Source organism: Zingiber officinale, chromosome 1A (assembly GCF_018446385.1).
Source record: "Zingiber officinale cultivar Zhangliang chromosome 1A, Zo_v1.1, whole genome shotgun sequence".
Classification (NCBI taxonomy): Eukaryota; Viridiplantae; Streptophyta; class Magnoliopsida; order Zingiberales; family Zingiberaceae; genus Zingiber; species Zingiber officinale.
Window position 1 is genome coordinate 123934803 of NC_055987.1, and position 71470 is coordinate 124006272.

Sequence of the window (71470 nt, forward strand, 5' to 3'; positions counted from 1 at the left end):
TCCGCCCGGTTCGTGTACTTTTTTCACTGAGCAATTTGTGTCTGGCCTTCGTCTACCTCCACATCCTTTCCTATCTGGAATATGCCGCTACTTCAACATCCCCTTAGGTCAGTTAACTCCCAACTCCATAAAGATTTTATGTGGCTTCGTGATACTCTGTGAGGTTTGCGAAGTTTCCTGGTCTGCTCCTCTCTTTCACTGCTTTTTCGCTCTCGCTCGGCGTGCCGATGGTCTTTTTGACTTTCAAGCTCGCAGTCAAACTGCCTTTTTCTCCCGTCTTCCTCCTCCTCACGCCAACTGGGGGAAAAAAATTCTTTTTTCTCCGGTTTCCTGAAGAGACAGGCTGGCCTATGCATTGGCAACCTGAACTTCCTCCGCCTCCGGCGTTGGAAGAGTTTCACATGGACCTCTCCTATGCTGCAGCCGCGACAAGAATGGAGCATTGGCGCCTGGATCTGACGAGACTGTTATCTGAAGACATGCTTTCTTTCTTCCGGCTGAATCCCTCCTTCTCCGGGGCTCCGCGCTCCTTAGGTAAATCCACGCTTAGCTCTCCTCTCCTGCTTACGCTTGTTTTATCTGCAAAGATAACCTTCCGTGTCGACGCCTACAGCGGAGGCCCTGTATCGTGCCTCAGAAGTTCTGCCCCTGCCCTTAGATGATCTGGAAATAATGCGACGTGGTCGAGTAATCTTGGAGAGGAGGCTACTCCCTCATCCCGGCCCCGTTTCCTTTGGGGCGGCAGTTCAACCCGTTTCCGACCCCACTGCGCATGAAGCTCCTCCTCCACCAGTCGCCCCAAGCGGGGATCGGGGTCACGCTCAGACCAGCCATCGAGCTAGGCGGGTCTTCCGAGGAGCCCCTCGGGCCTCCCGAAGGGGTCGCGCGGCTCTTCATCGCGCGGGTCGAAACTTGTCTGGTCAAGGCGCTGCGGGTGGCAATGCCATGGCCCCCTCCCAGGGTCTGCCTAATTCTGACGATTCTGGCTTTGATGGTCAGCCCCAACTTCAAAGACGGCGCCGAAGACCAGGTCTGACTTCTCGCGGACTCGACACTGTTCCCTTATCGCCGCAGTGCTCCCTGCCGTCCTCCTGGTTGGCTCTAACAGCATTTCCTCTTGTTATTGTCGCGTTATTTCCCTGGCAGCCTCCCCCAACCCCTACAGGGGAAGACCCTCTGCATCTCGTTCTACCCCCATTCCTCAGGAGGAGGACAGCCCCGGTGAGCGACGTGGCCCGGCATCAGGCGAGCCCACTCCCGAGTCGCCTCTTGCTCCTCCTGGCTCAGACGCAGGCCCTTTTCAACCCGCCGGCCCTTCTCAACCTGCCCGCCATTGTTATAGGACCACTATCCCCTCTGAAGCAGCTCAGGCTCGACGACATGATGTCTCTACTAGCGTCTTGGCAATGAAGGGCTGCCTTGGCGACTTGTGGGCAGAGAGCATGAATCAAATGGGTAGCTTGTCGCCCTTAGCTCAAATGGATAGGTTCTCGAAGTCTTGGGCTAAAGTAAGTACCCCGTTCCTTCTCCTGAATGCGAGTTTATTTTAACTGAGGGCTGTTATTCTTGCTCCAGACTCACGCAGAGTCCTTAGTGCTGAACCAATCCTTCCACACCCTCCATCATGAAAGCAAAGACCTCCGGGACAAAGTCTCTGAACTAGAGCTACAACTGAATGATCCCGATCAAGCCAGCCACGCTTTGCGAGCCGAGATTCGAGCTTTAACCAACTAGACTGAGTGACAAAAAAGGTCTCTGACGCAGGTCAGAGATGAGCTCCGAGCTGTGCGTGAAGAAAGTGCTGCACAAGAGGCGGGACATCAGCAACAGCTCGCCCATCAGGTTGGGGAGATTCAGTCCAGAGATACCCTGCTGCGGGAGAAGGACACTAAGCTGGAGGTTCAGGCAGCTAAATTGGCAGCCCAGGAAGTAGAGCTGGAGGCCTTGAGGGAGGAACTGTCTCAGTCTCGGGCGGCTCTGACGGGAGTGTCTACAGCCTTGTCAGCCTATCAAGAGAGAGAAGAAGCTCGTTTCCTGCGAAGCCGAATGTCGTATCTGACTTCCCCTGAATTTCTATCCCAGGCTGGGGCACGCTTTGCTATGACCGTGCCATATACGGCGGCGGGAGTGATCAGGCAACTAAACGCGCAGGGCTTCTTGAGCTCCATCCCCGTAGCAGACTTCTTGAATCACAACCTAATCATTCAAGGCTTTCCGGATGAGATTTTTGCTCCTTTCAAATGATCTGTACTAGCCACTTAAACTGGGAAATCGTTACATGTACATATGTCTTTTCGAGTTTTCACTTGACTATCCTACTGCCTCCACGCCCCTCGTCTGATCCGGCCTACGTCCACAGAGCCAGCCCCCTCAAACTCGATAGGCCCGTAAGTAGTTGGCACTCCAAGGTCGATCCAACTTCCTTCCTTGAGCGTCTTGTAAATAATAGGCTCCCGATGCCAATCTCTTGATAACCTTGTACGGTCCATCCCATTGAGGAGCCAACTTCGTCACTTCCCCTAAGGGCTTTATCTGCTTCCAGACCAGGTCACCTTCTCCGAAGAACCGAGGGATCACCTTCCTATTATAGTTCTGTCTCATCCTCTGTCTGTAGGCTTCCAACCTGGCAGCTGTTTGCTCACGAATTTCGCTGATGAAATCCAGTTCAGCCAGCCGCCGCTCGGTGTTCTCTTCGTCGTACATCATCCTTCTTACAGAAGGTATCCCGACCTCCAGAGGAACCACCGCTTCATTACCATAGACCAGATGGAAGGGTGTCAGACCTGTGCTCTCTCGGGGCGTCGTTCGGTAGGCCCACAAAATGCCTGGGAGCTCGTCCACCCAGCTGCCTCCCATGTGATCCAGCTTGACTTTAAGCCCGCGTACTATCTCCCGATTGACCACCTCGGTCTGACCATTACTTTGAGGATGAGCCACTGAGGTGAAGGCCTGAGTTATGCCGAACCCCTTGCACCAATTCTGTATCCTATGCCCCTGGAATTGTCTGCCATTGTCCGACACTAACTTATGGGGTAAGCCGAATCTGCAAAAGATATTTTTCCATAGGAACTGGATCACCGCATCTTCAGTGATTCTGGCTAGGGCTTCTGCTTCTACCCACTTGGAGAAGTAGTCTACGGCTACCAACAAGAAGCGCCTCTGCCCGGTAGCCGTCGGGAAAGGCCCCACGATATCCATACCCCATTGGTCGAAAGGGCAGGATACTGTAGAAGTTCTCAGCAGCTCTGTAGGTCTGTGTGTCAGGCTCTGGTACTTCTGGCATGATAGACAAGTATTCACCAACCTCTGTGCGTCCTTCTGCAAGGTAGGCCAGAAATAACCAACTAGCAATACCTTCCGAGCCAGCGTTCTTCCCCCAGCGTGATTACCACAGCACCCCGAATGTATCTCTCGCAAGGCCTGGTCCGCTTCCTCCATATTCAGGCACTTGAGTAGAGGTCTGGAGAAAGACCTTTTGTACAACTGATCCCCAATCATTGCATAAGAGTGGGCTTGCCTCCTGATCATATGCGCTTCCTCGGGGTTGGTGTATATGGTTCCTTGCTGAAGAAAGCTCATTATGGGCGCTCTCCAATCAATTACCTCTCCCGCGTTATTCTGTAAATCTATCTGGGCTACAAGGAAGGTCTGCGCTATAGATCGGTCGAGCGTCCATGTACTCAGGGAACTAGCCATTTTAGCCAACTCATCCGCTCTTTCATTTTCAACTCTAGGAATCTTCGTGACTGTGACCTCCTTGAATTCTCCCTTCATCTTTTCATAAGCCTCCTTATAAACTTGCATCCTCTCGCTATTCACCCCAAATTTCCCAGTTGCCTGCTGTGTTACCAGCTGGGAATCAGAATATATGATGACTCAGCTCGCCCCCACATGCCAAGCTGCTTGCAGGCCTGTTAGTAGAGCTTCATATTCTGCCTCATTGTTGGTGGCTCTGAAATTTAACCGCATGACCAACTGCATGATATCTCCCTGTGGGGATATGAGCAGGGCTCCTATGCCACTCCCCCGATGGGTAGCCGATCCGTCCACGTAGATTTTCCAGACCTCTTCTGAGTCCACTGGGTATACTTCTGTCAGGAAATATGCCAGAGCCTGTGCTTTGATTGCGGTTCGAGGATGATATTGTATGTCATACTCCCCTAGCTCAGTTGCCCACTTGATAAGCCGACCCGCCACTTCCACCTTGGTGAGAGCTCGGCCCATTGTACTGTTCGTCAAGACGGTAATGGGGTGCGCTAAGAAATACGGTCGGAGACGTCGAGCCATGAGAACAAGTCCATAGACCAACTTTTCCAGGGCCGTATACCGAGACTCGGCCCCCTTCAATAAATGACTGAAAAAATACACCGACCGTTGTACATTATCCTGCTCCTTAACTAGCACGGCCCCCACGGCCTCGGGGGTGGCTAACAAATAGACCCAAAGGGGCTCTCCCACAACAGGCTTGAACAGTGATGGCAAAGACTCCAGTCTGCTTGACTCTTCAAAGGCTGTGGCATTCTTCCGTCCACCGAAACTTGGCCGCTTTTCGAGCACTTTGAAGAAGGGCGCTCTATCTATGATTTGGAGATAAATCGGGACGGTCAGTTATCCCGCCAACCGACCCGTCTCCTTGATTCTGAGGATCTGCATGTTCAGTGCTTGCACCTTCTCGTGGTTGGCCTCATCCTCGTTCACCACCGGATAGCCCGAAACTTCCTCCTTTGGCCCCGACAGACATTTCAAGGGATTCAACTTCACCCCATATTGCCTCGAGTCCCACAGGTTTCTTCTACATCTTTTATCGACCGACGCCAGAGGACTTGATCAGGATGTCATCAACATAAACCTCCACGTTCCGCCCGATCTGAGCGAAAGACTTTGTCCATCATCCTTTGGTAGGTAGCTCAGTGCTCCACGAGTCCGAATGGCATGACGGTATAGCGAAGATCACCGGCCGTTATGAAGTCGACCTTCTCTGGTCTTCCCGGCTAAGGTATTTGATGATATCCCTGATAAGCGTCCATCATGCATATCCTTTCACAACCAGCCGTTGAGTCCACCACCTGATCGATACGCGGGAGAGGATAACAATCTTTGGGAGTGGCTTTGTTGAGGTCGCGAAAGTCTATGCACACCCTCCACTTGTTGTTTGGCTTCTTTACCAACACGACGTTAGAGAGCCAAGACGGGAATTGCACCTCTCGGACGTGTCCAGCCTTCAGGAGCTGCTCTACTTCAGCTCGGATAATTTTATTCTGCTCGGCAGGGAAGTTTCTCTTCTGCTTGACTGGCTTAGCCTCGGGTATAATATGCAATTTGTGTTCGGCTACTTCTGGTCTGACCCCGGGCAACTCCTCTAGCGACCAAGCAAAGACGTCTCGGTTGCGGCTCAAACACTGTATCAGCTCCGCTTTAAGCTCCGGAGGTAAGTCACTGGCGATGCGAGTGATGCTCTCTGATCTGTCGGGGTGTAGCTGGACCTCCTCCCAAGAGATCGATTCTTTAGTAATAGATAGCGGTTCCTCTTGGATAGCGAGTACTCCCCCATCTTGCGTCCTCCGGCTTTTGCGCGCCTCTACTCGGACCATGTCTATGTAGCAGCTACGAGACGCTTTCTGCTCCCCCTTGACCTCTCCGACCTGCTCACCGACCGGGAACTTGATCTTCTGGTGAAAGGTGGAAATGGCAGCCCGGAACTCATGCAGGGCTGGCCTTCCCAGGATAACGTTGTAGGAGGAAGGCGAATCCACCACAATGAAAGTGCTCCTCCGCGTGCGCACCAATGGCTCAGTGCCCATGGAAATGGCTAGCTTAATCTGACCCATGGGCTTGACTTCATTACCTGTAAATCCGTACAAGGAAGTGGATACAGGTTGTAGCTCAGCGGCGTCGATCTGCATCTCCTCAAACGCAACCCTGAATAAAATGTTAACTGAGCTCCCAGTATCCACAAAGACCCGAGCCACTCGGCTATTAGCAATAACGGCCCTGATTATGAGGGCATCATCGTGGGGCAGCTCTAAACCCTCCAAGTCTTGGGGCCCGAAGCTGAGGACAGGGCCAGATGCTTGCTCGTAGCTGCATCCCACGGCCCCCACATATAGTCGCCGGCTATGTGCTTTACGTGCCCGGCCTGAGTCTCCGTCAGTGGGCCCTCCTGAAATCATACCAATCTCTCGCACAGCCACGTTGCCCCGATTATCGAGTTCTCCGGCGTCTCTTCGGTCTTCGCCGGGGCCAGCCTGGTTAGATGGGCCAGCTAGGTCGGGCTGGGCCTGCCGAGCACGTCCAGCTGTAGCCCGTTCTTCCTCCATTCTCTGTATTTGGGGCGTCAGCGCCGGGGGGGGCAAACCTTGCTCCGCAGCTCGCCTGGAATCCCGGGCGAATTGGAAGCAGTTGCTGAGATCGTGTGTCCTGGACCGATGATATGTGCAATATGGTGCTCCCCTTGGTCCAGGTCTGGGCGCTTGTATGGCGGTGACTCGCGGAGCTGGCCTGGCTCCCTGAACGGGCTGGGGGGCAGGCCTGGGTTGAATGCGCTGGAAGGGCTGGGCTGGCTGTGGTGCTCTTCTTTCAGGTCGGTTGCCTGGTGCCACCGTCTTCTCGGCTTTCCGCCTGGCGGCCTGCGCTTCTTCCACTTTGATGTAGCACGAAGCTTTCTCTACCATATCGTCAAAACTCCGGGCGGGGTTTTTGATGAGATCCCTGAAGAATTCCCCTTCTCGCAATCCGTGGGAGAAGGCGCTCATCAGTATCTCAGAGGTGGCAGAGGGGACGTCGTTGGCTACTTGACTGAATCGATTGATGTAGCTTCGCAGGGGCTCCGTTGACTCCTGCTTGAGGGCAAAAAGACAGTGGTCGGTTTTTTGGTACTTACGATTGCTGGCGAAACGGCGCAGGAAGGCCGTTTTGAAGTCCCTGAAGCGGCTGATGGATTCTGGGGGCAATCCATCGAACCACTTTTGCGCCGATCCAGACAGAGTGTGCAGGAAGACTCGGCATTTGACGGCATCGCTATATTGATACAATATAGCCGCGTTCTTGAACTTTCTCAAGTGCTCTTCTGGGTCCTTGCTCCTATCATATTCTCCAATGTTTGGGGCTCGGTAACCTCGCGGCAGGCTTTCTTTCAAGATCTGGGCAGAGAAAGGTACGTTATCGTCAGGATCTTCGGGCAGATCTTCAGCCATGATCACGACCTTCCCCTTTCCTGAATCCCGAGGTGGGTGTAGAGAGCTTTCCGCCACTGAGGCTAGCGGATCCTCCTTCTTTGGACTACGCCCGCGAGGTCCGGCCCGATGATAATCGCGGCGAGGCTCTCGGAATGAGGCACGCGGAAGTTCTTCCGGCTGCTTCCTCTTTGAGCTCCTGTCGGAAGCGGGAGCTAGTTCTTTGGATACCTCGAGGGCTGGGCGAGGTCGTGAAACTGTGCCTTGTCTTTCGGAGGCGGCCTGCTTCCTAACCTCCTTGAAAAGCTCGTACTTCCCCACAGTCATAGTTACGTTGATCCTCCGGCTAGAGCTTCGACCGGAGTCCTCCATCTTCACACTCCGGAACAGGTTGTGGTGTTCCCACAGACGGCGCCAAATTTGATCCCGTCCGGAAGCTGAGTCGGACGAAGGCCGGTCGCGGTGGACTGGACGTTGACGGAAAGTCGCGGGCGGCGCAGGCTCCCCACAGGTGGCTGATGCGGCTGCAGGACCCTGCACACACTCAGACGATCTCCCCCCTTCCACGTTAGAGACCGAAACCCAGGGAAAAAGTCCCCGGATCAGGCCCTCCGACGCTCAAGTCAGGTCCTTTTTCCCCAGAAAGAACAGAGAGAAGCAGAAAGAAAAAATAGTTGTGGAAAAAAGTGACGAGAGAGTGTGTGCGCGTACCTGCGTACGAGGGATTTCTCCCCTTTTATCCGTCCTCCTGCTAGAACCTGCCCTCCTGTCAGAAAACGTTGGACGCCCGGCTTTCTCCTCTAGTCCTGGACACCTGTCGCGCTTCTATTTGTTGTGAAAGCATCTTTCTGCTTAGGAACCTCCGTACTTGGGTTTTGTCCTCAGTGAGAGAGGCGGTGGCGGGCTACTCTCACGCTACGAGGGCATCTTTTTCGCTTGGAACCTTCGCCTTCGCCGCATTGTTGGTATGTAATGATTACCCCTGACGGACCGTTGAGATTCTCCGCTCCGTATTACTTAGCTCCTCCGATTCATTGTGCCCCACTTTTGACACACTGTGGTTCGCATTTCGTGCCTCCCACTCGCGGACACTGCCCTTAATTGCTCAGACATAGCCACACCGATCTTCAACTGCATCCTGCGTTTTGTACTTCCTGGCCCTCAACCGCAGGTCTATCGAGCTGCCTCCGATCAGCTCTGCCGCTTGACCCATTGGCCTATACTCCAGTTCTTGGCCTCGCTTAGCTCTGCCGTCCTTGCATCCCGTGACTTTGTACTTCCGGCCTCAACCGCAGGTTTGTGGTTCAGGTGACTCACTTCGGCTCTGCCGACCGGCCCCTATGTGCTCTGTGTTTCGGGCCCTCTCTGCAGGCCTGTGGATCGAGCCGACTCCTCCTCTGCCGCCTGACCGGCCCATGTGCCTGTGTTTCGGGCCTCTCCAAGCCTGTGGATCGGTGACTCCTCTCGTGTCCGCCGCTCCCAACCCGCTCGCCTATCTTGAGCCAGCCCTGACTGCCCTGTCAGCCTGCCTTTTTGACCGTCAAGTCGCCATGACTATTGACCGCCACCTCCTCGTGACTTTTGACCGCCACATAGCCTGGACTTTTCTAATCCTTTCCTCTTGGGCCCCTCCATCACTAACCGCATCAGTCCTCGCTTCCGGACTTGTTGGTGTAGTCCCGGGCCGTCAACGCAAGAAAGCTTGCCTTCTTGAGTTCTTCGTCGTCGGATTCATTGGAAGAAGACTCGTCCCATGTCGCCTTCGGGGCCTTCTTCCTTCTTGGTTTCTTCGGATCCTTCTGGTTCGAGCAGTTCGCCTTGATGTGCCCCTTCTGATTGCACTCGTAGTATGTCACCTCGAAATTTACCTTTGCTTGGGCCTCTTTGGATTGAATTACCTTTTTGAGGTCCTTCTTGTTGAAGCCTTTCTTTTTCTTGTAGAGCTTCCTCACCAGGTTGACGAGTTCGGCTGTAAATTCATCATCGTCGTTGTCCGAATCCGGTTCTTCTTCTGACTCCGATATGGTTCTGTGCTTTGATTTTGACTCGCGTGCTTTTCCTGTACTTGCAATCAAAGCCAAACTTTTCTCGGGCGGACGTGAGTTAATCTGTTCATAAAGTTCAAACTCAGCAAACAATTCATCTAATTTAATAACAGAAAGATCCTTAGAGACCATGTAAGCATCTACCATGGATATCCACAAGATATTCCTCAAAACGGCATTTAAGGAATACTTTATTATATCCCTGTTGTCTACCTTTTATCCGATCGCATATAGCCCATTGAGTAAATCTGAGCATGAATATAAACATCTCCTTTTCTCTCTATCTGTTTCTTACTTAGTTCAGTTACTGCAATGATAAAGGCCGGAGGAATGTTTGGACCGTCGTATGGCTTTAGTAACATTTAAAATTGTAAATTGCTAAGGAAACTCCAATACATAAGCATGGACAACAACATGATAACTTGTCTTTTGAATTATACAGAAAATTATTATTAAGATCTTTTCATTTAATCTGTTTTTTTTTAAATAAAAAGTAAAAAAAATCTTCTCTTTGACCATTATATTCTTTTGTGAGTAGGATGTAAATTACTAAAGCACTCAAAATACAAATAGATATATAAAAATTGTTTCAAAAACAAATAGAAATAAGTTCCATATACACTATAAAAAGATATATGATATTTTTGCTATTTTTTCTTATTGTAAATTTCTAAATGATTCAAAAAATCAGATGATAATAGATTTTTATAGATGATTACAGGGAGCGATAATTATATGCGATATGGAACTGCATCTGAACCTCAAGGTGTGACTAGGAAGTACATTGATGATTGCAATGAGGAGGATACGAGTAACCACGTCGAGGATGAAGAACTAGTAAGAAAGCTTTGGAATTTAAGCGAGAAAATGATTAAAGCCAATGGGTAAATTGAGCATTCAAGGCAAGAGGATAAGTAGTATCTACCGAGATCCTTTAAGTTCATGCAATAAGATGTAGTCGAGAGTTGTAGTTTTGAGTGTCTCCTATTGGATATAATTATCCCTATTAGGCGGACTTATTTGTAAGTTACACACGTAAATATGATCCGAACCCTTTAAAGTGATCTAACTTATGTCTAATGGATTTCGGATAATTGGATGTGAATCTCATATGTATAGAACCAATAGTCCTGCATCTATTATCATCTATGGGCTGATAATAGATGTGCACTATATAATGGGTTGGTCCCCAGAGAATTAGGGTAATCTTGAGACGTCTCTTCATTCCCCATTGAACCCTAACTCCTCCGAAAGACCTACATTTTCCTTCCGTTATTTTTTTCTTACACAGGATCTTCTTGACGACGCTAAAGGACAAAGATATGACTCTTCAATCAGGTTCTTTGTCATTATGTTTATGTATTATTTACTTTCTTATGTCATGTTCTCGATGAAACGAAGATCTATACTCATATGTTCTTATTTTTCCTATACGAATTCTTATTTTAATTGTTTAGAATTCATGCGACTTAGGTTTTTACGAGAACCATCAATTGGTATCATAGCCAAGGTTCTGTTTCATCGTTTTCAATAGCAATAAAGTTTAGGTTTTTAGTCGATTTGTTATTTGTATGCTAGATCAAGTTTTTCCTAATTAATACAAATTTTTTTATCGTCAAAATCTTTTGTATAATAGAAAATCTAGGAAAGGCTTGATCTTCCATTAGTGATGATTTAATTGATTGATTTGATCGACCAATCGATTACCAAGTTTAAAACATCGAATAGAATATATAGAAATTGATTAAAAAATTTTCTTAATTGATTTCCTGTCTTAAACTCGTGACTACTCAATTATCAATCTATTGGAATTGGAATTGGTTTTAATTGATTGATGGTTTCAGTTTCAATTAAAAAGTTTTTTTAATCAATTCGATTTAATTTATCGTTAATCGATGAAAAAAACATACTGTTTCTTAACAAAAAAAAAATGATGTTTCGTTGAAACAGAAAGGAAAGAAAAAAAAAATATTGTTTCGTTGAAACAATAAAAGAATAAAAAAAAAGAAATACTGTTTCACGAAACAGTGCATCAACGAATATATATATATATAATATTTTTTTTATACAGGGATAATTGAGGGATTAAATAGTATTAAATAATATTATTTAATTTATAGAACTTAAAAGAAGTGTAAATTTTTTAAGGGTGGGTTCTATATATAATTATGTAGTCGCATATAGTAGGTTTTCAATTGGGATAATCGATTGGAACACATCAATCGATTATCATAAAGTATCAATCGATCAATATGCTTAATTTTATGTTGTTAAGGTTGATTAAATAATTTCTGTTCGAATTAAGTTCCTAATATTTTTTTGGGTCTATCTACACAACGTGCTACTAAGTTGAACTAATGTGTCGGCCCAAAGGAAGACACATTAGGTAGGTTTAGTACATTTTGTGTTGGTAGACATTATATCTATGCTAAAAGTAATCGACCTAAAGGAATGTTACTTTTATGCCAGATATATGCATAAGGTAGCTTACGACTATAGAATAAAATATTATTTTGTTCAAATCATGCACAAAATATGTCGGCCCAAAGGAAGACATATTATGTGATCGATTAAGGTTATTGTAAGCTATGGACCAAAATATAACTCATATAAAGTATCATATTATGCGCATAATAGGTCAGCCCAAAGGAAGACACATTGTGTGGACAATTAAAGTTTGAGTTATATTAAAGAGTATCGCTAATAAATAATGTGTCGGCCCAAAGGAAGACACATTATGTTGTACCTGGTATCTCATAAAGAGTAGGGATGACAATGGGTCGGGTTCGAGTCGGATTCTATATCCTCCGTACTCATACCCATCGGGTATAGGATATCCGATGGGTATACTCATACCTATTAAAGGATTGGATATCTTCTATACGTATAATTTTTCTTCTTTCTATCGAACTATTATCATTCAACAAAAATATATTAAAATTAACATCCTATTAAAAAGTATATATATAATTAAAAAATAGATTAAACATCTATATAGTCTCTTACTAATATCAACAAAATAATAGTAAGTTGATTTTAGAAAAAGAAAATTTTCTTTAATATATGTATATATATTATTTAATCGGTATTCGGTCGAGTATCGTATTAATAGTCCTCCATACCCTCCTCCATTCGGTCGGATGTCGGATCCTCCATCGAGTACGGGTGAAATTGTCATCCCTAGATCTTACGTGGCAATTGATTGGGAGTAAACCCAATCGATTGGGAGTCTTAGAGGCGCAGAGTATAAAGTCGTGGCGAGATTTCTTCTCAGCAGTTCTTCTCGAGCCTTCTTCCAGCGCATGTGACCTTCTCCGCCTACTCTCCTCCAGTTCTTGGAAGCTCTTGGGGACAAGTGTTATTGCACTTCCAAAGTTCAAGAGGTGATCTGCATCAACAAGGTCAAGCAAGAAGAGGTTTTTACTTTGTGTTCTTGTGTTTTCTTCTTATGTTGAGAGTATTGTAAGAGGTTTCTCTACCTCCGGTAGTTACCAAGAAGGAGTATTTTTCTTAGTGGTGAGTGTGTCGTGTGGATCCTTGGATTAACCACCTCTTCTTGAGGTGAATATCAAGTAAATCTACATATTAACATTGTGAGTCTTGTTTCAATTTTATTCTGCTGCAAATCAACAACACCGAAGCAAGCAAATGAAGCACGACGAGCTCTTCACCCCCTCCTCTAGCTACAAATCGACCCTAACAGTAATGATAGAAATAGGGTTAATGTAAGTGATAATCCTAGAAGACCTATTCATGCTAAATCTAGTAAGGATATACCTAATAAGACCCAAACTATTTTGCCAAAGGGAATGACAGTAGGTGAAAACCTAGGCATTAATCCCAAGAAGGGGAGACATATGCCTAGGAAGGTGGGTAGGTATAGGAATGTCCAAGGTGTGTATGTTGACTCTAGGGTTAGAACTCTAGAGTTGGAAAATCAAACCTTGAAGGCAAGGCTTGAGGAAATGGAGAAAGTTCTAAATAGGTTTGTTGTTGGATCTAGAGGACTTAACATGTGTTTGGATTGTCAAAGACTCAAAAATATCAAATTGGGTCCCTCCAATGCCAAGAGGAGGTCAAGTGCTAGAGTGACACATGATAATGATAATGGAGGAGTGACCAAGGGTAAAAGAGAATCATCCAAGGTCCATGATAAAAAATATGCAAGTGTTGCATATGATTATGGAAAGGATGAGGAGCTTAAGTTTAAGAAAAAGAAGTCTACTAATGGGTGTAACCATGGTAGATGAGTCACCTAGGGAGATGACTAAGGTTAAGAGTCATAAGGTTAGGAAGAGCCTTTGGGACCCATGGTAGATGAGTTATCAAATGTGCTAAGTGATTTGAAGACGGACTTGAGTCTTAAATCCAAGAAATTGACACAATTGAGTTGAGTTTCATGCATGAAAATATGAATTAGGTTCATATTGCATGAAAATTGATTTTTAATGTATAGATACTATATAAACTAATGCTAGGGATGCATTATATTTTAGTATAAGAAAGATACATCAAGAGAAAGTCAAAACTAGGACTTTAGATCAACGTTCAAATAAACCATTTAGCTAGTTTTGGATTTTGTATCAATCTTAGAATCCGTAATCAATATATATATATATATATATATATAGACATTGTTAAAATAGGTCTCTGAAATTTTTTGAAGATTTATAGAATTTCTAGTGCATTTCTGAAGTTGGGTTAGAAATATTGATTTTGACTGAAATACTGTACCAATCGATTGGTAACACTGTTCACAAGCACATAATGTCTCTGTAATCTCGTTTTGAAAGGGGCAGTCGACTGAGATTAATGGTAGTTGACTGATACTGCCTAAAAATGTATTTTAGCAATAGAAAATGATCAAAAGGATAGTAAACATGTATGTAATCTTATGGGGGATTAATATATGATGTTTGTGGTCATTAGAGGCCAAAGAGTCCATTAATTGGGATATTGTTGGAGCTCTTTTTGATGTATGACAAAGGGGGAGAAGTGTTTGGTTTAAGTGGGAAACCTACACACCCTTGTAAGAAAACCTAGCTCAAGGGGGAGCTTAGGTGAAGGAGGAGCAATTGCTCACTTGTTGGCAAAGGTGAAGAAGTTTAACTTTGTGAGAAATCCTAGCTCAAGGGGGAGCCTAGGGTTAGGTTCCATGTTTATGCATGAGTATATATGCATCTTATTTACATTTTTATTGTATTTATATTTTCCTAACTTAAACAGGTTGCCAAACATCAAAAAGGGGGAGATTATTGGAGCAATCTAGGTGTCCTAAATTTTGATGTTTTGGTAAAAGGTTTAAGTTAGATTTATTGTTGTATTTGATATGCATTGTGAGTGTGCAAGATACAAGTATAACAAGAAAAATCCAAGTGTGATCTTGTCAAAGGAGACAAATTCAAGAGGAGTCTTGGTGGCCTAAGTCCAATTATGTGGTCTTGGCAACGTAAGTCCAAGTGTGACTTGGCAAAGGTTGGAGTTTTAGAGGTACGACCTCTTGATAAAGGAAGACCTGACAACAATGACAAGGCCGAAGGAAGCTCTTGAAGGCAATGTATGAAGGATAGGGAAGTATCCGAGGGATGCAAGACTAATGGAGGAGGCTAAAAGGCTAGGTCTAGGTTGATCAGGCAAGGACGAGTACTGAGTGAATGTACTCGGGAGTTAAAATCTTAGGTTTAGGATTTTACTATACCAATACTGTAGCAGTCGACTAATGTTTTCATCAGTCGACTAGTAGTGAACAGAATGCCTCTATTCACTCAACCTATATGGAGCAGTCGACTGATATTTTCATCAGTCGACTAGTATCAAGTCGTTGGCCTGTAACAGTCGAATTCCACTTAGCCCCAGTCGATTGGTGTTTTTACTAATCGACTGGTGGTGGGGAAAACAGTATGTGTTTTCCTCTCAAGCTCTATTTAATAGAACTAGAGGTGCTTGGGCAAGGTTGATGAAATAAAGATGATTAACCCCTATTAGTAGTCTTCCAAGTGTCCTTGCATCCCAAGCGTGCTTGTGTGAGTTGCAGTGAGGTTTCTCCACCCACAAGGAGCTACGTGAGCTAGTTAGAGGTTTTCCGAGGAGTTATCCACCGATAGATTGGGATCATCCACCTTACAGGCAACCGTGGAGTAAAAGTTTTATCTCCGAACCACATTAAATCAACCTGTTATTGGATTTGTTTTTCTATTTGTTAGGTTGTTTTGTATTTCGTTGTGTACTAACAATTGTAGGAAGCGACGTTTTGGATGAGACACTATTTACCCCTCTCTAGCGGACGTCAAGGTCCCAACAAAACATGCATATAAAACAAGGAAGAGGAAGACTAAAAAAGACTTGATTAATAACAATAAAAATAAGATAAAATTTATTTAAGTATAAATGATAATATAGTCGGAGATAAAGCTCAATGGAGTAAAAGGATCCATATAGCTGATCCACCTAGTGAGATAAGACTTGATTGTTATTGTTGTTAAACATGTTGTGTTGTAATATCCCTGAGCGGGATTGAGTCTTTTAGTTTATTTGGTATTCCTATAGTTATCTTTGGATCAATTGAATCTCTAACCATTTAGATATTCATATATGTCTCTTTAATTGAGAAATCGAGCTCCTCTCATTCATCTAAATTTATTGGTTTTCTACTCTTCAAGGTATTATTATTCCTTATTTTTAGTTATCATTTTTTTGACCAAGGGATTGAACTCCTCTATCTGGTCAGAACAAATTAGTGTTATGATCTTTTTATATATTCTCATTATTCTTATATCTTCATGACCGAGAGATTGAGTTTCTCTCCTTGATCTAGATGGTTTAGACTTTGGGTTTTATTCAATATTTTTATGTTATGCAATAGTAGGATTGAGCTCTTCTTCCCAATTGAGATTCTATAGGACTTATGGTATCCTTGGTTTCCTGATTATCCTCTTTGCCCCAACACTTTTGATCGGACTTTATTTACTATGCTCCTTAGTCCGACTTGAAGGAGGGACATCTAATGGTAACCAGGTTTATCCTCGAGCAAAGTATTTTTAAACACTTCTTTATCGGATTTCATTCAACTTCTCTCCTCAGTTTGAATTGAAGGAGGGGCATCTGATAGTATTCATATTTATCCCTGAGCATCCCAAGTCATTAAAATCTTCTCCCAAGAAATCCATTCTCGGCTGTTACAGTAACTCTACTCCAGCAACATTGCTCGGCTGCTATAATAACATTACTTGGCTGCTAAAGTAAATTTGCTCGACTGCTACAATAATTTTGCTACTATATCTGTAACAACCCGACCCCTCGACCCCTTGGGCGGCCCAACTGGAGACCCATTTGGAGGTCCCTTGGGCGGCCCAACTGGCGACCCCTTATGTCGTCGACCGACGACCCTCGACCATACCGTTACTCACTAGGTCTTCCCACCCCTGGCTAATATATATATATATATATGTAGTGTTATTCTCTGTATGGCCTTATACAGTCTGTATTTGTCTTGTATCATATGAAGAAGATAACTTTATTTTTAATATTTAAATTAAAAATTAACATTTCTTTACAGGTACCTAATACATTAATATATCCCTCAATGGATAATACTCGGAATAAATATCTAAATTAATTTTATTTTACTTTTTTTTTAAAACCAAACAAATTTAATTGAAGTCTCGAATTACAGGTAAATTCCAAAAAAATAACTTGATACTATAACCCAAAGTTTGAACCCTAAAAATAAAATTTTTAAAAAATATTTTAATTATTTTTTTTAATTCAAAAATTAAAAAAAAACTAAAATCACTGATATCCTGCGCGCACAGTCGCGCACTGTACGGGCGCGCAGGATATATATATATATATATATATATATATATATATATATCTGTGATAATATAGTAAGAAATAAAATTTAATGGTTTAAAAAGATGTATATAGTTAACTTCAAATAAGACTGGATTGTTATTATTATTATTTTAAAATATGAGAAAGGAAGGTAGATCCCGTATGTTTTGAAAATTTAATATTTTTAATAAACGACTTACTTTCTAAAAATAAGAATTTCTAATTATGTCTGTAATTAATTTTAGTTAATTAGGGTGTATGAGTAATTTAGTAAAATAATTAGGAAATTTTTCGTAATTTGACGCTCACGTTCCTAATGAGCGATGGTGGCGATGACTTGTCCCCTCGGATGGATCTAGTGACTAGCACATGAGGTGTTGCCACTAATGAAATCTGGGGTTTGAATCTCGGCAAAGCCGAGTTAAATGTCTCCCTTATGTGCTAGTCACTATTCCAAAGGCTAGTAGCCAGTGGCGTAGCTAGGATTTTCGATTAGGAGGGGCAATTTTCAAAAATTCATGAAACGAGAAAGGAATAACTTACAACTCTTGGAAGATCATTGCTTTTGAGAAAAATAGAGAGGAAGAAGAAAAAAAGGAGAACTTTACTTTCTTCGTTAACAACCTTGACTAGTTTCGGTGAGTTCGACAATAACACAAAGAGAGCAAGGTAAGATAAAACATGACTATTTTGTCGTGCCAATAAAATTCTAAAAAATACCAGAAGAGGAAGAAGATAGAGAGGTTGATGGCTGCTTGATCTTGTTGTTAGAAAGGGGCAACAACTGGTGTTGTATTTCTTGTTTGCTGGAGAAGAGAAAAGAGAAGAAAAAAGCTCGTGTGCTGTAGAAGAGGAGAGGAAAAAATTGTAGGTTTACTAACGTTGGAAAAGAGAAGGAGAAGAAGCAAATGAGGAAGAAGAGGAAGAAAAAAAAATAAAAGAGAGGAATGGGTGAAGGGTTGGCATACGATACGTTGGGATGTAACATGCATAGAGAGAAGAGGGAGATAAAAAAATAAAAGGTTTCATCAAAAATATCCTAATTCTTTTTAAAGCGTTCGAACTTGTTTAAACATTAAACTTGGTTCGGTCATAATTCAACTTTAAATCAATTCCAATTAGAACTACCATAATTCTTATCTCTATATCTACCCATTGAATTTAGTTCAAAATCGATTCAATTTTAATTTAGCTTCCTTACTTTGTGTCCTATGATTTATTTCATCCATTAATTATTATATATTTTATTTTTAAAATTCAATACTTAACATTTCAAATCATGATATTTCCTCGTAGAAGTGGTACTAATGGATAACTTAGGTCATGCACTTTCTAAATATGTGATCAATTTTAGTTTTAGACATTGAATGATGATGAATCAACTACGACGATAAAAACTTCCAAATATATATATATATATATATATATAATTTTTTAATAAAATGTGAGAGGGGGTGGTCACACCCCCTCTCCTTAAGGTGGCTACGCCCCTGCTAGTAATCACATGTGATTTATCTCCTCCGTGTTGATCCTGGGACAGGTTGGCGGGGGACGCTGGGAGTGAGCGTATTCGTCTTTTGTCACCGATGGTGGCAATGACTTGAATCGTTTATTATTATTATTGACAAAGATAATTTCATTTGATATATTAATTTTTTATATCATATTTATTTAATTCTCATAATTTTTATCAGTCCAATAAATTAATTTTATACAACACAAATTATTTACATTTTTTAGCACATTATTATTTTATTTAAATTTTGACTGTAATTTATCTTGTCAAAATGCATGATCTAATAAATAAATAAATAAATTTTTTCTTATATAAATGATTCAGTAGCAATGAATGAGTGATTAGATCGTTAATAAATAGTTTTATAGTAATCAACAAAAATAAAAGTTGAAAAAATAATCAACAGCCCGTCTAGCTCAGTTGGTAGAGCGCAAGGCTCTTAACCTTGTGGTCGTGGGTTCGAGCCCCACGGTGGGCGATGTTTTTCCTATCATGCACGTGAAGTTTTAAACCAGGCCTGTACTGTCCTCCCGCATGATTTTCCACTTTTACCGTTAAGTTTTAAAAATTTTAATATCACCCTTATTTCATGATAATAATATCCATTATGAAACGTCCCTAACTCTTAATTCACTTCTTTAAATCAATTATTTCTTCAAGAGATTTTTTTCCTCCTTGCAAGTGACAGTTATTTAAGGAAATTATATGTTTCCTTTAGCACTAATTAATCTTATTTTTCCTTTACTCTTCAAATTTCATAAATTACACACTACTCTCAGCCATTTACAATTAACTTTTACTTTTTAAAAAAACTATTTTTAAAAATATCTAACTCATAGTTATTCACGAGATCAGATCTTTTATTCCAAGATTCTTATATTCCCATGTCCTTTCGTCGATCGGAAGGATTAAATCATATCTTATGGATGCAATGTGCATCACAAGAATGTCATGACCATCTGATCGATGAAAAAACATGAGGACAAAAAAAAAATTAATCAAGCTGGGTAACGTCGAGTCTCAGGTGATCGGCTCGGCTCCACGGAAATTTTCCATCGACCACCATAGTAAATCGGGAAGCGCTCGTAGCGAGCAGCCCAGGATCTCAGTATCCTTTAATTACGTGCCCCATTAAGAGAAAATTTTTTTACAAATTCATTGTAGCTGAAGTTCAAATTATAAATATATAGATGACAACTTAAATATCTTATCATTGTACTATAATCTCGAAGACAGAAACATGAGGACATAAAAAAACTTGATACACTGTCTCAAGATCTGATTTAATTTTCACTGTTTCCATTGCTCAAACCATCCTTTCTATCTTTGCCAAGAAAGTCTCAATAAAGCACCGATTGTGGTAGAGATATTGTAGTTATTTTTTCTCTTGGATCATTTTTCTTGACTTTTTGCTTTCACATCCTCTTCGTTCCCTATAATCACCTCTTGTCGTTGCAAGGAGATTGAACTTCACACATACTCGAAATCTCGTTGTAGCCTTAGTCTTTATTAGGTGCTTGTAATTACGGATGATGAGATGCAACTATTTGAAGCTTTTAACACTTGTAACGTGTTCAACATTTAGGTTACGTTTGGTTGGGTGTAATATAATCTAACTTGTAATGTAATTAAATTTGTAATGTAATCTTGATTACATTACTACGTTTGGTAATGTAATGTATGTAATCTTTGATTACAAAGATGATTACATTCTTTTGTTTGGTGTCCATTATTTTTTATAAAAAATGTAATTCATATTATTATAAAATGATAAAAATATCCTGTGACCTCTATCGGCGGTCGTCATACCTCTGCCAGAGTTTGCGGTAACCATCGGCAACCAACGGCCGGCGACCGGCGGCGGCGGCGGCGGCGGCCGGCCGGTGGCGGCGGCCGGCGGTCGGCGGCCGGCGGACTAGGGGTATATTCGACATTTAAACTTTGGTGAAACAATGACCTTGTAATGTAATCGGATTACATAGCATTTGCTTTGTAATCCAGATTACAAATCTTCACTACCTTTTGTAATCCAGATTACATTACATTACAAGTTTTAAATCAAACCAAACAAAATAATCGACTTTGTAATGTAATCTGGATTACATTACAAGGTAGATTACATGTTACCAAACGCGGCCTTATAAGTTTACCTAAATCACTACAATAAATATAAAAGAAAGAAAGGTACACGAATTTACTATATGGAACATAATACAATCCAATAGCTATTTTAAAAGAATATCAATTATTTTTTTCAATACCCTAATTTGCCAAATAAAAATCTCTATATATATGTTTTATATTTTTTTTTTAAATTTGAAAATGTCTTACATAGAATAAAATAGAAAAAAATATCAGTTATTTTATATGATCGTTAAATACCTCTAAAATTTAAAAGGAAATTTTATAAAATCACAGACATGAGTAGAAGATGAGAATTACGAAGATAGGGATGTTAAGGTAGATGTGTGGACATACGAGAATGGATAAAATAATAAATAAGAGAAAATTTTTAAAGACATATTTAAAATAGTACGAGCATATACTTAAATGATCAATAAATACTTCAAATGATGTGAAACTATTACAAATATATATATCAAATGAGAAAAAATAATATAAAAAAAGACTTGATTAATAATAATAAAATAAAATAAAATTTATTTAAATATATATACGATAATACAATAAGAGATAAAGTGGTTTAAAAAGATCTATATAGTATTATTATTTTAAAATATGAGAAAGGAAGGTAGATCCCGTATGTTTCGAAAATTTAATATTTTTAATAAACGACTTGCTTTCTAAAATAAGAATTTCTAATTATGTCTATAATTAATTTTAGTTAAGAGGGTGTATGAGTAATTTAGTAACATAATTAGGAAATTTTTCGTAATTTCACGCTCACGTCACGTTCCTAACGAGCGATGGTGGCGATGACTTGAATCGTTTAAACAAGAAGCAAATTAAAGGGCATCTCTCCGACGACTATATAAACTACAGGGAGAGCGAGCGCCGCCGACAAGCGCTCCGGCCGCCTCCCCTTTTCCGCTGCCCTCCTCTGCCATCGCCTACGTTGTGCGATGGAATCGGAAGATCTGGGCCGGAAGGGGACGGAGGAGTCGGCGGCCCCCAACGCGATCGTGAACCTAGCGGAGGACCCGAAGCTCTCGGGGGAGGGAGTCAAGGACCCCGGCCGCTCGTTTATGAGCATCTGCAAATCCCTCGTCGCCGGAGGTGTTGCTGGAGGAGTGTGAGTCGATTCGTGCTCTTTCCCTCTCCTTTTGGCTCATTTGTTGTAAAAATAAGGCCATTTCTTCTTCTTCTTCTTCTTCTTCTTCTTCTTATTATTATTATTATTATTTGTGATTTACCAGTATAGCACTGATAAAATTCTATTATTGTATTCATTTAAAGAAGAATTCGGCATCTTATAGAACTATTTTGCAGATCAAGGACTGCTGTTGCTCCACTTGAACGATTAAAAATCTTACTTCAGGTGAAGATTCATTTTCCATTGCGTGTTTTCTTATTTTTTTTGCAAATGAAGATTAGATGTTCTCTCTTTTCAACTCTTATTTTGGTGGAATTTCTGTAGTTCCTACATTGGTTGAGATCACTTATTGGTTGTAGCAGCCTGATTTTATTTCTGTTTTTAATGAATTTAATATGTTTGATATTATGGAGCTTTGTTTGAACCGGACAGAATCATCAGCAAACAAGTTTTTATACAGCACATTCAGGGGTTTCACTCAAGTTCCTCTACTATAAAAAATTTCAACAAGGGCTTTAAAGAGGACTGAGGATTAGGTTTATCATCGGATGAATTGCATTGCTGATATTGATCCCAAAAAAGAAAAATTAGGTACAGCTAGTCCGTGAACAGCCAACCATCTTACTGTAAAAATGGGATGAGGTCGATCTAGTCATTGGGGGCCTCCTAAAAGAATTTACTAATTTCATCGAGTTGCTCCAAAGAATCAAAACAGCCAATGATCAATGCAATTTATCTTTGTGTTCAACAATCTATGTTTGTTTTCTTTGTTGGTGGAAAGTATGGACCATGTATCTGCATTTGACAGTCATTATACAGTGAATTTGTTCTTCTTGTCTTTCATATGCTAGAAAGCATGGACTATATATCTGCATTCAAAAAGTCATTATCTAAAGGAATATACACAATGTATTTGTTCTGTTTTTAACCGGACAAAGACGAATGCATACAGGTCCAAAATCCTCACTATATTCAGTATAATGGAACAATACAAGGCCTCAAGTACATTTGGAGATCTGAGGGTTTTATAGGGCTTTTCAAAGGCAATGGAACCAATTGTGCACGAATCATCCCAAATTCTGCAGTTAAATTCTTTACTTACGAACAAGCTTCACGGTATGCCCATATCTTTACTATTTTCCCCAGATTTCACAATGCTTCGAGAATATTCTACCAAATAGTTCATCTCTGTGATCTTCACATCTAGGCTGTTAATATTCAAGGAACAAATGAACAGATATCGTAATGTCGAGTTCATTTCACTATTCAAGGACCTTAGAAGTTTTTTCTAAAGTTTTCTTGGAAGCAAAGCCTGTGTGTTGTTTCAATAAGGCTCGGCTAGTTATTCAAATCCTGTACTTTATTCTTATACCAATGTTATATTTTGTACAGCGAAATTCTGTGGCTTTACCGGTGGCAATCCGGCAACGGTATGCATATTCCTTCATGTTGAGCTGTTCTTTGTTTGTTGTTATTGGTTTTCCTCCCTTTTTCGCTATCCAACTCATCTGAAAACACTATACATCAAAAACAAACACATGATGAGGATTGTAAAGTTTGAGTTTGCTCATGGAAGATGACTTCATAATGGACCATTACAACGAGAATAGCTCCAATCTTTTCTGCCCTTGCACTATGAGAAAGGGGTTCTAACTTGTCGAGTCCAAAGGTACCCTGCAGAAACCTCAATCTTGACATCCCTGAATTGCAAACTAAGGATGGAACGACATACCATTAAATGGTTTAAATAATATTAAAAGACTTGTAGTTATGGATACATATCGTTTTTTTTTTTTTTCAAATTATGATTCATTTGTTAGGTTGCAACAATTTCAGAAGATGCTCAACTTACTCCTGTGTTGCGCCTTGGAGCGGGAGCTTGTGCTGGAATTATCGGAATGTCATCTACTTATCCCATGGACATGGTTCGAGGAAGGATCACTGTCCAGGTTCTGCTTCTCTTCCTTCGACAAGTCTGAACATCAACTTGTTTTTAGATTGAGTGATATTTTATTCATTCTATTGGCTTTTCTTTTTATGCAGACAGACAAGTCCCCTCGCCAGTACAGAGGAATGATTCATGCTTTAGCAACCATTTATAGGGAAGAAGGTTTTCGATCTCTTTACAGAGGCTGGCTTCCGTCGGTCATTGGAGTCGTAAGTTTCTGATCTATGTTGAGCTTGAAATCCCCAACATTCAAAAACAATGCCAACATCTTCATCATCATCGTTAGGTTGTGTTTTTGAAATCTCGAATCACTTAGGCGCATTTTCTCTTCCTTAGTAGTGCATTTTCTGTCATATAGAAAAAGGTGACCTGAAAACTCTTTCGATACCGATTTAGTTGAAGCAACATGAAAGTTAAGGAACTAATTTTCATACCTCACAACTCTTCTTTGGATTCGCAGATCCCCTACGCCGGCCTCAACTTTGGTGTCTATGAATCTCTGAAGGATTGGCTGATCAAAACTAATCCATATGGACTTGCTGAAGATTCTGAGTTGAATATCTCCACGAAGCTGGCTTGCGGAGCTACAGCCGGAATCGCTGGCCAGACCTTTGCCTACCCGCTCGATGTAATTCGGAGAAGAATGCAAATGGTGGGCTGGAAGGACGCTGGCACAATCGTGACAGGCCAGGGTAAGAGCAAAGCGCCCTTGGAGTACAATGGAATGGTTGATGCCTTCAGGAAGACGGTCCAAAACGAAGGCTTTCGTGCATTGTACAAGGGTCTGGTCCCCAACTGTGTCAAGGTTTGTGCTTCCCACCACCGCAGCTGAAATGATTTCAGCTTGACTTACTTCTTCTTCTTCTTCCAGGTTGCGCCGGCAATTGCCATTACATTTGTGACTTATGAGGCCACAAAGGATGTCCTTGGAGTAGAGAAGTGAACATTGGATTGATGTAGTTCCAACCACTGTCTTCCATACATTGTGACAGTCGATACCGAAACAATCGGCTCCGCTAAAGTTTTTTACTTTCTTGTTTCTCGGCTCGAAGAGGGAATTGTATCTTGGAGTCAGGTTTGTTCATCAGGCCATCAAGTTTTGTTATAACGCGCAAACAAATTGTTTCTTTATGCTTTATGTTTCTTGAGTTTTTTGAATGTTCAAATGAGTAGTTGAAACTCTTTGCTTGTGCACCTTCTCCTCCTACTCAAAACCGTATAGGCTTCTGTCTGAAGTCGTTGTGCCTACTTTTCTTTGGACAACTCCGTGTGTTGAATTCTCTCTCGCCTTCTTTTCTAATCTCCATGCTCTATGCTCTGTTTGTTCTGCCAGGCTGGATTATTCCTCGAATTCTCTTTTTTTTTAATTTGAAATTATTCGAGTTGGAATTGAAAACTTTTTTGCTGAATTTGAATATATAATATTTTGTTTCATTATTTATGAGTCGCAAATAGAATACTAATTATTTTAAATATAATATATATATATATATATATATATATATATATATATATATATATATATATAAGTTCAAATTCAAATATTAATATTTTTAAACTTGATTTGATTCATTTATATTTCTAATTCTAATGGGTTCTTTCTTCTCTAAGATCCATTAAATTCACAAGTATCCCAAGGAATACTTAAAAATATCATCCAAAAACATCAGCATGTCGAAGAATTCTTCAACGATCATCGTCGATCTACTTGAAGAAGACTCGGCAAAATTAATATATTTTTTTAAAAAAAATGACAAATTAAAATGATTAATTATTTATTTTTTGCCCTCGACGTAAAAAAAAGTCAAGAACTCCCATTGGGTAAGAACAAGTAATGTGCGCCTATTAGGAAAACTCTTATCGAGGACATGAAATTATCATATAATAAAATTTATTTTGATAAATTACTAACAACGTGCACTTGGTCGCTGCAACTTATTATTATTTTTTTTAGGGGGGTGATTTTTTTGGGCATTTTATAATTATGTGAAGGGTTTGACTTTGACATGTCTTTAATTCTTTGGAGTTTTGTATTTGCTATTGAATTTAATTTAACTTGTAATATTAAATTTAAATAAAAATGTGATATTATGCTGTGTAAGCATCGTTTAATTAAAATGGCATATTAATTTTATAATAAGCATTTCGTCGTGGAACGTCCGTGGATTATAGGGAAAAGCGAGCTGAGCAACGCGTAAACTCGTTTCCCGCCCGGCGTCACTCCCGGCTTTGACGCCGCCATGTCTGCGTCGCCCCCGACGGCCTCGGGCCCCCCGCCGCCGTCCTCGACGCCTCCTCCAGTGGCCTCTGCGCCTCCTCCTCCGACGAATTCCTCGCCGCCTCCGACGACTTCGAATGCTGCGCCGCCCCCTTCCAACTCAGCGCCGCCTCCGACGACGCCCATCCCGCCCCCTCCGGTTTCCAGCCCTCCGCCTAATTCGGCGTCGCCGCCTCCTACATCTCCTCCTCCGGCAACTCCTCCGCCGGCGACGTCCCCTCCGCCTACCTCAGCGCCGCCGCCTCCCACCTCTCCTCCTCCAGCAACACCTCCGCCGGCATCCCCTCCTCCACTATCGTCGCCGCCGCCGCCCTCTCCTTCGAATTCCGCTCCTCCCCCTGCCTCCCCTCCGCCCGCCTCGCCGCCGCCACCGCTCCTCCCTCCTCGGTCACCGCCTCCACCCCAAGTGGGTCCTCCCTCGCCGGTCCTCTCTCCACCTCCGCCACCCTTGACTCGGTCGCCCCCTCCACCAATCACTCCTCCGCGTAACGTACCTCCACCGTCGCCGCCCCCTTCATCTCCGCTCACACCATCTCCACCGTCGCCTCCACTCACACCATCTCCACCGTCGCCTTCACTCACACCATCTCCACCGCCAGGTCCGCCACCTCCATCCTCGAACACCTCAAGCTCGTCGTCCTCAACTGGAGCAATAGCAGGAGGGGGAGCAGCGGCGGCCGTGGTCCTCGCCCTTTTGCTGGGCGTATTTTTATTCCTCTGCCGGAGGAGTCGCCGGCGACGACCTCCGACACCAACATCTTCCCCACACCCAGGTACTCTTCCAAAGATCAAACCGTTACCCAATAATTCTTCAAAAAAAACCGATCTTTTTTGGCCAATTGTTCTTAACATCTCGTACTAATAGACCTTTCATTCTCAGACTATCCATATCCTCCTCATTATACTCCTTCACCGGTGAAGCTCTCTTCCTCAGAGACAATGCCTCTTTCAAGTGGACCGAGCCGCCATTCAGGATCCCGCCACCCCTCCGGTGAAACTCCATTATCGCCCTCTTCCCCAGCCTTCAACCTCAATTTTGCAAAGATTAACTTCACTTTCGAAGAACTGGCACGGGCAACCGCAGGATTCTCCGACGCTAATATTCTCGGCAGAGGTGGCTTTGGCCAGGTTTTCAAAGGCACACTCGATGGCAAGGAATTCGCCGTCAAGAGATTGACAGCCGGGAGTGGGCAGGGCGACCGAGAATTCCTTGCCGAAGTCGAAAAACTCAGTCGTGTTCATCACAAACACTTGGTGACATGGGAAGGCTACTGCATTTCTGGAAGCCAGAGGATGCTTGTGTATGAGTATCTTCCTAACAAGACTCTGGAGTTTCACTTACATGGTAGCCTCCTAAACTCATATGAATTTGAGTTTGTGTTATTTCATAGGTGTATACTTGTGCAGGGAAGGATCAGCCGACGATGGAATGGTCGATCAGAGTCAAGATTGCTGTTGGTTCCGCTAAGGGGTTAGCTTATCTTCACGAAGATTGTCAGTTGCATTGTTCCTTTCCGTTTGAAGAACACCAATCTTTTAGTGATTTTGTGAATGAAACTTTGTAGCTCTGATCTGATATCTGTGTTTTGAATTCAACAGGTCGTCCTAAAATTATTCACCGTGATATCAAGGCTGCCAATATTCTCCTTGATATGAACTTTGAGCCGAAGGTGAAGTAAAAAATCACTTGTGTAGTTTGCTTTCCGAATGGGAATGTAATCAAATTGGATTCCTTTTCAGGTTTCAGATTTTGGGCTGGCTAAGTTTCAAGGCGAAGGCGACACACATGTTTCGACTAGAGTTGTTGGAACCTTCGGGTCTGAAATGTTCCTTTATTTGCTTCCTTATCAGTCTTCACAAATTGGGTTTGGAATTGTAATTCTAGATAGTGTTTATATGTTGTTTTCGGGCAGGTATGTGGCACCTGAATACGCAGTTTCCGGTAAACTAAGCGATAAGTCTGATGTCTTTTCTTTCGGAGTAATGCTGCTGGAATTGATCAGTGGAAGACGACCTGTGTTTTCAGGTCAAGGTTACATGGATGAGTCTTTGGTTACTTGGGTTAGTCGCCTAATTAAGTATATCTAGTTCCATTTTCTTCTCTTCCTTTTTTTCGGTCTCGTTCGACTTGTAGATCCGTCAACCAAATGTTTCCTACCCTATTAATGTTTCACTATAACAAAACTAAGGAACATTTTTTTGTTATTCAAATTCTCACAGGCAAGACCATTGCTAACACAAGCTGGAAAGGATGGCAACTATGATGCCCTCATCGACCCATGTCTTGAGAAAGTCTACGGTCCTAACGAGATGACACGCATGGTTGCTTGCGCCGCTGCCTGTGTACGCCAGTCTGCAAAACTTCGGCCGCGAATGAGTGAGGCAAGTAAACTTAGTTATCTCTTCTAACCACAGTACCTTGTACTAAACTTGCCTAAACATGCTAGTCTATCATGATTATCCTCTATGTGATGGCGATACGATTCCGAATAGTGGTTCCGCAAATGATAGTGTCATCTCTTCTCACCAAGTATCCTAGTGCCATCAACCTTGCTAATGTATCATAATCATTTATCTCCTCTTCTATGTGATCAAGGTTTCAGTTCTGAATTGAAAGCATACTTTTTCTTGATTGAGACTCAAGCATTGGTCTGTATTTCTAGGACGCGTGTTTGAACTAACTGAAGAAGTTATGCAGATTGTTCGGTTCTTGGAAGGGGAGTTACCTCTCGAGGTTTTGCACGGAGAAGTTTTGCCTGGACACAGTGCCATTGAGAGTTCATCCAACTCGGAATTCATGAGAAGATTGAGGAGGATGGCATTTGGGAATCCAGAAGATACAAGCAGCAGCCTTTACAGTGTGAGTGAGTCAAATGAGAACCAAGATTCCTCATTCGTCGACAATGATCCATATGAGATAGCATGGTCGAGGAGAAGCACCAAAGATTTCAGTTCTGAAGTATAGGAGATTGATTTGATCTTTGATTCATTGTACAGTATCTTTTCACTCGGGTTGCTCTTCATCATTTATATGCAAAACATTGTTCATTGAATCATAGTCTATAAGATTCTTCTTCTCATGGCTGAGTGGCTCATTGCTAGTTGATGTTAAAACTAATACACTAGTCACTAGGTTTTGATTGGGAAAAAAAAGCCAAGTTCATGAAAATTACTTCAGCATGGAATACAGATTTTTCAAGGTTCAAAAGAACATAAGCAATAGCATCTACCAAAATCCTTGTGTCTTATCTACAGATCGAGTTAAACTAGAAAAAGAAACATGCTTTTGTATGCAAAATGTCGAGGTGGAAAGCCAGTCGTGTAGTGTGGGAAATAGTCATCAACCACTAGAAACTCAGGTTAGATCTTAGTTCTATCAACTGGTACCATGTGCGGATCAAGTGTAGTGAGAATTTGCGGCATCGACATGCCAGTAGAAACAACAATCTCTGCATTTGAAGATGGACACAGTATAAGAACACAAAGGTAGGTTGCTGCGATAAAGGATGATAGGAACTTACCGATTCCTTCACGGACAGAAAGGTTCGGTCTAATAATATCTTTCGAGCTGACTAGAAAAATATCGCCAACGTAGAGATGGTTGGTTGGGACATAAACACAGTAGAGTTCCTCCTCAACGGAATAAGTATGCTATCAATCAAGAAACAATAGGCATATATGTAAGATAAGCTATTATCAAAGAAACATAGCAATAAATTTGTGAACAAGCAAAAATAAGTTCTGAATCTTGAAATTAATGCATGACATTAGATAAAGATTATAGAACAAGGAAATTAGCTGATTTCAGAACAAAAAAAACCAATAAATTAATTGATTCACTGCAGAAGAAATTTCACTCAGATTAATAATTGTTGCAAAAAATAGTGGAGACGGGAATGTAACGTAGTTAGTATTTTCAAATCTTGTTCAAATTCGTTGAAAATTTTAAAGAAACGCAAGTCATTTAAAATTTTTATAATTTATGATATTTTTAAGAAAATAATGGGAGAATTTTTAAAAACTCTTGAATTTTTTAGGAAAAGTCAAATAGAATTTTATTGGGATAAATTAAGTCATTATTTTACAAAGAGCAACACTTATTATCAATGTATAAAAGGGGTTAGTATTTCGTATATTAGAATAGTTTTCAGCTAATAAATTCTCATTCTGATTCTCTACGTAAGATTGATTATCTCCAGATTTCTCAGTGATTGAGGTCTCAATTTTGGTGGTGCATTAGAATGATCATGCATTATAACTCTTGACCAAAGTTGTCAAGGATTATGGTTTTTACCATTTGAATCGGGAAAGAAATGGGGAAAACTAGAATGAGCAAAGATGAAAAAACTTGGAACAAACGAGAATCATCATCTATAATCAAGAGCCTATCTTTCCCATGGTAGATGTCAAGTTTCTACAAAAGTGAAATTACAACTTGATGTGTTTGTCAAACATTAATCTAAGTTTATGAAGAAAAACTATTTCTTATCCAACCTCATGAATTCGCATGGCATTTTTTTCCCCAAAACCCAATGAAAATTGGTCATTTCATTTCTAGGTCGGTATCTAAAATTGACTCAAATTGAAGAATAAACGATAAAAACCAACTTATCATTTGAGTGAATCAAATTTCAGGTCAACCAATATAATCTATCAGGTTGGTTCAAACCATTTACGATGTAAAGTTCAATTTGGGATGAGTCAGTACTAAGGGAAAAAAAAACACACTAATTTTGTATTCAGTCAGTTCAGCATCTGAGCAGTGGCCTGAATGGTAAGAAGGGAAAACCTACAAACCAACTAGAAATCCTGAAGGAAGCCTTCTTCCAATTAGGCTCCCGGACTTTGTAGTTGCTAAACATGCCTAGTTTATAGCCACTTCTTATTGACAGGAAAATAGTTTTCCACAATAGGAAAAACTTTTCTGCTTATTGCCTCTTCTATGAAGCAAGTAAAGATGATAAAAAATTAGTTGTAGCTCCGATGATCCAACGAGATTGAGATGGTATGGCCATGCTCGAAAAGGTCTATAGATTCTTTAATTAGAAGAGTTACCTATTAGTGAATGTGTAAAGGTAGAAGGAGATTAAACAACATATTAATAAACATAACAAAAGAATTAAATTAGTTTGAAGATTACTAGTGATACAACCTTGTATAGAAGTTACAGAGGAAAAAGATTCATGTAGTCAACTCTAAATAAATAGTTGGGACAACCACAGCTAGATGATGTAAAGATGATATAATGAATGTAATCTCTACCATTCATCAAGTTTTATACTAGAAAAGGTCAAAGAGATAACATGACTGACAAGATAAAAATGTAAAGAAAATTTTAATATACAAGCATTAATTTAGAAAGAACACTAAGCACGCCAAAGTTATGAGAAAGATGACAAGCACCTGTAGGGAAACCGCAGATGTGATAAATCCAAATGCATATTCACCTAACCGAGGGTGCCTAATAATCACGACTTCCTTGAAGGCTTGTTTATTCTGGTCTGTGTTTAGCAAAATCAAGTTAGAAATGCATATTGAAGTATAAAAAAAACAAAATTAGAATTATTCACCTGGTGAGACAGCAGAACTTATTTGCTTAGAAGCATTGTAAATATGACGAACAAATGGCATGCGCTTAATAAACCATTCACCAAGGCCAAGGACAGATGCACCCAACCATGATGACATGAAAACTCCAACCAAGAAGATAAACGTTATGGAAGTAGCAAAACCAAGTCCTGGAAAGCAATTCCAGTTACACAAAACATGTTGACAGGATCAACATACAGAGTAAAAGTTGGAAGAGCTGATAATGAAATTCTTTGATAACTTGACAGAGTAAAATCATACTTGCTTTGACATCAGGAGAATTTCCAAAGTGCAAAGGACATTGCCCTAGCATAAGATAGGATAATGCAAGATATATTGCATTGCTAGAATGCAAGTAAATCTCTGAATATGGATATGCTTATTAAGTGTGAGTATGGCTACAATAATTAGAACTAAACTAAGAGAAAGACAAATTGATAACCTCAACAATGAAGACAATTGATTTAGTATTGAACTTCAAGAGACAGTTTAGCAGCTTAAGCCACTATGTTCGTGCTTTATCTCAAGTATATCTTTTACCCATAGCAGGTCTAGTTCTGAGCAGATGGATAACCTTATATCTACAAGTGGCGTATGCATAATATAAATCAAGTTTTATCTCATAGCATAGTTTGGAAAACAAAAGCTTCAGCATGCAAACAGAAATGCCAATCTTAAACAGCTGGAACTTTCAGCTTGTTATTCCTATTGTTGACACAGAAAACTAAATGCTGAATCAGAATAGGAATCTAAAGGTTAACGAGGAACCGAGAGTTGACAGATTAAGCCTGTGAGCTTTTAGGTCTAGCATGTAATACCCAATGGATATTTGCAGATTAAACATGGACCTTGAATATAATGTTATCAGCACCTGTTTGTAGTTGGATGACTAAGGCATAAAGAGCATCTGTGCATACTTGCATTTTTATATATTCTATAGGTTTGTTTTTGACCTCATTTCCCCTAAAAAAAAAAGTAGACAAACAAGAAAAAATTTAGGCATTGTAATATTAAACATCAAGAGAAGTATGCATGAGACAATGAGAAGGATGTCAACAAGACCGAGAACAAAATCATACCCCTCCACACAGAAAGTGTAATAACGATCAATTACAGTAGTTGAAAGCATACACATGATGTATTCTTGAAGCAGTATCAGTAAAGCTAGAACAGGTGCACAGTTTCATAATAAACCACAAAATAAAAATAGGAAAGAAAAAACCCATACCGAATATGTTTATCCCAAGTTGAGCATAGACTGGAGAAAAAAATCCATCCACAAAATGGTAAAACCACCAAGTGATATAGAACGTCATTGCAATAGGAAAGAGAATGACACTGAAAATTAAAGACAAATGAAGCGATGAGAGGTAACTACTGTGCATCAGACATAACTTGCTAATGAAAGTTCATTTTGATTATTAATTGATTATAATCATCTCACCAAACCATGTTTGTTCCAACTAACTGTGATTATTAATTATTGAAAAACATAAGCAGTACGATTTACATAGGCAAATTCTCAAAAATAAAATGCTATCTGGTTGTGCAACTTTTAGTTATTTGTTACTTTCTTTTCCTTGCTTAAATGGCTAGGGTCAAAAGGCACATTTTATTGCACAAGTAGGGATTTGATCAAATTATTGGTCTGAATGAAACTGAAAAAGTTAGGTAAGAAATAAAATTTTCCAGAAGTATGAGAAAGGAATTAAGACAATGTTCAAAATCCTATTTTCCTTCCTTTAGATTTATGTATATTTCCTCTTTTTTACGTTTAGTTACTTGGGCATGGAAGTTCTCCTAACGTAGAACAAAATAAAAGGCTAAGGAAACAGACTACTGTCACTCTATAATTTGATTGAAAGTTGTAAGGATATCAACAGGGACTACTGCTCTATCATGCTGTGAGTTTTTAAGTTTCTTGAAAATTTTCAGATTGACAGCAAATTGCATATGGTAAAATGTTGAAGAAGTGTGATACATTACGCCAGTAATATACTTACAAATAAAGATCACAATGAGAGCACAAGAATTATCTAAGACACTAAAGAGAAGACCCTACCATCCTGTCATAAACTTCTTCGAAGTCCAACTACGGATGACTTTATAAAAAGCCTGCAGTTTAAGAAGTGAATAATTTCCAGATTATTTAATAAAAAATAGCAATAAGCATAAAGATTACATGTATTATAACCTCCAATTAGAAGCATCAATCCACTTCAAAACATATCCAAGCAGTTACCGTACACGATTAAAGATATTTAATTATTTATTTAATGCACAAGAAAATATTTCAGAAACATCCGCCTCCACCTTAACACAGTTTCCCACATGCATAAGAAAATCATTACTGAGACCAAATTAAATTTGGTAAACAAAATTAAGAGCATTCCGGAGTTGTTTTTATGACGAATTCGAAATTTACAATAGACTACAAGAGCTAATTAGTCTTCAAACTCATTCACATTGCCATATAAATTGTATAATCGACCTATCCTTTGCAGAAATTTAAAGAGAAATATAATTATTTCAAATACGCATGCTTCATGGATCCTACTGCCCAGAAAGAGAAGATCGGATGGGAAATGATCGCGTTACCTCTCTACCGGAATGGTGATGAGAGGAAGAGGAAGAAGCATTGGTGGAACCGTGGAGTTCCATGGATACGGGAATAAGAAGCTCCCGATCTCTCTCCAGGCTCCCCATCGAGCTCGGCGACCCCTCCTCGCCCATGCGCTGCTCGACACGATCTCCTCCTCGTGCTCTCCGGAAGAGAGAAGGCAATTGGAAGACGCTTCGCCTCGTGATTTCGGGACGCGATGGCGCAGGTGAAGCAGAGAGGCGGGGCCGCGGGGGAGTCGAAGAGGGAGGAGACGATGGCGAAGCGTCGAGGCGGTGAGGACGAGGACGGCGAGGGCATGAAGTGGGAATTGGACGGTCCTGATCTAACGAAATCAAGATGTAAATATCGAAAACTTTCTATATTAATGGTTACCTGTGAAATACTTGCGGGTGATGTGGCAAAAGTCTACAACGCACCCACCCGCAAAAAGTTTCAGGAGTGTGCAACTTTTTCTCTTTCTAAAACAACACAGACCCGCCCGCCTCTTCTTCTCCACTCTCTCTCCTCTCGTCGAGCTTTGCTAATGGCGCAGCCCCTTTCCGCCCTCCCTCTGCTAATCCTACTAATCTCCGGCGCCGCCGCTCCTCCGCCGGAGGTCCCCTCGCGAGGCTCCGATCTAGACCCACGGCAGCTGACTGCGCTCCAATCCATGGGGTTCCCCACCTCCCGCGACCCCTGCTCTGTCCCTTCCGCCCGCGACAACGCGACCGCCTGCGACAACTCCGCCCCATTCCGCCACCTCGTCTCCCTCCGCTTAGCCAACTGTTCCCCCGACCTCGACCTCCCTACCACCGCCCTCCGCGCCCTCTCCACTCTTCGCTCACTCTCTTTCCTCCGCTGTCCCGTCTCCGCCCCCAAGCACCTCCCGGTTTCCCTCGCCTCCTCCCTCCGCTCCTTCTCCTGTGACACCTCCCTCCGCCGCCTCACCGGCGTGTGGCTCTCCCGCCTCCAGAACCTCACCGACCTCTCCGTTGTCGGCGTCCCCATCTCCACCAGCGGTCCCGCCGTCGTCCTCTCCCAGATGCGCCGCCTCCGCTCGGTCACCATAGCTCGGACCAACCTCTCCGGCGGCGTTCCCCGCCACTGGCACGCTCTCGACCTCGTCTACCTCAACTTCTCCTCCAACCGCCTCAAGGGCCGTATTCCCAGCTCGATCTCCGCCCTCGGCTCCCTCCAAAACCTCGATCTCAGCTCCAATGCCCTCTCCGGAACCCTACCTGACTCCATCGGCGACCTCGCCGACCTGAAAAACGCAACTTTCGCCCACAACTCGCTCTCCGGCCCGATCCCCGACTCAATCTCCCAGCTTTCGTCGCTGACCCACCTCGATCTGAGCTCGAATCAGTTCAACGGAAGCATCCCAAAGTTCGTCGCCGAAATGAAGCAGCTCAAATTCCTAAACCTGGAGAAGAACAACTTCCAGGGAGTCTTCCCCTTCAACGCGACCTTCCTCCGCAAGCTCGACGTCTTCAAGGTCGGCGGCAACGCCAACCTCTGCTACAACCGCACGCAGCTCCCCTCCAAGCTCAAGCTCAAGCTCGGCATCGCGCCCTGCGACAAGTACGGCCAGCCGGTGTCGCCGCCACCGGACCGCTCCACGCGGGCGGACTCAGACTACGCCGACGATGGCAGCGACGAAGGAAGCGGAGACAATGGCGGCGGCGGAGGCGGAAACCACCACGGGCCTAGCAAGCTGGTGCTCGGGGTGGCGATCGCCCTCTCCTGCCTCGTTTTCTTGGTCATCTTCCTCATTTGCCTATCCAAAATCTGCCGCTGAAGCCTGAATCAGCAGAACAGCTTCAATTCTCCAGACAAATTCGATATCAACGCCAAAATTCTCTATTTTACTAATTTCCATTTAAAAAAAGCTCTTTTTGATTGTAGTTTCGTAGTTTCGTAGACTTAGAGTAGATTTAGCGTGATCTGATCTCATCTCTGTGTCTTTGTTCCTCGTTTTCAGATTAATCATCAATTATTAACTAAGATATGTTCTTGCAGATTAATTAATTCTGATAATTCGAGTGATGTTGGCTAAATAACTAACAAATCGTTGTGGGAGTTAACGAGATTGATGGCCCCAGGATTGATACATGTCTCAACTCTACAGGCAAAGGGTGGCTTCTTTTAGCTGGAATTGTGGTGTTGTTGCCGGATGTATATGAATCAAATATTAATGAAAAAGTTTGATATTTGATTGGCTAAAAATTTATTTATATTTATTCAATACATATTCCATCAATTAAATAAATAAACTTAAATAATTAATTAAATTATATATATATATATATATAAATATAAATAACGTTCCACGAATTATGTAAATTCATAAAATTCTAATCAGCCATCAAAACAAAGAAAATTTTTCAAATGAACAAACAAGAGTTAATTATTAAATTAATAATCAATGTAAAATTTTCATTTTAATAGTTAAATGATTTAATTAATTATCTTATTAAATAAGTTTGAATTAGCATGACTTAATTATAGCTCTAGATGCAGAGTTGACAGAACTTATGGATGTTTTATCTATAAGTTTTCGATAGATTAGACTAGTTACAAATGCAGGACAATAATTACACGAACACTTAAACACCATCTGATGATGCTCAGAGATGGGTCTACATAATAAATCATGTTAAACTCATATGTTTGTTTTATCATGACAAAAAAGTGAATACGCTCGCTCCCAGCGTCCTTATCAATCCATCTCCGTCAATCTGTCCCAGGGTCAACACGGAAAAGATAAATCACGGATGACTATTAGTCTTTGGAATAGTAACTAGCACATAAGAAAGATATTTATCTCGGCTTGCTGAGATTCGAATCACAGATATCATTATGACAATACCTCATACGTTAGTCATTAGATCCATTCGAGGTGACCTTTGTTTTATGATCATATGTAGTCAAGTTCACAGGAAAATCCATATCCATTTTGTATTGTAAAGGAGAAGTCAAACTGTGAGTGGATTCTGAAGGAAAGTGAATGGCATTCAATATCAAAATTGAAGGGTTTTCTCCCTTTTCTGGAAATCTGTTGGTGCGTAGTTCAAAATAAGGGCCAAAGTATTTTCTGTCATTATCTTTTGAAAAACATTATATTATTTAGATATGCAATTATTTCGCATATAAAGTGAAAGTGATAAAAATAAATAACTTCTTGGGTTGTAAACCAGTCAAGTTGATCATCAAACTTCATTTAACTAAATATTCATACATAAATTTAGCATTCATTTAACTAAATATTCATATATAAATTTAGCATTCGGTTTGATAATAATTTATTTATATTCGTTTAATACAGATATATAAGATTAATTAAATGAATAAATTTAAATAATTTATTAAATTAAATAAACAAACTTAAATACATATAATTTCAATTTATTAATATTCATAAATAACGTTGATGAATAATATTTATTTTTTTGAAAAATAAATATATACCATCAAAGAAATACATATACATATAAAAAATTAAAAATCCCTATCTATGTCATGTATGACGAAATGACATATTTGTTAGGGTATGTAAGGTATGATGTACAAGTGCTTTCACGTGTACCATCATACTCATGTATATCAATATCTCTCTCACCATACCTTATCATCATATGTACTCCGGTTAATTATTTATCTTCTGTACAATCCACAGTAGATCGGGCATTGATCGGTGTCGGTCATTCGTATCAAACAGTTTTAGTGTCATCACTCATCCATAGGTGGCTCCACATGTCTTTGCCATCAGTATCAAACAATCTCATTGCCTCCATGCGTCTCGCTAGCTGTCCTCACTAGCCACCCCTCCTCTAGTGGACAAGCTCATCTGGAGCCAAAATGATACAAATATTCTCATCTCCTCAAACCATCCAAAGGTCTCCATCATCGGCTCTTGAATACTTTTAGCAAGTGGGTAGTTATCAATAAATTTTTAATGTCTTTAATTATCACGAATAATTTACTGCGGATTAGATAGATCATTCTGGTAGATTTATTCACCCTCGTAGGTTTTTTAGCAAAGCCTCAATCATAAACAGGTTTGGAATGCCTTTATCAATAATCATTTGCTTAGACTAGATAGATCATTTAAGATGAATCTATTCACCTAAATCCTCACCATCGAATACATGCTTACACGCTCAAGAGGCATACTATACATGCTTACACGCTCAAGAGGCATACTCTCACATGATGTGTGCACTCATTCCTCACCCTCTCAAATCATACATAATCTCATTCTTCACTCACCAACTCAAAATGCATCTCAACGTGAACAACGTTCGTGTTCTTGCCAAAGAACACCAATGAACGAGCCACTAGTCATTTGACGTGGATGCTGACTTTGTTGTCATTCGCCTTGGCACAATGATGACTTGTGGAGAGATTTGTTGAGGCCTAGATAGAAGATACTAGAAAAGAGAGGGTTAGAATGATAGCTGAGGACTCTCCAACACAACCACTCTAAAGCTTAAGTTAGTTTCTAGTGGAGGAGGAAGGACAACGAAGGATAGCAGTTTAGAATTTTTTTGGATGTGTGTGTGCATACCTACATCTGTAGGATCGGGCTATCTTTTCTAGGGTTATGGCTATGCTCCACATGCTCCAAGATCTACGTTGGTGTCATCCACGTTTAATTAAATAAATGGCTACATTGCCGACATTTCTTGGATTAAATAGTTGGTGTTTCCCACGTTCTTCACCGAACAATGGCTACGTTGTGCACATCTTCAGCAAACCCCAACTTATCACTTTAGTTGTTGGCAGTCGAGTGTGCCACTCTGATTAGTCGAGTTGATCAAGAGTGGCACATGGAGCTGGGGATGATCCAGACTCGAGATCGACATAGAACCGGGGTTGCTTGGAATCGGGGCTGCATGGTGCCAGGAATAATCCAGACTCGAGATCGGCATGGAGTCGGGTTGTTTGGAGTCAGAGTGACCTCCTATTGACTTTGACCGCCACATCAACAGGACTATTGACTTCCTTAACCACGTGGCCCCCTCTAATTATCTCCCGCATCACCTATCTTTCCCTCAAGTCTAGTCGAAGGAGACGAGAATTCAACTAACTGGATTGTTGTGTAGTCGAATATATCGACTATCTCTTACCTGACTATAACGGCCATGTGGCAAATTCAAGACATGCTCCAAATGACATTTTGCATTAAATGTCGTCATGCTTAATAAATGCACGTCATGTATAATCTACCTCGATCATTGAGCCTGGAGTATGCGAGCATATCTCCCAAGTTACGTCTCATCACTACGGAAAAAAAACTTAAAGATAATACTGTTTATGCATTGTCTATGACTGAAAAAACGTTGTTAAAAGTACTATTGTTAAAATTCCTTTCAAAGACAACACTTAAACGATCTTATTGTTTTTTTTTTTTTTTTGCAAAAACAACGCTTTTGCAACGTTTAAAAAACATTGTACTTTTTTACAAAGACAACGTTTTTGTAACACTTAAAAAACATTGTCTTTTTTTGCAAAGATAATATTTTTACAACGCTTAAAAAACATTATCATTTTTAACGGAGACAACATTTTTTAATGGATAAAAAATGTTATTTTTTTTTAAAATTCAACTTTTTAGCAAAAAATAAATCTATTACAAAACCGTTATCTATTATATTTATACCACGAATTTTTTAATTAAACCCTTATAAATAACATCGATTAAAATGTAATAAAAATACAACTGATCAGTCTTCTTACTATTGAACTAAAAATGTGTTATAACCCTTCTAATATTACATCTTCTCCGAAAATATGAGTACTCTTCTTGGCAAAAAAAAAAAAAAAATCCACTTTCAATTTCCTTACACATTCATCTACGAGGAAGAAAATTATTACATTATAATTAAGATGAAGCAACACATATAAGCAATACATTAAACTCAATGAACAGAATTGGCAAAAATAATAGGCTAACAACATATATAATCTCATAAATCTCACCCTTTAAACAAAGTGACACATGAGAATCGCATAATTAAATTCATTTCCATTTTAACTATCCGCTACTTATCTTATTAACAATATCTTTAAGACCCCTTTTCAATTGAATACCAGATATAATATAACTAAAATCTTAATCAAATTAAAAAAAAAAAGGATCTTGTTTGTTTACTTAAACTAGCCCCTCAATGTTTTTTCTTACTAGTCAAACTATATTTCACATAATCAGTATGAATTTTACTAAAGTCCTTTGGTTCCAAGAAAAAATTTATTTTCTTAAACTATAAAAAATATCAAGCAGACGAAGGTCACAAATTAAACAGGTCACAAGTCAAGCACATTATATCATAACATATACTATGATATGGTTACACATAGAAGCAAAAAATAGGTAGCAAAGAACTATATTAGCCTTGAAACTTAGGTAAAGAGGAACCAAAAAATTCAAGTTTTGTAATGTGTCACTAAGATAGCCTTATGCTGCAATTATATCCATATATAAAACAGAGACACTCAAAAAATTGATTGGCCAAGCAGATTCGTATCTCTTCCAACTTGCTCAATAGTCAATTCTCAATGTAGAATAAATTTGCTTTAGCTTTACATCCATCCTACAGTTTGATGTCCATTACATCCGTAGGCCAAGCACGTACAAGTGACTGATTCAAATAAGGAAATATATCACATCATAAATCATTAGTAATTGAGGTTGAATATCAGTAGTGATGTCAGTATGGAGGCTACTATCTAATTTGATTATCAGTAGTGATGTCAGTATGGAGGCTACTATCTAATTCATTCTCTTATTTAACCTTGCAGTCGATTCACTCAATCTTCACATAAGCTTCATACGCAACCTTAAGCAATACCAATGTTCAATTATTTGTATCTTGGATGGTAAACCATATTAAATTGTGCACTTCTATACCATGCTGGTTACATATGCTGCTTCTTGTATGCCAAATAATTAACTTTCTGCTTGATGGATCAAGAAGTTAAAGCAGAAACTCCACAGAAATAGCATTTGGATTATTGCCTGTAATCAAAAGCCTAATCTTTTGGCGGTAGTGATGAGCACCAAACATAACTAATATATACACGTACAATTAAAATAGTCTCAACGATTCTTGAGACCTTAGGCAAAATTTTTTTTTAAGGCCTTAATATTTTTTAAAAAATATATTTTTTATAAAATATTATTAGAGGTATTTAATTTTATTAGTAAAATTTAAAAGGATAATTTATACATTGTAAAAACTTATTTTTACAATATGAAGCAATTACTAACTAGGTCGCTTAAGCTTACTTCTTTATTAGTAAAATTTAAAAAATAAAAATTCTTTAATGTTGAACTTTCTAGCATAATTTATTAAAAAAATAATATATTTATGTAATAGATATTTTTAATTAAATAAATAAAATTAAATTTCATCAATGAAATGTTAAAAATAATAACTTGGCAATGAGTAATAAGTTATAATAATACTATTAACATACAATTTAATTGTTATCTTAAAATTTTTTATCCATCAATTTTAACTTTGCAAGGAATGAAACATTAAAATTATTGTTGTATAAATTAGAAATAATATGTTTGAATAGTAGATATAGTCATGACTTATGATAGATCATTTCCTTAGATTCTACTTAGCAGAAGTTTTATGCATCGAGCAATTTTTTTTTTTTATCAATTTTAATTTTGACAAATTATCAATTAAATTTACTTAGCCAAAAAATTTAGTTGATAAACATCAATAGAGAGAGCATAATAACTTCTGGAGAGCCCGAGCATAATGAAGAGGATGTAAAAATGATAATGAAGGAGAAGAAAAATAAATAAAATAAAAATTATAGAGAAATAATAATGCACTTTCAAAAATATATCAATTACTAATAAGTATAACTAATAAATATTTTTAATTTATTAATGAAACTTAATGTTTGTTAGTAAATTAAATTTTTATTAATAAAAATTAAAAATTTCTGATAAATTATAATAAAAAATAAAAAAAAATTGACAGCCAAATCTAACTTTAAAGTAAAAAAAAAAAAAAATAAATTATCAATCCAATCTAAATTTAACGAGTAAAAAATTTAAAATGACCAAATTTAACTTTAATCTATAAAAAATTAATTAAATCTAAAAAGTTAAAATTATTGATCAAATCTAATTTAATTAATAAAAAATTAAAATTACCTATGAAAATAAATCTTGATTCAAATTTAAGTTAACCATAATTTTAAATATTGACTATATATATATATTTTTTGCCTTGAGCCGGCCCTGCGTACAATTAGGTCAAAGGTAAGGGACAAGTTAAACAGAAAAATAAGTAATTGTGTTGATCTTACCAAATTTGCAAAAAAATCACTGTCAATTGCAATTAATTTCGAGGGCACGCTTGTCTTTGCATAGTTTGTATGAGATTCTCTGCCAAGTTTTTCAACCTGGATGTGGACATGGCATCCTTACTAAGTGAGCAGAGGAAATTGAAAATTGTACAAGTACTTTGAAAGTATACAATATTGACAAACTAATTAACAGGTTCATACCTTTACAGAAAGCTATTTTTCAACATATTTGCAATCTTCTCTCATTGCAAGCTATCAAGAGATATTGAGAAACATTAATTGGCATATTTTATAAACCATATACTTTGATATATATAAAAACTGAAATGCTTACAGAAAATAATTCTGTTATACATGGGCTACTGCTAAAGAAAAAAACACAAATATTTTAAAATGTTTAGTTATTCACTACCCTGAAGGCATTGTTTATAGACGTTGCATGAATCCTATCTCTCACAAGATCATTTGCGCTCTGTAACAAAGGATAGCAACCCATCAACAATTCACATTATAATGTAAATTGCAAAAAGAACTCAATAGACAGTCTCTAAGCCACCTTAAGTAACTCAGCAGCAAGGATAACCACTGATGTAGTCCCATCTCCAACCTCTCGATCTTGAAGTTCATCAAGTTCAACAAGTACCTCTCATCATTTCGGTGTTAAATGGAACTCTTCCCTAAGCATAACTCTTCATGATTCAAGCCAAAACTCCCTTGAACTTAGATTTCTGAAACTGGAATTTGAGAAACCAGATATCCAGAAATCAGTTTTATTTCTGAAATTGATCTTGAATCTTGTTCCTGAAATGTGAAATGCAGAAATTAATTGCATCTTGGAGGCTTTTTAACTGAAGTTGGCAGCACCATTGTAATTTGGAAGAACCAGGAAGCTGCAGAGGAAAAGAATTTGACAAAGAACTGCAGGGTTAATGTGGAATCTGCAAATTTTAGAAACTTGAAATGATAACTGAATTTGGAGCATTAGCAAGACATGATCGAGTTCCAAGATCTATTAATATTGGCATATCTTCTCAATAATTGATCAGATATAAAGTATTGAGCTTGTATTGTTTGCTAGGCAGAGACATGATAATTTAACATTAAACAGGGCAATAAAGAAAATTATGAGGAATCAATAAAATGGATTAGCTTCACAGTGTATAATTTCATAGTCTACTATTATGAGACATATACTTCTCCGTTTATCTTGGTAAAAACATCCAACCCTTATCCATAATGATTCTACAAAAAACACTTATTAAAATAAGTTTAACATTATGATAGATTGTCATCTATAAATTCAATTACCGATTACACCTTCATAAATGATTCTACATAGATTAAAAAGAAATCCTAAGAGTGCATTTCAATGCAATTATGAGACTTTATTCCACTATCAGTGATGGGGAACGTCTTCTTCAGTACACCAAGTTCACCTTAGTTCTCAGTTGGGATTTTATATATGTTCATATTATACTGCAACCATGCATTTCAACAAAAATCTAAAAACTACTTGATCCCGTCCGGAAGCTGAGTCGGACGAAGGCCGGTCGCGGTGGACTGGACGTTGACGGAAAGTCGCGGGCGGCGCAGGCTCCCCACGGGTGGCTGATGCGGCTGCAGGACCCTGCACACACTCAGACGATCTCCCCCTTCCACGTTAGAGACCGAAACCCAGGGAAAAAGTCCCCGGATCAGGCCCTCCGACGCTCAAGTCAGGTCCTTTTTCCCCAGAAAGAACAGAGAGAAGCAGAAAGGAAAAACAGTTGTGGAAAAAAGTGACGAGAGAGTGTGTGCGCGTACCTGCGTACGAGGGATTTCTCCCCTTTTATCCGTCCTCCTGCTAGAACCTGCCCTCCTGTCAGAAAACGTTGGACGCCCGGCTTTGTCCTCTAGTCATGGACACCTGTCGCGCTTCTATTTGTTGTGAAAGCATCTTTCTGTTTAGGAACCTCCGCACTTGGGGTTTGTCCTGTAGTGAGTTTGGCGACCAGCACAACGGCTATGCAGGCATCTCTTTCGTTGGGGACCTTCGCATTGTTGTATGTAATGATTACCCACGACGGACCTCTGAGATTCTCCTCCTCAGAGACTTTAGCTCCTCCAGGTTCGTTTAGCCCCACACACATTGCTTGTTCGATGTGGCCTCCCACTCGCGGACTGCGACTCTGGAGAACATAGCTATACTGCTGATCTTGACTGCATCCCGCTTTGTACTTTCGGCCTCAACGTAGGCATCCGGCGCCTGCAGCTTCCACCCATTGGCCTATCCGCCTTAGTTCTTGGCCTCTTAGCTTAGCTCTGACGTCTACGTCCTTGCCGATACATGTTCCGCCTTACACCCCAGACTTGTACTTCCCTGCTACACCGCGTTTCAGTCTGGGGTTGTACCGCGGGCTGCCCGATGCTATACTTCCAGATTCCTTCCTGCTTGTGATATCGACTTGCATCCTACACTTTGTACTTTCTAATCCATTCCTGGTTCTGGGCCGCCGATCGGCCGCGCACCCATTGGCCTATACTACTCCGGCCTCTGCTTAGCTTCGCCGTGCCCTGGGCTGCATTTCACACTACTTTGTACACGGCCTCAAGAGTTGTGCCGCTATCGCCGACCTGGCCGCCGCTCCAGCCCATTGGCCTATACTTTGTTGGCGGCCGCTTAGACCCGTCTGATCTCTTGCACTGTGCTCTCCTCAGTTGGCGTTCAGACTCACTCTGACGGACCTATGGCTGTGGTTTCCGTTTCGGCCCTGCACTGGCACGTGGATCGAGTGACTCTCTCAGCTCTGAGCCCGCTGGCAGCCCCCGCCGCTTTCTACCTACAGGCGAGCGGGCACTGGCTGCTTGATGAGTGACCGCCAATATGATCTATTGACCGACTATTGACCGCCACCTCTCATGACTTTTGACGCCCTGGACAGCTGGACTGGGACTTTTTCTAATCCTTTCCTCTTGGGCCCCTCCATCACTAACTGTATCACATCCTCCCCAAGTCTAGTCGAAGGAGATGCCTCGACTGACCTCTGCCACATCGTGACTTTGCCTATCTTTGTGACTTGATCTGTATCTCATCTACCTACAGCAGACATATGATCTCGGCATCTCACACATTTGCCCACCGATCGGGCTGTCCGCTTGATATCATGCCTTCCTACGCGCGTGACCGCTTGGGCTGTCCGCCGCCACTACTGCTTGGATCAGCCATTCCTCTTATAAAGAGACTTGCTAAGGTTATCTTTCTCTTTCTTTTTAATCGTTAATGCGTTCCGCCAGCCTCCACCACGTGCATTCTCCTCCTCTCTTCTCGGAAGTGACCAACCACCCTCTCGGTGATGGTAAGCGAACTCACCCGCTTCTTGTCTCAAAGATGCTGAATCGCGTGTCTCGGGATCGAGATCGCCGGTGTTAAGCGCCTGAGATTCCATGGAAGCCCGCCGATCACATGCAATCGCGTGGATGTGGAAGGGCGAGGAAGGGATGCAGCGGCCTCACAATCCTCATCCTGGGAGGTATAAAAACGCGCTCGCTCGCCAGCCAGGCCTTGAGGATAAGCAACGTCATCACTCCACTCGGCACAGCGGTCGGCGCGATGGGCGGATTTGCTGGCTGGGCCCCAATCGCTCGGCGAGGTCTTCCAGAAGTGTTCATTCCGCCAATTCTTTCCACGGTAAAAAGGCGGCGGCACGAGAATAGTTGTCGATGCTCCTTTGTAAGCTGGTATGCCATCAGATCCCTCTCCTCAGCAGCGCTACTCTGTGATCCATCCTCTGCGCTTGCTCAATTTTCATCAAACACATATTTTTAGAGAAATTGATGGTGAGCCTAGAAATTAAGCTTCGATTTCTTTTCATGTGTATTTCTGATAATAAAATCGATATAGTGCTTGAAAAGCGAGATGAACGTGTAACTGATTTTGAGTGGCAGAGGCCAGGGAGAGTAGGCCTCCCTGCGCTCACCTGCGTGTTTCGATATTTGCAATTTGCATAAAAATAAATCAATATATAGCCGACTGATTATGATTATGGAACTACCTTTCAGGTGAGGCACATCTCTGGAGGTAGTTAGGCATATGGCTTATGATTTTTTGAGGGGGCTGATTTTGATTCCGTGGAACGAGGTCGTTGGTCGTGAGACAGGCAGCTCACTTTTGATTCTGCAGGCCTAAGAAGGTCAAGCGGCGTGGAGTGACACTTATAACCTGTGACTCTTGGGGACTGTTCTGCAGACTCGACTACCGACAAGTCGCTCACATGCGGGGCTCACTTTTAATTCTGGCATGGGAGCCGACCTGAAGGTCGTTGGGCGTGAGGACATAGCTCACTTATAACTGGGCACCGTTCCCAAAGTGGTTGCCACGTTGCAGCTCACTTCTTTTAATTCAGGACCCAGCCTAAGAAGGTTTGTCAGTGGAGGCTCACTTGCTTATAACCCGCCTTTGGAGTTCTGGATCGACCGACCTAAAGGTCGTTGCGCTGTTGCCCACTAATTCTCGGCGAAGGGCTAAGGTCGTTGGGCGAGGTGCCGCTCAGCTTATCAGCCTTGACCGCGAGTGGGACTCGGGATCACCGACGCGACCCAGGTATATGTGGTTGGGCGTGGTGAAGCGTTGTTGGGCGGCTGGGCTCACTTTATTCGGAGCCACCAAGAAGGTCGTCGCTGAGGAGGTCACTTATAACTGGGCGATGTGCAGACCTCTTTGGACCTGCCGGGCGTTGCTGGCTGGGCACACAATTCTCGCAGCCTAGGTCGCTGGAGCAGAGCTCACCCTTTGGGCGGGCGAGTGCTGGGATCTACTGACCTAAAGGTGTGTGGGGCGGGCTCACTTTTAATTCGTCATGGGGCCGGACAAGAAGGTCGTTGGGCGTGATGTGGCAGATTTATAATCAGCCTTTGCAGGTGCAGGTTATGGTCGACGGTGGCGATGTGCGGTCCGGACTGTGGACCTCGCTCGCTAGCAGGCAATAGTGATGATGCTCTCTTGACTCTCTGCCTCCCTCCATCCGCCACTCTTATAAGTTTGCGTTGTCGTCGCAGTTATCGCTAGTGGTCGCCCCTCGCCCCAAGCATGAGTATAGGATGTGAAGCGGGAAGGGACAAACCTATTCTCGCACGCCTAGCTCTTCTTCCATGGCTTGCATGCTTTTCTTTGCATTTGGGTTTAACGTGAACTGAGCCGCATCACCGATGATGCAGCTATTCTAGCTATTAGATGCTTGCGGCTAGCCCACACTTCCACCCCACCCATGCCTTCTAACCTCGTGAACCTTCGGCATATCCCTCTTTGACTCGCTGGCTGCCTTGCTTCTGCTCAAAAATCTCACTGACTCACCGGGGATGCCTCTTTAGAGCCACACCTTGTCATGATTACCTCGCCGCGCCTATCTTTAATAGGTTTATTCTTACGCTGACACCTGTCCGTTGTATTTATGGCCCACGCTTCCTGACGTCAGTTTCCATACCTTTTTCGTATTTTCTTTTCCTCCGTTTCTCACTCGAGCACTAGTTTCCCTTCGTCTCCTCCCCTCCCTCTCGTGCGGCGCGGAGCCTTGCCCTTCTCTGCCCTTCTGATCGTTCCTGGCCTGTGATCCTTCTCGCCTCAACCCTTCTTGCTTGCTTCTTCCCCGCGACGATGGATGGTAAGGACCTCCCCTGGTATTCATGCTATCTGACCTGTCAGTATTACAATCCCTTCTGCAATTGGATTCCTCCTATGAGCTTGACTCCATCTAATGACATCCTTCGTCTCACAGAGCGTATTTCTTGCTCTTAGAGATCAGTTATAGGCGGTCGGTCTTTCCTTCTCATTCTTTATTTCGAGACCAGCTATACTTATTGCCGGCGTCTCTCGGTGGCTGGGCAATGTATTTCGCCAGGAGCCGTCATCTTATCGTGTCATCGACTTCCTTATTCTACTATTCTATTCTTCTCCGATGGAGCAGGCTGGGATATTCGCGCGTAGGCTGCTGCTTTAAGTTCTTTGGACTGGCCTCCAATAAGTCAGCTTTTCTTTCTTTCTTAAACGCCTTCCCCTTAAAGCGGGTCTTCTGGTGCGCCCCCGCTTCCACCACATGTTCGAATCGTCCCACCTGGCCGTGCAGACAGTTATTGTTATTGTGTTGAATTGTTCGCTGTCGGAAGGTGTTGATGCCGGGCGTTTATACACCTTCGGTCTTAGTCCCGTCCTTGCAGAAATCTTATGATGGATTTTCCTACTCTGCGACCTGCGCGTCGTGCCTTTTTCTTTTATTCTTGTAGCGGCGCTATCCTCCGTTCCTCTTGCGGCGCCTGCCGATTCTTGTTGAAGCCTGCATGCATCGGGCCGAGCCACACCATCGCTATCGTGACAACGATCCTGGTCGGTCCTCCAAATACCACTCAAGATTGGGATTGCCCCTGCCTAAGTGCTACCTTCCCGATCTCTGCCAGATTCAAAGAGGCATCAGACTCCAGACTCAGCAACCGCCTCGCCACTAGATGGCTCTCCGTACTTCTGTACTTGGCAGGACCTTTATAATATAAGCAGACGGTCCGGCCCACCGCCACTTCTCCTCCACCCGTAGCGCACGGTGGTTCTTTCTTCCCTCAGTCTTCTGCTGCAACCAGCGCTGCCGGTGACAGTTTGGGTGAGCGAGACCGGAGTATGGCTAGGTTAGGATCAGACCACGCACTGAGCTGTGTGCGCGCGCATCCTTCATTCCGCCAACCCTTGGATTGTTGCGCTTGACTCCTCCGGCACCTTTCTCTCGATGCCAGCGAAAGAGCTCGCCGTGAGTACCCTGCCTATTTGAACCGCCCTCCTCCGGGCCTTTGGTCCCTCAGCTTCCCCGACCCGCTAACGCGTCTCTGCGCAACCCTCCCTTTTGGCGGGTCCGAACGCTGTTAGCATTCTCAGGGTTAGCACCCTCTGAAAGATTGATCAGATTGTTGGGTGGTCCGGTCGGTGGAGGTCTCTTCTTTCCTTTTTTCCTTTATCAGTTTGTTCATTAACCATAACTCCATTTCCTTCCTGTTGCACACCTGGCGAGTCGGTTTGGTAGTGAGTGTAAAGACGGGGAGAATGGCTCGGGCGTCTCGTCTTTTCCGGCATTCTCCACCTCCCAGCTGTCGCACTGCAGGAGGCGGGAGTCAATACGCCTGGCCGGGAATCGGCCCTGGCGGGCAGCGTCCAACAAGCTGCATTGAGGAGGCGAGTGAGTCCTCTCATCTGCCTCGTGCAATGGCTGGAGGTAGCTGGTAGCGACTGAGCGGTGAACTGAAAGCGAGCGGGCGCTTGCTTGCCGGATCCGAGAGTTGGCTCTCTGACAGGTCGGGAGCTCCTCCTGGCTGGTGAGCGGGCCGGAGGTACCGTTGGGCGATCGCTTCGGTAGCTGCGTTTGTGGTGGAAGACCACCTGAGCTGGTGGAGCTCGAGGCCGCCCAATCTTCTGCGAGAGAGACTTCGGGGCTGTTGCGGTCTGACTGAGCGCCCTGTGAGCTACAGGACCAACAGCGCCATGGCAGAGTAGCGCTGCGGCGGTTGAGAGGCGGTACCGGACGGTTGGCCTGTTCGTCTTCCTTCTTCCTTGGAAGCCTTTGATGACTTTGCCGAGTTCTGGGCGGCGAAGGTTGTGACTCTTGTCAGACAGCTTTCGGCCTTCTCGAGGAAGGTGTGCGTGCGGCGCCTGGGCCGCCCACCTTCTGACACAACATCACGAGCCACACCGTTCCCTTCGCCTCCCCGATCCATGAGGTCTCTCTGCTCTGCCTCTTCTAGAGGTCGCCGATCTCTCCACATCGACAGCTTGTCTCCCCTGAATCCCGGCCCCTCCTCCCCTGCCGTGGGCCGTCTGTCCACCACCCCTGTCCTGATTTGATGCCTCCTTCTCAGATGTGAATTTGAACTAATTAACTATGTCCTTTTTGATCGTCGATACCGCTTTTCTTGATTGTATTTGTGTGGTACCATGGTACCCTACGCCCGCTTTGTCCTCGGCGGTGATTTCCGCGATCCTCAGCTACGTAAGTACGTCGTCTTCCCGTATTAGCTTTTCTTGGCTGCTGGTTTCTGGTGATGCGATTTTCCTTCTTATCTACTCCCGTAGCCTTTTCCATCTCATAGCCGCCTAATCCTAAGGCTACCGGCGCTAAAGTTTCCTCGTCCCCAGTGACCTTCCATCATCAGTGGCACCCTCCCGACACTTCAGAGTCCTCACCGCTGGGAACAACTTCCTAGGGAGGCGACGCTCTATCCGAGCCCTTTGTCGCCCTTTAATACCCCACCGGTTACCTTCCGAAGCTCACTGCACGGCGTTCCTCGCTCTACTCCAAACCACTGGATCCCGAGTCATCTTGCCGATCTTCCAAAAATGTCCTGCACACCCACCATACCTATAAGTATCATCTGACTCTTTCTTTCATCATCACAGTAGGTCGCCGCCGCCGACTAATTTCCTCCGAGACCTTGCCGTGATCCGTCCCTTCTCCTTTGGCGTTCCTTTGCGATTGTCCTTTCCACCCTCTAAGGTGTTATCCTCCTCCATGGCCTCTCCTTCCTGGGCCTCTCTGTTGGCGTTTCGAACTTCGCTGAGTTAGATTGGGATGACCTACAGTACACTTACGAAATCCCTACTGGCCCCTGTCAGCTTCCGCCCTATCATCCCTACTAGTGCAAACCTTTACTTGATCCTTGTCAGTCGTTCGTGTACTTTTTCAACTTCAACGAGCAATTTGTTCTTACTGCTCGTTCTACTTTCCACACATCCGCCGCACACATCCTAGCTTCCGCTCCTTGGTCGCTTAACTCCCAACTCCATAAAGATTTTATGTGGCTCGTTGATGAGGTTCATGCAGCGAAAGTTTCCAGTCTGTCACAGCCTCTTTTCTTTCTTTTTTGCCGCCCGGCTGATTCTTTGTTTCGTTCCTGCCATCATCGCACCCGCTTTCTCCTGCCCTTCCTCCTCCCCAGGCCGGAAAAAAATTTTTTCCTCACGAGAGAAGTGGCTGCCTCAGATTATCTCGCTGCAACTTCCTTCCTGGCCTTGAAGATTTCACATGGACTCCTATGTCGGTAGATAAGAATGGAGCATTGGCGCTGATCCGAGAGTTGTCCGTTGTCAGACATAGCTTTCTTTCTATGGCCGCGAATCCTCCTTCTCCGGGCATTAGGTAAATCCACGCTTAGCTCCTCTCACGCGTGTGTTCTCCTATAAGATAACCTTGTGTGTCGACGCCTTCCGGCTGAGCCTGATCGTGCCTTTGCTAGATGATGCTGAAATAATGACGACGGGTCGAGTAATCTTTGGAGAGGGCGCCCTCATCCGGCGCGCTCCTTGGGCGTTCCGCTTCCATTCCAACCCACCGCTCGTTTAGCGCTTTGCGCTCGCAGCCTGGCTGGGGATCGGGTCACGCAGGACTAGCTAACCTATCGAGCTAAGCGGGCTTTGAGGAGCCCGGGACCTCAAGAAGTCGGTCGCTTGGCCTCATCGCTGCGCGGGGTTGCCAGTCTTGCGTCATACTGGTCGTGCCATGCCCCTCGTGCACTAGTGTTACGGCTGGCCATTCGCCTGGTGGCAGCCCCAACGAAGACGTACAAGACCAGTAGTCTGACTTCTCCCGGACTCCGACTCGCTTCCCTTATCGCATGGTCACTGTCCGCCCTCTGTTGTCTCTCTACAAAGATTTCCTTCCTATTGTTGTTATTGCATTATTTCCACGGGCTCCCCCACCCCCCAACCTACGGAAGACCCAGCATCCCTACCCCATTCCTCGGGAGGAGCGGCCCCGTGTGCCGGCGTGGCTATCGACATCAGAGCCCCACTCCGAGTCGCCCCTCGCTGGGGGGGCCTCTCAACCACACGCCCTCTCAGCACACCCGCCGCCATTGTTATAGGACCACTATCCCCTCTGAAGCAGCGCGATGAAAGGCGGCCTTGGCAACTTGTGGGCAGAGAGCATGAATCAAATGGGTAGCTTGTCGCCCTTAGCTCAAATGGATAGGTTCGTCTGGGCTAAGGCGGCACCTGCTCCTTCTCGCTGAGTTTATTTTGGCGAGGCATTGTTTTGCTTGCCCCACTCACGCAGCAGTCCACAGTGCTGAACCAACTCCTTCCACACCTCCATCATGAAAGCAAAGACCCCGGACAAAGTCTCTCGAACAGAGCTGGCTGAATGATCCCGGCCCGGCCCACGCCATGCGGGGATATTCTGAGCGAACCAAACCGAGGCGAGGTCTCGACGGCAGTCGAGGATGAGCCAGCAGTAGAGTCTTTGCACAAGTCTTTGGGAGGACGGAAGACGACTTCCGCCCATCAGCTTAGAGAGAGACTTCATTCAGGGAGATACCTGCTATGGAGAAGGACACTAGTCTGGAGGTTCAGCAGACACCCTAAGAAATTGCAGCCTCGAGGAGGAAGCTTCTCGGTCCCGACGACGGCGAGTGTCACCCTCTCAGTCACCCATCAAGAGAGGAAAGAAGCTTCATCATCGGGGGTCAACGATCGATCGATATCCGATCTGAACTATCCAGTCGAAGGCAGTCAAATAAGCGCATGCTTTATACGAGTGCAAGGCGAGGAGTGACCAGAGTCAGAGGCAACTAAATCAAGCGTAGGCTTTTGAGCTCCATCCTGGGTACTTCTTGAATCACAACCCTAATCATTGAGGCTTTCGGATGATTTTGCCCTTTGAAATGATCATCTAGCCACTTAAAGCGGAAATCGTATATATACGATATGTCTTTTCGAGTTTTCACTGACTATCTCCTCATTCCATCCATGCTCGTGCCGATCTCGAACCACGTCCAGAGACCAACCCGATAGAGCTCGATAGTTGCCAGTAGCTGCTCAAGTTGATCCAACTTCCCTTCCTTGGCGAAATAGTAGGCCCCGATCCAATCTCACTAACCTTACCGCCCATCCCATTGAGGAGCTAACGTCGCCACTTCCCTAAGGGCTTTGTAGCTTCCAGTGGTGTCACCTTCTCCCAAGAACAGGATCACCTTCTATTATAGTTTCCGCCTCATCATCTCCCAACCGGCTGGCAGGTGCTGCTCAATTGATTGATGATTCGAGCCGATAGCAGGGGGTTCCTCGCTTTACCATGGAAGGTGTCCTGCTCTCCTACAAGTATGTATCCCGCCTCCAGAACCCACAAATGCTCGATTCCACCCGACCGGATGTGTCGGACTGCTCTTCTCCTGGCGTTCGCTTGCCCACACCACTGACATCATGATTGACCACCTCGGTCATGACCAGAACGACTTGAGGATAACCAGAGCGTGCTTAGGTGAAGGCCCCGATTGAACCTTCCGGTTCGCATCTATTCTCAGATCCGGGGTATCGCGATTGAGTCATCACTACTGGATTGTCGAACATAGGGGCGATACGAAAAAGTGATTCGCTAGGCTTCGCTTTCTACCCACTTGGATCTTTTTACCGCTGAAGCGCCTCGCCTACTTGAGAGTAGTCCTCGCCGATATCCAGACGCCTCCGTAGTCCCGGTGGCGGTCGGGAGTCAGGTGATACCATAGAAGTTCTCAAGCATCGTCGATCTGATAGTATTCGGCATTTGCTGTGCAGCTTCTCATCGTGCTCTGTGCCCGTAGCATGAAACAAGTATTTCACCAACTCCCCCCTTTCCATACGTAGCTTTCCCAAATAATCAAAGAGCTATGACACCTGGCCGAGCTGGTTTTCTTCCCAACGTGATTACCACAAGTGCACGAGAGCAAGCCGTCCGAAAGACCTGTATAACTGATCGAAATCATTGAAGGGTCCGGAGAAAGCTTGTATAACTGTCTAATCATTGCGCATTTGCCTCGGCCTTGATGTCATGTATCACTTTCCTCGGTTGGTGTATATGGTTCTGTGTCAAGAAGAAAGCTCGTTATGGATGTTCGGCTTCCAATCCATCAATTACCTCCTGCTATTCTCGAAATCTATCTCTCTACAGGTGCGCTTGCTAGGATCTAGCCATGTACTTTCGTGGGGAACTAGCCATTTTGCCATCATCGCTCCATTTCATTTTCACTCTAGGAATCTTCTTGATTGACTCCCTGAATTCTCCCTCTCTTTATATAAGCCTCCTTATAAACCTTCCCTCTTCTATCAAATTTCTAAATTTCCAGTCCGCGGTCGTTGCAGGTGGGAATCAATATATGAATACTTCGCGCGCCACATCTTAGAAATATGCGTGCTTGCCGCACTGCTAGAGCTCTACCACACATGTTGGTTGGTGGCTCAAATTAACCGCCGCTAACCCAAGATATCTCCTGACCGTGGGGATACGACGATGCTCCTCTGCTGATGCGTCAAATCGTCACACGAGATTTTCCGCACCTCTTACGAGTCCACGGGTTACTTCTCGAGTAACTCTATGCGAGGCCACGTTTTTGATTCGCGCTCGAGGATGATATCATATACATACCCCCACTCGATCGAGTGCCACACTTGAGAGCTTTACCCCGCCACTTCCACCTTGGTGAGAGCTCACCATCAGCTCTGCCTGCTTGATATTCGCTCAGAATGTCGCTTAAGAAATATCGCCGAGGCGGAACATGAGAACAAGTCCATAGATCAACTTTTCAGTAATGCCGTATCTGAGATACACGACTCCCTTGATAAACGACTTGACCATACTGCCGTAGTTTGCTGTACATTATCCCCTTAACTATACGCCCACTACTGGGTGGCTAGACCCAAAGGGCTCTCCCTAAAGCTTGATCGTGTGATGGCAAAGACCTGGTGTCCTCACAAAGGCCTGAGCTCTGCATTCATTCCAGTCACTGACTTTCGCACCACTTTTGAGCACTTTGAAGAAGGCGGCCGCCATCTATCTGCTGCAGACGAGATAATGACAGGCTTCATATCCGCTGCCCAACAACCGACTTCAAGGCGTCTTGATTGATTCGATTCAGTGGCGTTTCAAGACTTGCACCTTGCACCTTCCTTTCCCGATCACACCGACGAAACTTTGGCCTGCCTTAATGTATATTTCAGGATTCGGCAATCAATCACCCGTATTGCCTCAGTCCCACACGGTGTTTACATCTTTATCGATTTTGAGGGGAGACTTGATCAGGATGTCATCAACATAAACCTCCACGTTGCGACTGAAACCATCGGAATGCTTACTTCCTTCGCTCCCATCAGCGACCGCACCTCTTCTCTGTACCCCGCCGTTTACGTAGTCCCTTCTCCGTTCGGTCTATATTGCACTCAGTTGATGTCACCATCCATGCGGGTATCTTTGTGGAGTGGCCGACATGTAACCACTCGAGCACACTGAGAGGATAATTTTCAGCTCGGCAGGCACCAACTGCACCGTGACGCGATTGACTGTGTAGGCTCTTCGAAGACTCTGCTAATCGCTTACTTGTCCCCTCGTGAGCCGCTAATTTATCAATTTCCACCGCCGCGGGTAATCTCTACTTCCTCGCTACTCTGGCCACAACCTGGGCAGCGACCAAGTTTGAGCTCTGTGCGCGATCTGGCATCGCTCTGGCTAGATGGCATCGATCGTGATGCTCGATACGTTGAGGGGTAAGTTGTGTAGCTGGCTCTCCTCCTCAAGAGTGATTCCATAGAGATATGCGGTAGCGGCTCCTCGTGGATAGTAGCATCTTGACCTCCCAAGAGATCTTCTTCTTGGCCTATAGCGGGAGTGTTCACTAAGGCTTTCTTTGAGGCCCTCGACGCTGCTACTTCCTGGGACCATGTCTAAAGGTGTAATGCGGCACCTTAACTCATTTAGACGCCGTCCTTCCTGTGACCGCCCCAAGATCCACCACAATGAAAGTGCCGCGTGAACTCGATGGCGGGTGCCCGTGGAATGGCACCTATCATGCCATGGCGATGAAGATCAAATCGCCAGAGGAAGCTCGGCTCGAATCCAGAAAGTGTCCCTCATAACGGCTCATAGGCTAATCTAGGTGAGATTCGGGGCTTGATTTCATGTGCTGATCAGAACGGTAACAGTACAAGGAAGTGCATACAGGTTAGCTCACAAGGCCGATCTCCATCTTGGGGCCTCAAACGACCTGAATAAAATGCTTGCTAAATCGGCGTGGGCTGCAAGATAGCGACCCGAGCCGTGGCGGCGCCATGGCGCCGCCCGAGGGCGAGAGTCATGCCTGTGGTGGGCCCTCTACATCATACCTCCGTACCAGCATGCCTTATCATTATTCTTGTCAGGGTCTCGAGTCTGTCAGCGGCGCCTGTGGCTCGTGTTTACCGTCACCGAGGTATTGGCTTCAAGGCCGCCAATCATACCACTGTATTTGAGGCTCGGGCACAGAGAGATGCGACATTCCTTGCCCTGCTGCTCAATCCGAGCGCCTTCTTGGCCAACAGGCGACCCTGGCCTGTCTCACGAGCATCCAAAATTATGGCCTTCTCGAGCGACAGGGCGCTAAAATTGGCGTACCGAGCGGCAATCCTTGCGGAAGCCAGCAATTTGGGGCCTCGTCTGTGCCGGGACCGATGGTGGTACACGTGGTACAGGTCTCGCGCTGGCTGTGTTGAGTCGCGCCTTCTGCCGAATGCTACGGAAGGTCATTGCCCCGCGCTCGTTCTCGATGGCGACGCGAAGCTTTCACAACCGGTTCGCGTGATGTGCTCAGTCAAACACAAAACTCCCATGGGTGCATGAGATGAATTCCCCTTCTCAATCCTGAAGAATTCCTTCGTCGCAAGAAAGGCTCATCAATCTAGTGAGGGGGCAAAAGATGGTCGTTGGCTGCTACTGATGTTTGAGAATCGATCGATAGTTGTAGCTCTCAAGCGGTGGTGGTTTTTGGGTTTTCTTGGTTGGTCTTCATTGCAGTGCGGGAAGCCTCCAGAGCATCTTCAAGGGTCTTCACACTCGGCATTTGTGACATCGCTATATTGATACAATATAGCCGCGTTCTTGAACTTTCTCAAGTGCTCTTCCGGGTCCTTGCTCTATCATATTCTCATGTTTGGGCTCGGTAACCTCGCGTGAGCTTTCTTTGCAAGATCACGGGCGGAGAAGGTACGTTATCTTCGCAGATCTTGAGCGGACCTTGACCCGAGGTGTAGAGAGCATTCCGCCACAGATCGAGAAAGGGTGTGAAACTTCACTTGCCCAGGCTAGCGGATCCTCGGCTACGCTTGCATGATCCGGCCGATGATAAATGAGAGCCGTGAGAGTTCTTCCATTTTCTTGCTCTTTGAGCCCGCACAAGTGGAGCTAGTTCTTTGGATACCCCGAGGGTGAGGCGAGGTCGTGTCTGTGCCTGTTCTGAGGCCCGCTTCCCAACCTCCTTAGTCCGTGACTTCCCGGTCCAGTTACGCTTCCGCCAGAGCTCACCGGGGTCCTCCATCACTCGAACAGGTTGTGGTGTTCCCACACGGCGCAAATTGATCCCGTCCGAGCCTGATCGGCTGATGGGTGGACGCTGAAGTCAGTGGCGCGCAGCTCCACTGGTGTGGTCACGCGCTGCGACAGACCCTCAGCACACTCGGACGATCTCCCCTTCCACGTTAGAGACCGAAACCCAGGGAAAAAGTCCACGGTCAGGCCCTCGACGCTCAAGTCAGTCCTTTTCCCGAGAAAAACAGAGAGAGAAGGAGAGAAAAATAGTTGTGGAAAAAAGTGACGAGAGAGTGTGTGCACTGCATTACGAGGATTTCTCCCTTTATCCGCCTCCTGCGAACCTCCTCTCTAAAAACGTGACGGGCTTTCTCCTCTAGTCTGGACACTGTCGGCTTCTTTGTTGTGAAAGCATCTTTCGTTGGAACCTCCGCTACTTGGTTTTGTCCTGAGTAGAGACAAGGCGTGCTACGCTAGCAGGGCATCTTTCGCTTTGTGAACCTTGCCGCCGCATTGTTGGTATGTAATGATTGCCCACCGACCGTTGAGATTCTCCGCCTCGTGTTACATTAGCTCCTCCGATTCATTGTGCCCCGCACCGGGCACACGGGTTCTATTTCCGGGCCTCCCACCTGCGGACTGCAGCCTAATCTGTTTGTGATAGCTACGCCGATCTTGACGACCCCTGCTTTGTACTTCCTGGCCTCAACCAGTCTCAGGCCGCTGATCAGCCTTCTGCTTGAGCCCATTGGCCTATACTTCAGCTCTTGGCCTCTGCTTAGCTACTCCGGCATACCGCCCATCACGCACTTTGTACTTCCCGGCCCTCAAGTGCTTTGTGGACTCCTTCACACTGCCGCCGTGTTTGCCTCGTGGATCGAAGACCTCCTCCGCTCCGCCGACGGGCCCCTGTGCTGTGGTTTCCGCCCTCGACGCAAGCACTGTGCCGATGTCCTCTGTGTTTCGCCTCTAACCCGCTCTCGCTTACCTATCTTGAGCCACCGCCTGTCACTGCGCTTTTGACCGTCAAGTCGCCATGACTATTGACCGCCACCTCCTCGTGACTTTTGACCGCCACATAGCTTTGGACTTTTCTAATCCTTTCCTCTTGGGCCCCTCCATCACTAACCGCATCGGTCCTCGCTTAGGACTTGTTGGTGTAGTCCCGGCCGTCAACGCAAGAAAGCTTGCCTTCTTGAGTTCTTCGTCGTCGGATTCATTGGAAGAAGACTCGTCCCATGTCGCCTTCGGGCCTTCTTCCTTCTTGGTTTCTTCGGATCCTTCGGTTCGACAGTTCGCCTTGATGTGCCCCTTCTGATTGCACTCGTAGTATGTCACCTCGAAATTTACCTTTGCTTGGGCCTCTTTGGATTGAATTACCTTTTTGAGGTCCTTCTTGTTGAAGCCTTTCTTTTTCTTGTAGAGCTTCCTCACCAGGTTGACGAGTTCGGCTGTAAATTCATCATCGTCGTTGTCCGAATCCGGTTCTTCTTCTGACTCCGATATGGTTCTGTGCTTTGATTTTGACTCGCGTGCTTTTCCTGTACTTGCAATCAAAGCCAAACTTTTCTCGGGCGGACGTGAGTTAATCTGTTCATAAAGTTCAAACTCAGCAAACAATTCATCTAATTTAATAACAGAAAGATCCTTAGAGACCATGTAAGCATCTACCATGGATATCCACAAGATATTCCTCAAAACGGCATTTAAGGAATACTTTATTATATCCCTGTTGTCTACCTTTTATCCGATCGCATATAGCCCATTGAGTAAATCTGAGCATGAATATAAACATCTCCTTTTCTCTCTATCTGTTTCTTACTTAGTTCAGTTACTGCAATGATAAAGGCCGGAGGAATGTTTGGACCGTCGTATGGCTTTAGTAACATTTAAAATTGTAAATTGCTAAGGAAACTCCAATACATAAGCATGGACAACAACATGATAACTTGTCTTTTGAATTATACAGAAAATTATTATTAAGATCTTTTCATTTAATCTGTTTTTTTTTAAATAAAAAGTAAAAAAAATCTTCTCTTTGACCATTATATTCTTTTGTGAGTAGGATGTAAATTACTAAAGCACTCAAAATACAAATAGATATATAAAAATTGTTTCAAAAACAAATAGAAATAAGTTCCATATACACTATAAAAAGATATATGATATTTTTGCTATTTTTTCTTATTGTAAATTTCTAAATGATTCAAAAAATCAGATGATAATAGATTTTTATAGATGATTACAGGGAGCGATAATTATATGCGATATGGAACTGCATCTGAACCTCAAGGTGTGACTAGGAAGTACATTGATGATTGCAATGAGGAGGATACGAGTAACCACGTCGAGGATGAAGAACTAGTAAGAAAGCTTTGGAATTTAAGCGAGAAAATGATTAAAGCCAATGGGTAAATTGAGCATTCAAGGCAAGAGGATAAGTAGTATCTACCGAGATCCTTTAAGTTCATGCAATAAGATGTAGTCGAGAGTTGTAGTTTTGAGTGTCTCCTATTGGATATAATTATCCCTATTAGGCGGACTTATTTGTAAGTTACACACGTAAATATGATCCGAACCCTTTAAAGTGATCTAACTTATGTCTAATGGATTTCGGATAATTGGATGTGAATCTCATATGTATAGAACCAATAGTCCTGCATCTATTATCATCTATGGGCTGATAATAGATGTGCACTATATAATGGGTTGGTCCCCAGAGAATTAGGGTAATCTTGAGACGTCTCTTCATTCCCCATTGAACCCTAACTCCTCCGAAAGACCTACATTTTCCTTCCGTTATTTTTTTCTTACACAGGATCTTCTTGACGACGCTAAAGGACAAAGATATGACTCTTCAATCAGGTTCTTTGTCATTATGTTTATGTATTATTTACTTTCTTATGTCATGTTCTCGATGAAACGAAGATCTATACTCATATGTTCTTATTTTTCCTATACGAATTCTTATTTTAATTGTTTAGAATTCATGCGACTTAGGTTTTTACGAGAACCATCAATTGGTATCATAGCCAAGGTTCTGTTTCATCGTTTTCAATAGCAATAAAGTTTAGGTTTTTAGTCGATTTGTTATTTGTATGCTAGATCAAGTTTTTCCTAATTAATACAAATTTTTTTATCGTCAAAATCTTTTGTATAATAGAAAATCTAGGAAAGGCTTGATCTTCCATTAGTGATGATTTAATTGATTGATTTGATCGACCAATCGATTACCAAGTTTAAAACATCGAATAGAATATATAGAAATTGATTAAAAAATTTTCTTAATTGATTTCCTGTCTTAAACTCGTGACTACTCAATTATCAATCTATTGGAATTGGAATTGGTTTTAATTGATTGATGGTTTCAGTTTCAATTAAAAAGTTTTTTTAATCAATTCGATTTAATTTATCGTTAATCGATGAAAAAAACATACTGTTTCTTAACAAAAAAAAAATGATGTTTCGTTGAAACAGAAAGGAAAGAAAAAAAAAATATTGTTTCGTTGAAACAATAAAAGAATAAAAAAAAAGAAATACTGTTTCACGAAACAGTGCATCAACGAATATATATATATATAATATTTTTTTTATACAGGGATAATTGAGGGATTAAATAGTATTAAATAATATTATTTAATTTATAGAACTTAAAAGAAGTGTAAATTTTTTAAGGGTGGGTTCTATATATAATTATGTAGTCGCATATAGTAGGTTTTCAATTGGGATAATCGATTGGAACACATCAATCGATTATCATAAAGTATCAATCGATCAATATGCTTAATTTTATGTTGTTAAGGTTGATTAAATAATTTCTGTTCGAATTAAGTTCCTAATATTTTTTTGGGTCTATCTACACAACGTGCTACTAAGTTGAACTAATGTGTCGGCCCAAAGGAAGACACATTAGGTAGGTTTAGTACATTTTGTGTTGGTAGACATTATATCTATGCTAAAAGTAATCGACCTAAAGGAATGTTACTTTTATGCCAGATATATGCATAAGGTAGCTTACGACTATAGAATAAAATATTATTTTGTTCAAATCATGCACAAAATATGTCGGCCCAAAGGAAGACATATTATGTGATCGATTAAGGTTATTGTAAGCTATGGACCAAAATATAACTCATATAAAGTATCATATTATGCGCATAATAGGTCAGCCCAAAGGAAGACACATTGTGTGGACAATTAAAGTTTGAGTTATATTAAAGAGTATCGCTAATAAATAATGTGTCGGCCCAAAGGAAGACACATTATGTTGTACCTGGTATCTCATAAAGAGTAGGGATGACAATGGGTCGGGTTCGAGTCGGATTCTATATCCTCCGTACTCATACCCATCGGGTATAGGATATCCGATGGGTATACTCATACCTATTAAAGGATTGGATATCTTCTATACGTATAATTTTTCTTCTTTCTATCGAACTATTATCATTCAACAAAAATATATTAAAATTAACATCCTATTAAAGTATATATATAATTAAAAAAAATAGATTAAACATCTATATAGTCTCTTACTAATATCAACAAAATAATAGTAAGTTGATTTTAGAAAAAGAAAATTTTCTTTAATATATGTATATATATTATTTAATCGGGTATTCGGGTCGAGTATCAGGTATTAATAGTCCCTCCATACCCTCCTCCATTCGGGTCGGATGTCGGATCCTCCATCGAGTACGGGTGAAATTGTCATCCCTAGATCTTACGTGGCAATTGATTGGGAGTAAACCCAATCGATTGGGAGTCTTAGAGGCGCAGAGTATAAAGTCGTGGCGAGATTTCTTCTCAGCAGTTCTTCTCGAGCCTTCTTCCAGCGCATGTGACCTTCTCCGCCTACTCTCCTCCAGTTCTTGGAAGCTCTTGGGGACAAGTGTTATTGCACTTCCAAAGTTCAAGAGGTGATCTGCATCAACAAGGTCAAGCAAGAAGAGGTTTTTACTTTGTGTTCTTGTGTTTTCTTCTTATGTTGAGAGTATTGTAAGAGGTTTCTCTACCTCCGGTAGTTACCAAGAAGGAGTATTTTTCTTAGTGGTGAGTGTGTCGTGTGGATCCTTGGATTAACCACCTCTTCTTGAGGTGAATATCAAGTAAATCTACATATTAACATTGTGAGTCTTGTTTCAATTTTATTCTGCTGCAAATCAACAACACCGAAGCAAGCAAATGAAGCACGACGAGCTCTTCACCCCCTCCTCTAGCTACAAATCGACCCTAACAGTAATGATAGAAATAGGGTTAATGTAAGTGATAATCCTAGAAGACCTATTCATGCTAAATCTAGTAAGGATATACCTAATAAGACCCAAACTATTTTGCCAAAGGGAATGACAGTAGGTGAAAACCTAGGCATTAATCCCAAGAAGGGGAGACATATGCCTAGGAAGGTGGGTAGGTATAGGAATGTCCAAGGTGTGTATGTTGACTCTAGGGTTAGAACTCTAGAGTTGGAAAATCAAACCTTGAAGGCAAGGCTTGAGGAAATGGAGAAAGTTCTAAATAGGTTTGTTGTTGGATCTAGAGGACTTAACATGTGTTTGGATTGTCAAAGACTCAAAAATATCAAATTGGGTCCCTCCAATGCCAAGAGGAGGTCAAGTGCTAGAGTGACACATGATAATGATAATGGAGGAGTGACCAAGGGTAAAAGAGAATCATCCAAGGTCCATGATAAAAAATATGCAAGTGTTGCATATGATTATGGAAAGGATGAGGAGCTTAAGTTTAAGAAAAAGAAGTCTACTAATGGGTGTAACCATGGTAGATGAGTCACCTAGGGAGATGACTAAGGTTAAGAGTCATAAGGTTAGGAAGAGCCTTTGGGACCCATGGTAGATGAGTTATCAAATGTGCTAAGTGATTTGAAGACGGACTTGAGTCTTAAATCCAAGAAATTGACACAATTGAGTTGAGTTTCATGCATGAAAATATGAATTAGGTTCATATTGCATGAAAATTGATTTTTAATGTATAGATACTATATAAACTAATGCTAGGGATGCATTATATTTTAGTATAAGAAAGATACATCAAGAGAAAGTCAAAACTAGGACTTTAGATCAACGTTCAAATAAACCATTTAGCTAGTTTTGGATTTTGTATCAATCTTAGAATCCGTAATCAATATATATATATATATATATATATAGACATTGTTAAAATAGGTCTCTGAAATTTTTTGAAGATTTATAGAATTTCTAGTGCATTTCTGAAGTTGGGTTAGAAATATTGATTTTGACTGAAATACTGTACCAATCGATTGGTAACACTGTTCACAAGCACATAATGTCTCTGTAATCTCGTTTTGAAAGGGGCAGTCGACTGAGATTAATGGTAGTTGACTGATACTGCCTAAAAATGTATTTTAGCAATAGAAAATGATCAAAAGGATAGTAAACATGTATGTAATCTTATGGGGGATTAATATATGATGTTTGTGGTCATTAGAGGCCAAAGAGTCCATTAATTGGGATATTGTTGGAGCTCTTTTTGATGTATGACAAAGGGGGAGAAGTGTTTGGTTTAAGTGGGAAACCTACACACCCTTGTAAGAAAACCTAGCTCAAGGGGGAGCTTAGGTGAAGGAGGAGCAATTGCTCACTTGTTGGCAAAGGTGAAGAAGTTTAACTTTGTGAGAAATCCTAGCTCAAGGGGGAGCCTAGGGTTAGGTTCCATGTTTATGCATGAGTATATATGCATCTTATTTACATTTTTATTGTATTTATATTTTCCTAACTTAAACAGGTTGCCAAACATCAAAAAGGGGGAGATTATTGGAGCAATCTAGGTGTCCTAAATTTTGATGTTTTGGTAAAAGGTTTAAGTTAGATTTATTGTTGTATTTGATATGCATTGTGAGTGTGCAAGATACAAGTATAACAAGAAAAATCCAAGTGTGATCTTGTCAAAGGAGACAAATTCAAGAGGAGTCTTGGTGGCCTAAGTCCAATTATGTGGTCTTGGCAACGTAAGTCCAAGTGTGACTTGGCAAAGGTTGGAGTTTTAGAGGTACGACCTCTTGATAAAGGAAGACCTGACAACAATGACAAGGCCGAAGGAAGCTCTTGAAGGCAATGTATGAAGGATAGGGAAGTATCCGAGGGATGCAAGACTAATGGAGGAGGCTAAAAGGCTAGGTCTAGGTTGATCAGGCAAGGACGAGTACTGAGTGAATGTACTCGGGAGTTAAAATCTTAGGTTTAGGATTTTACTATACCAATACTGTAGCAGTCGACTAATGTTTTCATCAGTCGACTAGTAGTGAACAGAATGCCTCTATTCACTCAACCTATATGGAGCAGTCGACTGATATTTTCATCAGTCGACTAGTATCAAGTCGTTGGCCTGTAACAGTCGAATTCCACTTAGCCCCAGTCGATTGGTGTTTTTACTAATCGACTGGTGGTGGGGAAAACAGTATGTGTTTTCCTCTCAAGCTCTATTTAATAGAACTAGAGGTGCTTGGGCAAGGTTGATGAAATAAAGATGATTAACCCCTATTAGTAGTCTTCCAAGTGTCCTTGCATCCCAAGCGTGCTTGTGTGAGTTGCAGTGAGGTTTCTCCACCCACAAGGAGCTACGTGAGCTAGTTAGAGGTTTTCCGAGGAGTTATCCACCGATAGATTGGGATCATCCACCTTACAGGCAACCGTGGAGTAAAAGTTTTATCTCCGAACCACATTAAATCAACCTGTTATTGGATTTGTTTTTCTATTTGTTAGGTTGTTTTGTATTTCGTTGTGTACTAACAATTGTAGGAAGCGACGTTTTGGATGAGACACTATTTACCCCTCTCTAGCGGACGTCAAGGTCCCAACAAAACATGCATATAAAACAAGGAAGAGGAAGACTAAAAAAGACTTGATTAATAACAATAAAAATAAGATAAAATTTATTTAAGTATAAATGATAATATAGTCGGAGATAAAGCTCAATGGAGTAAAAGGATCCATATAGCTGATCCACCTAGTGAGATAAGACTTGATTGTTATTGTTGTTAAACATGTTGTGTTGTAATATCCCTGAGCGGGATTGAGTCTTTTAGTTTATTTGGTATTCCTATAGTTATCTTTGGATCAATTGAATCTCTAACCATTTAGATATTCATATATGTCTCTTTAATTGAGAAATCGAGCTCCTCTCATTCATCTAAATTTATTGGTTTTCTACTCTTCAAGGTATTATTATTCCTTATTTTTAGTTATCATTTTTTTGACCAAGGGATTGAACTCCTCTATCTGGTCAGAACAAATTAGTGTTATGATCTTTTTATATATTCTCATTATTCTTATATCTTCATGACCGAGAGATTGAGTTTCTCTCCTTGATCTAGATGGTTTAGACTTTGGGTTTTATTCAATATTTTTATGTTATGCAATAGTAGGATTGAGCTCTTCTTCCCAATTGAGATTCTATAGGACTTATGGTATCCTTGGTTTCCTGATTATCCTCTTTGCCCCAACACTTTTGATCGGACTTTATTTACTATGCTCCTTAGTCCGACTTGAAGGAGGGACATCTAATGGTAACCAGGTTTATCCTCGAGCAAAGTATTTTTAAACACTTCTTTATCGGATTTCATTCAACTTCTCTCCTCAGTTTGAATTGAAGGAGGGGCATCTGATAGTATTCATATTTATCCCTGAGCATCCCAAGTCATTAAAATCTTCTCCCAAGAAATCCATTCTCGGCTGTTACAGTAACTCTACTCCAGCAACATTGCTCGGCTGCTATAATAACATTACTTGGCTGCTAAAGTAAATTTGCTCGACTGCTACAATAATTTTGCTACTATATCTGTAACAACCCGACCCCTCGACCCCTTGGGCGGCCCAACTGGAGACCCATTTGGAGGTCCCTTGGGCGGCCCAACTGGCGACCCCTTATGTCGTCGACCGACGACCCTCGACCATACAAGTACTAGAGTTTATGAATCCTGGTAGCCAAGTAAGCGACACTCACTTGGCTACCAGGATTTATAAACTCTAGTACTTAAGCTTGGAGGTCTAGAGTTCGAATCCTGGGGAAGGAAAAAATCCATTGGCCAGGGGTGGGAAGACCTAGTGAGTAATGGTACGGCCGACGATCGACGACCCGAGGGTCACCAAATGGGCCACTAAATGGGTCGCCAAATGGGTCGGGTCATTACAATAAAAAGGCGCCTTGGGTGGCCCAAGTGAGTGGCGCTCACTTGGCTACCAGGATTCATAAACTCTAGTACTTAAATTTGGAGGTTTAGAGTTCGAATCCTTGGGGAGGCAAAAATTCACTAGCCAGGGGTGGAAAGTCCTAGTGAGTAACGACACGACCGACGGTCGATGGTCGACGACTCGAGGGTCGCTAAATGGGCCGCCAAATGGGTCGGGTCGTTACAATAAAAAGATGCATTTTTATTGTAACGACCCGGTCCCTCGGCCCCTTAGGCGACCCAACTGGCAGCCCATTTGTCTTTCCACCCCTGGCCAGTGGATTTTTGCCTTCCCCAGGATTCAAACTCTAGACCTCCAGGCTAAGTACTAGAGTTTATGAATCCTGGTAGCCAAGTGAGCACCACTCACTTGGTTTGAATCCTGGGGAAGGCAAAAATCTACTGGCTAGGGGTGGAAAGACCTAGTGAGTAACGGCACGATCGAGGGTCGTCAGTCGACGACATAAGGGGTCGCCAGTTGGGCCGCCCAAGGGACCGCCAAGGGGTCACCAAATGGGCCGCCAGTTGGGCCGCCCAAGAGCCCGAGGGGTCGGGTTGTTACAGTATCATTGCTACAGTACCTTGCTCCATGAGCCAGATTACTCTCCCGACCAATTCATTGTTCGGTTGTTATAGTAACATTGTTTGGCTGCTATAATAACATTGTTGCACTATCTTACTCCACAAGACATATTATTCTCACGAGCAATTCATTGCTCGACTACAATAGTAACATTGCTCGATTACTATAGTAATGTTGCTATAGCACTTTGCTACAGAAACGCTGTTATAGTATGTAAGTACCCCGGGATAGTTTTGATATGGTCAACTGAGTTAAGTAGGTCTTATTGTCTCTGATCCTTGTGTCTAAGTGTGCAGGAACTTAGAAATACAAGAAGTCAAGCGGAAGACGCAGCTAGCGAGAAGGATGACATTAGAAGCGGATTGATGGGCTCAATGCATCCTAGAGATGAGGTGCTGTGAAATAGTACACCGACGGATGAGAAGGATGCGTGCGACACTTCCGAGGGATGAGAAGCCGAAGTGGAAGACTGTTAGAAGAGAAGGCCATAATTGGGTTTAGGTGAGCTAAAATATGAATGGTCAGAGAATCACCCAATTGACCGGAACAACAACCAGACAAGTCAACATGGAGTTGACTTATCCAGGAGCCTAAATGAAGTCTAGGTTCATAAATGAAGCCCAAACGCTTGGAGTCCAAGTGCCCAGACTAGCTTTGATCAGAATAGGTGCCCCTTTCAATTGTTACGATGAGGATAACTTTCGGAGTCCACATCAGCACCAGTCTAGGTTCCCAGACCGATCCAAGAGCTCAAGCAAGGATAAATGCCTTATCACAAAGCTGTTGCGAAGAGGATTGAGGCGACCAGTGGAGGAGCCCGGACCTGGTCCAGGCGTCCAGAGACTATCACGTCATCAAACGGCTATTTCAACCAGTGAGATATAAATAGAGTCCCGGTCCTCTTAGTTAAACACAACACTTGACCACAAACATTGTACTTTCATTTCAATACTCTGTGGTTTCTTTTTTGTTCTTAAACGTTGTAAGAGGTTATTCTACCTTGAATAAAGGAGCTTGATAGTGTACATTCATCTACCTTGGATCAACAACCTCTCAATTGTAACCAAGTAAAATTTGTTGCCTCTCATTCTTTTAGTTTATATTTTTATTGTTCAACTAACTTATGTTTATCTTTGCTAAACTAGAAAGCAAAAGAATTTGGTAATATAACTTGCAGGCTATTCACCCCTCCCCTCTAGCCGGCCTCATCGGGACCAGCAATTGGTATCAGAACTAGGACACTTCAGAAGAACTAACTGTCGTCTAAAGAATAAATGGCCAAAGTGAGCATTCATGCACCAAAGTTAGAGGAGGACTTCGCCATCAAGAAGAAGAAATTAGAGGTATTTTTTAAGACTGATTTCAATATATTACTAAGTATTAAATATGATTTTGTAGCACCCATAGATTAGCATGGAGCTAAAAAAGAAAAATACTATTAGATCAAGACGGATCAAGTAGACTTCATGGCCAATGGAAAAGTAAAGTTCCATCTGCTGAATGTACTACTACCACAAGAAGTTATTCGGGTCGACACTTATGAATCATCCAAAGAACTCTAGAAGAAATTCTTAGAGTTACACGAAGGAACTTCGGAAGCCAAACTCACAAGAAGAGATATACTCTGGAACCAACTCAGCAACCTCCAACTTGAAGAATGGGAAACAGTTGCTTAGCTACACGCCAAACTCAAAGAACTGATCACCAGAATCACCAACCACGGAGAGACGGTAACCAATTGGGATTCTCTCTAATACGCTGTCAACGCCTTTCCAAGAACCCCAGATTGGACATCCATAGTTAATTCTTTCTACATCTCTAAAGATCTAGAGGTAAGTACCTTAGAAAGTTTGTTTTTAACTTTAGAATTACACGAAACTCGATGTACAGATCTAAGAAATAAAAAGGAGCCAACTCAGAACCTAACTTTCAAAGCTAAGAAGAACGAGCAAGAATCAGACTCTTCACTCGACCGAGATCAAGAAGTATATATGGTAAGACAGTTCAAAAAGTTTTTTAAATCTAATAAGTTTATTAAGTTTCAGGCCAAGAAAAATCCAAGAGGTAAAAGAAAGATCAAATGCTACATAATTATGATGAAGAAGGACATATCAAAAATGACTGCCAAAAGCTAAAATTGAAGGAGTATGCAAATCATGAGATGAAATTAAAGAGTCAAGCAAATCAAAGTATAAGAATTTGAAGACAACATGAGATGAGTCATCATCAGAGTCCGAACTAGAGGAGTATGCTGAACTTGTTGGTGCAATATCTCCTAGGTCAAGGTTGACTAAGTTGATTAAACTTGAGTTAACTCAAACTTGAGTCTTGATGTTTGACAATATATGAGATTGCAGGTGCAATTTTCCATATGGGGAGATTGTTGGTGTAATTCTCCATTGGTCAAGGTTTGACCAATTTTGTGTGAAGAAAAGTCAAGTAGGTCAAGGTTGACTGGATACTTGACTGGAAAGTCCTAATTGGAGGTTAGGCAAGGGCAAGCCCAACAGAAAAGTTGGCAGAAGAAGAAAATCCAAGTGGGTCACTGTTGACCAGACACTTGGTGTGGAAAGTCCTGGTGAGTGAAGCCAGGCAGTTGAAAATCCTAGTGAGTGAAGCTAAGCAGAAGGAAAATCCTAGCGAGTGAAACTAAGCAGAAGAAAAATTCTAGTGAGTGAAATTATGTGAAAGTCCTGGTGAGTGAAGCTAGGCAATGTAAAAATCCTGGTAGGAGAAGCCAGGTGAAAAGCCCTAGTGAGAGAAGCTAAGCAGTAAGGAAGTCTTAGTGAGTGAAGCCAGGCAATGGGAAACCAGGCGGGTGAAGGTTGACTGGACAACTAGTGATTGGAAGTCCAAGTAGGTCAAAGAGTTGACCAGATGCTTGGCACAAGGAGAAAAGTTCAAGTGGATCAAAAGATTGACCGAACACTTGGTGAAGAAGTCCTAGCAGGTCAAGGTTGACCAGATGCTAGGTAATGAGGAGTCCCAATAGGCCAAGGATTGATCAGATGTTGGGTAAGGGAACTCTAGACCTAGGTTTGGTAGTTAGGGTTCGGTAATCGATTAAGCTAATCGATTACCATAGCTTAAATGATTAAGCTAATCGCTTAAGCTCGGAATCGTGAGAAAGCATACATAATCGATTGGTGTAATCGATTAGGACACCGTAAGCAATTAGGGTAATCACTTACGGTGCCTTTTAGTTTGAACAGAATGTTTCTATTTGAAGCTTAAGTGATTAGGTTGATCGCTTAAGCTATTTCTCACGATTGAACAAAATGTTACTGAATAGATCTGGCTAATCGATTCAACAATGCCTAATCGACTAGGGTAGTCGATTAAGGTTGGAAATATAACCATTTATGCAGGTTGCTGACTTGGTAATCGATTAAGAGGATGCTTAATCGATTAAGGCACTAACAGTAACCCTAGAAAAGGGTTTTCGAGCACTATTTTATCAGCTCTCTCCACTCCATCTTCTTGCCAATTCTTGGAAGCTTAGGGCTGAAGTATTACTGCACTTCCAAGCTTCAAGAGGTATTCAAAGTAAGAAAAACTCGAGGGATTCAAGGTTCAAAGTGTTAGTCGTGTTTCAATTTGTATTAGGAGTGTAATCGAGCCGAGTCGAGCCAAGCCGAATCGAGTAGAACTCTTGAATATTTGAATTTGACTCATTTATAATCAAGGCGAGTTCGAGCTTTATTTAATGAATTTATTCATGGCTCACCAGCTTTTATCGAGCTTAAACGAGCTTAATAATTATAAATTATAAATTTAAATATTTAT

At 42.4% G+C, this 71470-nt stretch overlaps 4 protein-coding genes and 1 non-coding gene across 5 annotated transcripts; 4 read left to right on the forward strand and 1 right to left on the reverse strand.

Annotated features, from left to right (window-relative positions):
- Positions 1–18971: 18971 nt before the first annotated feature.
- On the forward strand, positions 18972–19044 carry TRNAK-CUU. The gene has a single exon. It is a non-coding gene; the product is annotated as a tRNA-Lys (tRNA).
- A 2476-nt stretch (positions 19045–21520) lies between these two features.
- Positions 21521–24890, forward strand: LOC122009664 (mitochondrial adenine nucleotide transporter ADNT1-like). Its single transcript, XM_042565921.1, has 8 exons — positions 21521–21819; positions 22017–22065; positions 22793–22956; positions 23233–23270; positions 23677–23789; positions 23884–23997; positions 24249–24593; positions 24660–24890. The coding sequence occupies exons 1-8, from the start codon at positions 21650–21652 to the stop codon at positions 24729–24731; spliced, it is 1065 nt and encodes a 354-aa protein (XP_042421855.1). The 5' UTR covers positions 21521–21649; the 3' UTR covers positions 24732–24890.
- A 1056-nt stretch (positions 24891–25946) lies between these two features.
- On the forward strand, positions 25947–29146 carry LOC122030432 (proline-rich receptor-like protein kinase PERK2). Its single transcript, XM_042589635.1, has 8 exons — positions 25947–26839; positions 26947–27411; positions 27474–27560; positions 27666–27736; positions 27807–27883; positions 27980–28127; positions 28287–28448; positions 28765–29146. Exons 1-8 carry the CDS (start codon positions 26029–26031, stop codon positions 29029–29031), a joined length of 2088 nt encoding a protein of 695 aa, XP_042445569.1. The 5' UTR covers positions 25947–26028; the 3' UTR covers positions 29032–29146.
- Positions 29147–29257: 111 nt separating this feature from the next.
- LOC122030452 (protein CONTINUOUS VASCULAR RING 1-like) lies at positions 29258–34683 on the reverse strand. Its single transcript, XM_042589655.1, has 7 exons — positions 34254–34683; positions 33718–33770; positions 32884–32993; positions 31637–31804; positions 31470–31567; positions 29588–29717; positions 29258–29515 (listed from the first exon to the last, which is right to left on the reverse strand). The coding sequence occupies exons 1-7, from the start codon at positions 34386–34388 to the stop codon at positions 29427–29429; spliced, it is 783 nt and encodes a 260-aa protein (XP_042445589.1). The 5' UTR covers positions 34389–34683; the 3' UTR covers positions 29258–29426.
- Positions 34684–34801: 118 nt separating this feature from the next.
- LOC122030442 (receptor-like protein 51) lies at positions 34802–36407 on the forward strand. Its single transcript, XM_042589645.1, has one exon. The coding sequence runs from the start codon at positions 34802–34804 to the stop codon at positions 36053–36055; it is 1254 nt and encodes a 417-aa protein (XP_042445579.1). The 3' UTR covers positions 36056–36407.
- The last annotated feature ends 35063 nt before the right edge of the window (positions 36408–71470 follow it).

Excerpts from the sequence above, each read along its gene's own strand:
- LOC122009664 (XM_042565921.1), top strand. The coding sequence starts at position 21,650 with ATGGAATCGGAAGATCTGGGCCGGAAGGGGACGGAGGAGTCGGCGGCC. Across the intron at positions 21,820-22,016 it reads GGAGGTGTTGCTGGAGGAGT|ATCAAGGACTGCTGTTGCTC; the intron begins GTGAGTCGATTC and ends ACTATTTTGCAG. Across the intron at positions 22,066-22,792 it reads GATTAAAAATCTTACTTCAG|GTCCAAAATCCTCACTATAT; the intron begins GTGAAGATTCAT and ends GAATGCATACAG.
- LOC122030432 (XM_042589635.1), top strand. The coding sequence starts at position 26,029 with ATGTCTGCGTCGCCCCCGACGGCCTCGGGCCCCCCGCCGCCGTCCTCG. Across the intron at positions 27,737-27,806 it reads ATATGAACTTTGAGCCGAAG|GTTTCAGATTTTGGGCTGGC; the intron begins GTGAAGTAAAAA and ends ATTCCTTTTCAG. Across the intron at positions 28,449-28,764 it reads TTCGGCCGCGAATGAGTGAG|ATTGTTCGGTTCTTGGAAGG; the intron begins GCAAGTAAACTT and ends GAAGTTATGCAG.
- LOC122030452 (XM_042589655.1), bottom strand. The coding sequence starts at position 34,388 with ATGGGCGAGGAGGGGTCGCCGAGCTCGATGGGGAGCCTGGAGAGAGAT. Across the intron at positions 32,994-33,717 it reads AAGAAGTTTATGACAGGATG|TGTCATTCTCTTTCCTATTG; the intron begins GTAGGGTCTTCT and ends TTTAATTTTCAG. Across the intron at positions 31,568-31,636 it reads AAGTTCTGCTGTCTCACCAG|ACCAGAATAAACAAGCCTTC; the intron begins GTGAATAATTCT and ends TGCTAAACACAG.
- LOC122030442 (XM_042589645.1), top strand. The coding sequence starts at position 34,802 with ATGGCGCAGCCCCTTTCCGCCCTCCCTCTGCTAATCCTACTAATCTCC.